Source organism: Calonectris borealis, chromosome 7 (genome assembly GCF_964195595.1).
Source record: "Calonectris borealis chromosome 7, bCalBor7.hap1.2, whole genome shotgun sequence".
NCBI lineage: Eukaryota > Metazoa > Chordata > Aves > Procellariiformes > Procellariidae > Calonectris > Calonectris borealis.
The window spans coordinates 43041890-43113978 of record NC_134318.1 but is presented as its reverse complement, the minus strand read 5'-3'; the positions used below and the strand labels follow the sequence as shown (position 1 = coordinate 43113978).

The following is a 72089-nucleotide window of genomic DNA, read 5'->3' as shown; positions in this document are numbered from 1 at the left end:
ATCCCCGTCCCAGTTTGTCATCAATAACCTGCAATGCCGTGGAGTCTGGGGGTGGATGCTGTCCCTCTTCAGGGACTTCTGGCTGAGCCATCGCAGCCTCCACCACACCATCAGGGCTTAGCTGTCCCTGCCACCCCACTACAATCTTCAACTATCGAATTTGGTGCTGAAACCCAGCTGCAAGGTGGGCTTTGAGCCTTGCGGCACTGAAGGAACGGGTCCACGCTGCTTTGCTGCAGCACATCACCATGCCCTGGGCACGCTGGTCCCAGCAAAGCTGGACCACTCAACAAGGCAGGTGAGGCACGGCAATCGGTCCTACGGCGATGGCTGTAACAGCAGATGGCGAATGTCATCCTTGTCACCGAAGAGCTTCGTACCTCCTTACAGCGCGAGAGCTCACGCCTGCTGCTCTGCCCTCCTGGAGGTGCCCAGCTGAGGAACGTCAGACACTCGCTGGGGTGTCCTCCAGCGCCTCCGGCAGCTCTCGACCATAACGATCCTCTCTCGTTATTTCATACACAAAATTAGGGGTGCCTAAAGTGATTTAAGAAAGCCACCAAAACGTGTGTTGATACTCAGAAACGTCTATGAGTTTTTAGCACAAATTAACATACATTTTTTTATAATATATATACACTTATACACTTTTTATAATATATACACACTCATACACTTTTTTATATATATATGTGTGTGTGTGTGTATACACACATGTGTATATACACACACCCACACCCACTTTTCTCCTTCCAGAGCATTAATCTAGCCCTGAGAAAAACATGGTTGCCCTTATAAGCCATCTCATTTTCCATCTCAAATTCCCCCACAAAAATTTTACTTACTCTCCACCAGCCTTTTATGGGAAGATACCAGCCCTTGTTATTTATCGTGCTGGGAGCTCTTCGGCAGTTTCCTTCCCCAGCACCTCCAGGTTGCTTTAGCACGGATCCTTTCCAGGGTGCAGACCCTGCTCGGCAGGCACAGTCCTTTCTTGCCGCAGCCGCACGCTGTAGTGCATCGTCACGGTGGCCAAATGTTTTGTTTGCGTGCACCAAGGGATTATAACTGCTCCTCCTGACTGCCCTCTCATCGTTATTTACTGCTCACCAAACTTGCTGTCATCTATTCATTTTATCACTGGTGAGTTTAGATTTACTTAAAATACTATGATTAAATATATATAGTGTGTAAGTATACATATGTATATATACACACACAACTCATCGGTAGTGAGGAAAGGTACCTTTTTTTTTTTTCATCTGAACTTTGCATTTCTGAAGTAGTTTCCAGAAACTGAAATTCTCGGTCCATCAGCAGCTGTGCACGGGCAGCAGCAAAGCAAGCTACAGCTCAGCCTTGTCAGGCCTGGCTTACCTGAACAACTCATGTTTAGCGCGGGGCTGTTTTCTGCCTACCGAAAACAAACGACGGCTGAACCTTTCGGCTAACACAACGCCTCCCTGACTGGCCAGCCCAGGCAGCACCGGCCGCGGGGCAGGGACTGAGGGGCGGCTCCAGCCACCCCTCCCGTCCGACGGGCGAGGGCGAGAAGAGCAAAGCCTTCACCCCAGTCCGTGTAGGAGGAAACAACAGCACATGGCAAACAAGACTGAAACAAGCGCTGAGGGATTTTTTTTTTTCCTAGCCATTAAACATTTCATGTGCAGAAAGCCAAAAACCAGCCCCCTCTGGCTAAAAATAGGTTTTGAGGGCCCCTCTACAATCCAGGCTGCAGCATTTTATGGTACAACCGGAGGGAGGTCTCTTCCTCCCGTAACTCCCTTTTTTTCCTTCTTACTCATGTTTCTTAAATTCACAAGAAAATCTGTGAATTGTGAACCTCCTGGGGAATTTCATCCCCACACGATTCGCTCACTACTGCCAGTACAGCCACAGAAATCACAAACTGTTGTGGAGCGTAGAAGGATGGACCAGATGGTTCCTATGCCTTGGTCACTCCTAAAAGATACTCACCCAAGCTGTACTGGAAATCCCTTACAGAGGGAAACAAACAGGCAAGCAAAGACGAGACTCTCTGCTTCAGTTACACTTTTGTTATAAATACACAAAAACGGGTAATTTTGCTTGCTACTCAACAAGCCCTACATTTCTCAACACCTCCAGACAACTTTTACAGACCCTGCATTACCTTCGATATATTTTTCACCTCGCTTTGCAGTCAGTCATCTTTGCTGCTGCCTTTCCACTGCTTGTGCACCGAGGAACCAGCCGAACCTCTCCCACCGAGCCTGAGATGTGCTGCAGGTGGGCATCCGAGTGCAAATCTATTTTTGAAGTGATAAAGAAGGCAAGAGAGTTGAACACGTGCCCAGCCTCAGATCAGATGCTTCTGTATCATATATACGAGGCGCTAGTAGTACCTATATTATCTATGACAGCTTTAAGTGTTACGAAGACAAATAATCTCATCAAAAGATTATTTACTTAAAGAGAAAGATATTCCATAGGAGGGGGAAACGTAGTTTGGTTTGTGGCAGAACTATTTGGGAGTCACTTATATGATTTTGTAACACTGAGAACTAAGAAGCTTTCAACAAATAAATAGTCCTTCCCATTCCCAAACCCATCAAACTCTGCACCCTTGAAAATATCCTTATTAAATACTGTTTGTTTTCCTGCATTTTATTAATTATACATATACCATAGGCAACATAGAGCCTTTTTTTCACCTTTTTTCATGGCAATAAAACTTTTAGGACCACCGCTAAACCTGACACCCTGGGAAACGCTGCCTGCCCAACACAGAGGGATCCACTGCTCTCACGTACCCTTCTCCTGTGGGGGTTCCTCTTCTTACTGGTTGCAGTGGAAACAGGAATAACCAGCACCTCTGGCAGTCCTTCACCGATTCCGGCTCCTGCTCAGGTTTCTTTGCGAGAAAGAAGATGAAGTATTTGCTGATGAGCGGGAAGCTCTGCAGCTCTTCGCGGTAGCTTCCAGAGCTATGCCCTCTGATGTGCCCAGAGGTCAGGTTACTTGGCAGCCAAGAGGTTTTGGGCCATGAGACAGCCCTGGAGCACAAGGACTATGAAAACAGCAGTTTCTCCAATTTAAACCTTGGGTTGAAGTGAGCTCCCCCCCGCTTCACCGTTTTCCAAACTGACTTCCAAGCATCTTTTTTTTCTTCTACATGGCCAAACAGCTTATCCTGACCCAGGAAATCTTTTCCCTAAGCTCATATTCTATCTTTTCCAGAGAGCAATTTTATTTTTCACTCGCATCTCCTGATGTACTCTGTATCCCCTTTAACACCAGTTGTGCTTCATGCAATGATCTCTGAATTTAAATGATCACTTATCTCATCTAACGCAAACGATAGAGATAACTCATTTTAAAAGCCTGCTATTTTCATAGCACCCTCCAAAGCAGAGTGGCTTAAGACAGAAAGAAAATTGTTGCCGTAACTTTTTTTAGTGTCACTACTGAACTTTCTAGATCGGTTTTTTTTTTAGTTCAAAAAAAAGAAAAATGCTGTTGTGACCCTAATGCAGATTTCTTATGTGATGCTTTTACTAGGGAGATTAATGTAGACGCTCACACAGTTTCACTGCTTGTCGGAAAGTCAAGATTAATTACTCCTCTAAAGCAACCGCATGCAAGAAGTCCATCAGCATTGATACTCCAACGGCTGCAGCACTTGGGTGGGAAGACACTGACAGATTTTTCTGGATATTCTCTGTTTAAGGGCTTAAGTAGCATCTAACACTAAGAATTATGTAGATTTATAACATATTTTGCTACAGAGCACAACATGCTGGGTAAGTCAGCCCTGAGAAACCAGTAGCTTCCTCTACTGTCTGCACAGCGGGAAGAGCCACTGCTGCGAATGTGCTGTGTGACAGTTTATTAAAAATAAATCTCACACCTGGAGGAGGAATATAAATGCTGTTATCTCATCATGTAAATAATTTTCAAAATTTTCTGTCAACAGTGTCAATTCTAATGACATCTTAGAAGCTGAGGGACGGCAAAGAGTAAAATGTTGGGCTTGTTCTCATCAAAAAGAAAAAAATTGCAAATCTCTGTGGGGCAATGGAATAACCGCATCCTGTGCCACATCTGCAGATCCATGGCTGATCTTTATCACTATCAATGACACACAGCCATGAAAGAACCTTCCTCTGCGGGCAGCAGAGCGGGTGTCCTGGCTGCATCTGCACCAGGCAGAGGGTTTGGGCTAGAATCCGCCCCTCTGATGTCCCAGCACCGTGCTGGGAGCACGTCATCACTGATGTCAGCCTGGGGGATATGATTGTGAGCCTGGCCCAAGGAAGTAGCTGAGATGCATGCGAGAGTGCACGTATGCCCCTCGTGACCTTCCCTGCTCTGGTTGTACCACTGCCCTTGAGAGGACACCCAGCGTGAGCAGAAGGTACAACCAGGAAAATGAATTAGCACACTGGGTTGAAAAAAAATTAATTAATCTTTACAGGAGGAGGATAAAAATAGAAAAAAAACCAAATAATCCCCTATGTTTTTCAAGGAATTTGAACACTCACAGTCCACGGTGTCACCCGACCTTCTTCAACGCATCCAAGGACAAGGCTTCTCCACTGGGAGGGCTATTCCCCCACTGGGCACCCTTCAGCTCTCTTGGGTGTTCCACCTAAACATAAGCTTCGAGACAGAGACCCTGCGTAAGGCTGCGGGAACCTCTGGTCTCATAACAAAATTCCCTGACACCGCGCAGGGCCACCCTGGGCACATCCCAGGTGTGGGTGCCACGGGGGGACATCACCACAGGCTGACCCGGCAGGGACTGCGCCAGATTGTATAGCAAAAGTGGGCTTGAACTGGACTTCTGTTGTTGGAAAGATAATAACTTTTTCCATAAATTTCCCTGAAATCAGGAACGCTCTGCTCTAGTAAACAGGTGCCTTTATAGAAAAAGTAAGCAAAAAAATAAGAACTTTATCTTTTCATGGATAGGGAAGCAATCTTATTATTGCAGGCCATTATAACTTCGAGGTTTCTATCAAAAACTTCTCTAAGGGAGATAAATATCCCATTAAACTAGCCACACAGTCCTAGAACTCCTACATTTTAAAATCACCCCGAAGGTCAGAAACTTACACAATTGTCTCTACATCTTACACTCTCTTATGAGCCTCTCTATCAAACAGGAATAGGCATTCTATTCAGGGTTGGTATGGCTTCGGGACAGACAAAATTTTAGCAGGAAAGGTCTTGCAATGGAAATTTTGAGAGATGGGGATGGGGTTTTGTTTCAGATAGCAGCATCAGGGTTACATTTGATTTTTTTATGTGTATCCTGCTATAGTTTCACATTCATCATAAAATGCATGTATTAGAAATACTATTTCTATTTGTGCTAGCTGGATAGGTTTAAATATGCCTTGGTTTCAACTTCATTTGTAATAAGCCACGTCAGACTGAATCCATCCATCTTTGCATACACAGTAAACCTTTAGAAACAAGAGAGGATGCTGAAGACTAAAGCATAGTGAGGTTTCTTCTCCAAGAAGGACTTTAGTACAATAGGGAGTTGATTTACCTTTTCAAAGATCATCCATAATAACTAGTATTTAAAAGATTCAGGAGTTACCATCTTTTATTACTTATTATTTCAAGCAACATAAAAGTTAACATTTGTTAAAAAAAATGGCAGAAAAACATTTTTCCAGTTGCCTTATTCTTAACCCAAAAGTAATTTTTCCAATTACAACAAGCAGCTCCTTTCTGCTGATTTCCCTTCCGTGGAACAGATACAGAACTAAGAACAATTCTCTAGAAGCCCTGTTTCTTTACGATTCAACTTGTATTGACTCTCAGTGCTGGTTTTGTTGACATAACGTGAATACAACAATCCTCTTATTTTCTCCTGTAACAGGAGCAGAAAAATTCCACTTCTGATTGTGTAGTCTGCCGTGCAGGCATGTATAACTTGATTTTTCTTTCATGCATACAAACAGCTTTGTGATTTGTAAGGAGTAAGTGGAAAGATGATCATTCCTGTTGTTATCTCACAATTATTACACACTCCTTGTTGTAAAGGTTCCTGACGAAATACCAGGGCACCATCTTCTGCAAAAGCATTGCATTTAGATCACCCTAAAGAATGGGAGAGCAATGAGGTTTCCTTAGAAGTACAGAAGCATCTTTTGTAGCCAAAGACGCACAGTTTATTCATTTATTTCTCCAATACTTAATTTTCCAACATAGTAAGAGTATCTGCACGGATCCTTTGAGAGAGGTCTGAATTTTAGCCTGCATCATCACAATAAAGAGAAAAAAAGCAGTGTGGAAATGTATTGGCTAGCCAGGTATGAGCAGCAGTCTAGGCATGAAAACAGCAAGCTAGACACAAATTAACTGATGCTTTCAAGAGGAAAAAATTGCTCCAATGCAGATCTGCTGCCGTTAGACTGCCTCTAATAGCCAATTATTTCCATGTTTTCCTGAAGATTACAGGACAGGCCCTGGAGCTCTGACTTCTAATTTCTGGTGGGGTTTTGGTTTGGTTTTTTTCTTCACTGAAACTATGTCCCATCTTTCAAGCCTGACATTAGCAAGTTCAGAGTATCCCCAAGTGCCACGGTGGCCAGAGGAGGGAGTGGGCAAGTGGTCCCTCTGACATGGGGGCCTTATTTTTTTGACCTATAACTCAGATTTAAATATAAAAGACAGTACATAAGTAACAAAAGAATTATTCGTTTAGTCACTGTGATCCTTATTTCACTCAGCCGAATTTCTCTGAAAAAGATTTCCCTGAAAGGGTTTTCCTCACTTTTGCAGCTGATGGTAATTAGCAATAGGTAGCTAAGAACTTGCATTTGTACAAGGAGGAGTACTTTTCCTCGTACTTCCAAGACTCCGCCCTACACTAGCTCATTAATTAGTGCAGCTTTAGTAATCACTGCGAACACAACACTGCAGATAAGAGACAAACCCTGTCCCTGCTTCCCGCAAGAGGTGGCAGAGGAGGTCAGTGTACAACACACGAACGCAGAACGAAGCCCTCTCTTTTTCCAGACCACCGCTGTGATCCTTTTATTAAACAGCCCTTGCTAGAGCCACCCAAGCAGTCAGGGAGCCCTGGCTGGGGGGCAGCCCAGAAGGGGGGTCCCCGGCAGAGGCACAGGGAAGTTTGTGCCAGGGTCCCACCCAGAGCCCCTGGACCCGCTGCTGCAGGGTGAGGCTTCTGCAGCATCCCAGAGAAGCTGCTGGACGGACCAGGCAGGGCTGGTAGGCGAAGCCAGCAGCCCCTGACACCCCAGGTTTCAGAGACAGCAAAATCTCTGCCGTTACCACTCGACACATCTTCGGTTCCCCAGGAACGAGGATTTTCCTCTACATTTATCAACACCTGCTCCAAGACACACAACTAAGCCAGAATCCCAGAAGCACATCTTGTTTACATACACTTATTTTCTTCAAAGAGCTCCAGAATTTAATTTTGCTTTTCATTGAAGGCCATACAGATGTGGTCCTGAGAAATTCATTAAGGGCAGAGAGGAAGCTTTTACAGCACCCTGCTCTGCAGAAGTTGGGTGGGGAATTCGGTTTTCAGTCCTGGCCCAGTGACCACGCTCACTGGCAATGTCTCATACAGATGCAGGGCTCCACTTGTAAGGATTATATTCCGGTGATTTGCCTATATTTTTGTTCACTCTTGCTTTACAAATTCAAAAAGCCATTTGAAATTTTAATAGGATTCATTATTAACCACTATTACATTTTTTCTATCACCAGATAGAAGCTTCTCTATCACTAGATGACACACATTTCTATGCTTTTTTTCTTTTCATTGGTGTTTTCCAGAATTAGTTGCTCATTGCATTTACAGTGGCAGTGTAATACCACACATTTTAGGGTGCACCATGGGTGCCCCTTGCACCAGTGCAGCACCAGCCCATGGCTCTCGCCCCTTCCGCCACTGCGGGCCACCACAACAGAGCAAACTCTTCCCATCTCTTGCTCTTCACTTTTCCATCCCCAAATCTACGCCTGCCTTTCAGATCCCCTTTCTGCTAAACAGAAATTCTCATCTCATGCAGGTTTTTAAGCACATGAACTTTAACATAAAATAAGCTCACTGTAATATTAGTTTTCCTTAAGTGCTTGTAGTTTTGGGGTGAGGAGCATTAGTGCTCCACACCAGCAGCAGAAAATATGAGTAACCGAACATCTCAACCACTGGTTAACATATTCACCACCAAATTTGCTAAAAATCTGAAAGCATCTAAACTGGAGACCTGCTGGTCAGAAGCCTGGACGTGCCACCTCCCACCACCAGCCCCTCGTGGGGGGAAGCCACCGGGCTGACGAAAGGCTGCACGGGAGAGGTGCCCCCTCCGTTCGGCCGTGCCCCGCTCCATGCCTACAAGCTCTGGACCCTGATGCACAGAGCCAGGAGGGGTACAAGGATATTTGGCTAATTAACCCCCCCCCCGCAACTGCACAGAGCATTTTCGCCAGGGGTCAGGGGTACCCATCACATACGCTTTACATGCTTGAAAGCAGATGGCATGGCAGTGCCTAAAGACATTACAATTTAAATATTCTTCCATTATTAGTTTATACTTTCATGCCAACAGCACTCCATGCCATCTCAAAGATTATTTTTGATAACAGAAAGGTCAGCTTTTACTCAACAGATTTGCAGCAATTAAATATCTTAAAACTGGCGCTTATTTTACATTTCTTACCCAGGGAAATTTCGTTTTTGATCAATATAGCACCTGCTGTCTTATCAGATGGCACTATAACAAAAGAGAAAAAAAATCATTTAAATGATAAAATAATAAACTATAACCTATGTTGATTATTTACTGAGAGATTGTATTTTTCAAGTTTAGTAATACTGAAAAAATATTTACATCAGAATCATAAAACCAAAGAGAATCACAGTTTTTAAAAACTTACAAAATGGTTGTGATCAGCAATGGTACGCTGACTACAGTATTTATTTACCTTCTCCTGTAAGCATTAAGACAGGAATCACTATGAGTTTTAGCAAATCATTGGAACTAAGCACAGACTGCAGGGGGCCGGGCTGGCAGGAGCTGGGGGGTCTCTGTCCCCCCCGGCTCCCAGCAGGTCCCCACAGCCGCGTCAGGGACCTGTCCAGGAGGGTTTGAGCATCTCCAAGGACGGAGATGCCACAACCTCTCAACGCTCATCCCCGTTTCGAGAGCTGAAGATCCTCAAAGAAATCACGGGTGATTCCAAGAACTACACAGCAAATAGTGGGATGTAGTGCCCCACGATATCCCACTCCCACTCAGCGGTGCATTAAGCTCCATTCCTAATAGATTGAAAATCTCCATTTTTGGAAATAGTGGTAAGATCCTGACATTTCTGTGCCTACACCCAGACTTTGTCCTGTCCCTGGCACCAGGCTCTGCATTTTCAACCCAAACTACATAAGGGTTTGACAGTACTCAGCTCCCCGGAGCACAGCTCCCTCGGTTCGGTAGGTGCTTACCCCAACCCGTCTGTCCTCCGCGCACCTCTTTCCAGTGATCGATACCGAACATTTCATCAGTGCGCAGGAGCCAGTGCTCCTTTTCTTTTTTTTTTTCTTTTTAAATCTAAATCATTCCCTCTGTACTTCCACAACTCAGAAATAACAGGAAACACATGCTGGTTTGGGGTTTTCCCTTCAATTTTAAAATTACTTCTAAATTGTGACCTTGAATACCAAGATTTTGCCTAAAGCAAGATTTTATTGCCATGTTATCAACTCCAGAAAATAAAACCTTCACATTATAAAAAGAAACAGACCTTTAATTAACCATAATGATAGTTCTGGGTACCATTATCACACATTTTAGTTACGATAAAAAAGCTTTTAAGAGAGTTGACAGCAAGTTCAGCCCATATTTCTCCCTCCTTCCCAGCCCAGACTTAAGGAAGCAGGCAGGCTCTCAGCTCCCTCCGCAAAAAGCAAAATTCGGAAACATCTCAGACGCTTGAGCGGTTGTGCTGCAGGTGCTCTGTTGGACCTGGGCAAGCTCACAGGCTGGGGTGACAGGACCAGCAGCTCCATGGCAAAACTGCTAGCAAACATGGAAGAGTTTGTCCAAAGGATCCAAAAAAAAAAAAAAAACCCAAAAAACCCCCAAAACCCAAACCCCACCAAACCCTACAATAAACATTTCCCTCCGTATCCTGAAGAGAAAATGGCTTTGGGAAGGGCGGCCCCAGGCAAGCTCCTCTCCAGTTCACATCTTGGCTCTGCTTTCTCTTCAATATTTTGCAATAATTCCAGTTGTTATCTCCTGTCCTTTTGGAACAAAAGGCTGGGTAGGAAATCCCATCTCATGTCATTCCAGCTGCAACCTGAGGTGAAACAGGCAAACCTCCTGAAAAACCCTTTTCCTGAAAAGCATTCTGACTTCAGGATTTCAGATTTTCACATAATCTGGGCTGAGGGAATTGCTTGCCACTAGCTTTCAGCTTTTTAAACTCCCAGCCACAGTGCAGTTGGTTTCTCTCCTCCCTCTGCAAGTCTTATTGGCAAGCATCGACCACACGGCCGAGTTACCGCCTGGGAAGGCGGCGGTCGGCATGAACAACGAAGGATCATCACTCCACAGAATCACAGGTTGGGAGGGATCCCTGGAGGCCATCTGGTCCCACCCAATCCCTTGGCTGTACAAAAGACATTTCTTCAAAATACTTCCCGCAGAGAACAACACCTTTTATCCACTTTAAATAATGATTTGGTGCTCTTAAATTTGACTTTGATTATAGCCAACTGCATCAGAGGGCACGGGGTACCATCCCACCTGCACCACCTCAGCTGCTTTTCCAGGCACAGCATGCTGTAGTAGCAAGTGTAAGCCACTGGCCTTCGATACAGGAAGATCAAAATTTGCCCCCGATGGCAAAGCATTTACTCAGTTTTCTATTCTATCGTCAAGATAGTTAGCATGCAAATTATAATTTGTGTCAACATTTTTGCAGGCTACAATTACATGGCACAAAATATATTTACATGCTGTATGGAACCAAACTGGCGGGACTAAAATTGCAGATCAGTCTCAGCTTTTAATTGGACACAGTAAATTTAATGAATAAAAAGGACTAAGAAGGCAGCACAACGGCAACGTCTAGCACATAAAAATTAGTATGCTCTGGAAAGAGAAGCTGCTAGGAAGGGCTCTGTTAATGAAAAAATACATGTTCACAAGTGAGCCATTAGAATAGCACAGGCCAGAGGAGACATCAAGTAACATAAAATAACCATTTAGCTTTATGTCTCATTTTCTGCACTTAGGATATACCAGGAATCTTTGCAGACACAAGGGAACCGAACCCTCATCTGGAGACCACATCATCTGCAGAGTTATCCTGGGCGGCTGATAAGGACGGCCCAGGTTTGAGGGTCCTGCCTGTTCTGCAGCATGCCCCCAAGGACTGCATTTTGTTGAGGCCATTTTTCCATACGTTGCTACTAGTGCATAGTTTAAAACACAAATGTTTAATGGCCAAACCCATGAAATCTAATTTTGGTTCAAACTAATTTCTTCAGCTAGTTTGGTGAGCAGTCTTCACTAAGAAATAATGTAAAAAGACCAACGGAGAGGGAAGAAAGCAAAAAAGTCTGGTTTTCCCTGTCCCATGTTTTCCTGACTGCCCCATCACAGGAGGAGGTCATGAGATTCTTCCGTCTCATGCAGATTTTCACCAAGATTTCTGGATTCCTAAGACATAGTCATATCTTTCAGTGAGTGCATTCTGGCTGAGACTGCTTCAACTTTTTACTAGAAGTTGCTACAGAAGCCATGTTGACTTCAAAAATCGTATCTTGTCCTTATATCCCCATTTTCTGTGATTTTGCTCTTTTGGATAGAAGGAAACTTGCCCTCGCAGCTGATAATGAAAGCCACAAAGCAAGAAACCTCTACTTGTTCTTACTGATGCTAGAGATTCCCTACACTCTGGTAATTTGTTTTTAAATTAAAAGAAACTATGGTTTAGAATATTGACGTATTTCTCAAATTTGATTTGGTTTTCCCAAGTTGCTCTAACCAAGTAATAATTACTACTTACGCACTTTTCTAACCAACTGGTCAAATAATCTACACAATAATTCCAGGTAGTCAGTCCCTGGAGGGATTTGAGCCTGTACTGCTTTGGTGCTCCCCAGACGTTGCAGCCCCCTTCTCTGCCACGTAACGCCTTTCACCACGGCGCGGGACAGAGGTTACGTTACCCTGTGCTGCAGCTCCTTCGGAGCTAATCTCTCAGTTATTGCTGCCATCAGAGTAAGAAATATCAGTAGCAATTTATTTTCTTAATCTACATCAAAACCTTCCAAAACAGAAAGAATGAAATTAGATTTTCAGCACTCCAAGATTTCTCCAGTGTCAATAAGGAGAAAACCCCCGCTACTCTTAAAATTAATGTTTTCATTCTCTAGCAACCCCAGCATCTCAGTTAGGGAAAATAACAGAGGCATTAATATAAAATACACTACTTGACCAGAAGGAAAGCATTTCAATATTATGTAGAAAAGTCTCTCAAAGGGCACACTATGATAAAATATATATATGGTTAAAAATGAATTGTATTTTAATATGTTAACCAGAAACAGAAAAATCAATAACAGCAATTTAAGTTTGCAACCAAGAGAAAAAGACATGGTTGAGAGAATGTTCAGAGTGCTTCTGCTGCTCAGACTGCTTCATTAGATATTTTTATATGCTTGATTTGAATAGATAAAAAAATACAGAATTTCAAATGGCCGGTAAGAATCCAGGGCTGTGCTGACCCCTTTGATCAACGTTGCTTAGCCCAGAGCTATTCAACATCATTTTTTAAACAATATACCAGATTAGAAGCTTTTTTTTTTGTCATTCTTTAATTTGTTGTGACCTTTTTTTACCACTTTTCAGAACTGGACATGTTTGATGTCTTCCTCTTTTTCTTTTTAAACCAGTTAAAGAGTTTATAAATATTTTTGTTTTAAATTCAGAATGGCAATAAAGGCCCTGTACTCTTGTTTCTTGAGTACACTTACGGTATTTCATTGCAACACAGAGAAATTATCAATTGCTTTCCACCTTTTTGAGCCCTGTCACTTAAGGCAAAGAGATGCCTTCTTCATGGGAGCCACTGTCCCTTCTCCCGCTGTCCCCAGCCCCCAGCTCACCAAGTCTTTGTTAGGGGTGTACTGTCACAGTCACCTTCTCGCTGTATTGCACTGCCTTCCCCTGCATGGGCTTTCACCTCGCTGTTTAATAGAGCTACTCGAGATAAATGCTAGCAGCGCAATGTGATCTAGATTTGCTTTCAACTTTTGAACCCAGACTATAGTTAGCATGTTCCATCAGAAAACAGCCATAGCTTTTTCTTGATATCCCACGCATCATTATTTTTTAAACAGACTCAGAGAGCATTGCATGAAGTCAATTCTCCAAAGAGGCCAACAGGAACATAAAGACGACGTTACTTTTTCATGGGCTAGGCTGGGAAGAACTAATTCCTTTGTGATAGAAAGTTTCCAACCCTTGTAGAATATAAAGAAAGAAGAAGGTATTTCCGTAATTAAATAGCACAAATGCCAGCTGATACAGAGACTATCCCTCAGCAGTCTGAAATAAATTCCTGCTAACCAAAGTAATCATCCCTGACTTCAGAGAAAGCCAAACACTTGGAGAAGTAGCATGAAAGATGGAGCTGATTTTCTTGTAAATGTTAATAAAACCAAGCTCAAAGGGGAAGTTACTCACGGGGAACAATTATGCCGTGGTGTTTGATTCCACAAAAAGGCACAGCAGCACTTGCAAGCTGAAAAGGCCAGATCAACAACGTGGAACAACTAGGACTACATTAATTGCTGAATATCTTAGAAGCGCACGAGAGAGAAGTGACAAATTCTAATACCTGCATTTCAAGGCATGAATGGCAAGGCCATTGCTTCCTTACTCCCACAGCCTTTTCTATTATCTTATAGCTTTCCTTAGCTGAAGTAAATCCTCTTCTCCAAAAGCACTAATAGAAGACGACTGAAGGCAAGATTCTTAATACTACTGTCGTCTTATCCGCTTTCCAAAGACTTGTTAAAACTAAGCATTCCCCAAGCATCTTTGCCTAAGAGCAAAGAGAGCCACTATTGATAGTATCTTTAATATCTTAAAACTCTCTCGAAGCCCAAAAGTCGAAGCTGGAGCCGTACAAAGGAAACAGAAGTTAGCTAGGCATCGTTAGCTGCGGTGAAGACAGTTGCTGTGAGGGTGGGCAGGACAAGCCTTCTGTAATACTTTGGCTGGCTCTGAGTCAGTAACTTATCTGTGGTTTTTTGGATTCACACCCATATCACTGGCAGCTTGCAATGCCTGAAGGCCTGCCCCTTGGCCTTATTATGTATTATCATCTTGAAGTGCTTGGTTCTAGGGTAGAGCAGAGGTCTACTCTTGCACACCTCCGTCACTAAACACTAACGAAATAGCTTCAAAGATGCTAACTTTTTGCACTACATGAAAATTTACTTTCCCTTTTACTACTGCTACAGTCTATTAGGACACAGCTAGGTCAACACATGATCCACCAAACTCTGGCTGAAGTAGCACTTTCCCAGCCTTACAATGCTCATGATGCAATGCACTTCCACAAAACTCGATGGTGGAGGCCATTAGAAAAAGCAAAATGTCAGACGGCCATCAGTGAGCTTTGTGAAAAATCAACAGCATATTCCAAAACCTGGTTTTGCAGGGAACAAGACAAACAGACATCCCAGAAGCAGCTGAGGTGCCACAGAAAATAAAAGGCCAAGACACAAGAAACAGTACTGTTTAAATACCTTTGTGAAATGATGCTATGTTTTTGAAATGGTATGCAGAAAAATGTTCATAACGACTAGCTATAAAACATTTAAGGAGATACAAAGGAAGAAAGAGCATCACATGGAATGGAATGGACAGGGAGGAAACATTTAATTACTGCTGCAATAACAGAATGCACAATGATCCAAAGCATCTTCTAGGTCTATTCATTCAGTGTTTTCATCTTTCTACTTGTCTTTTGTACTTTTTTCTTTCTTTTTATCATACCACTTGTTTTATCACAACTCCCTGTGATGCACGTCTTGGTTTTCAAATATCCCTTCAGTAAACCTTCTTGGCAATTATGAAATAATGATCATAAGTTGAAGACTTGCCTAAGTACTACCCATCTTAGGAAGAATTGCAGAATCAGCTACTAAGATTAGATTTTTTAAAATATGCTTGCTTGGCTTTTAAAGGAGAAAACTGTCCGGAAGAAAACTCTAATAGAAATTCCACAAAGTGACCTTACCTTCTTTTAGGAGAGGTCAATTTCCAAACTTCTGTTGTTCAGTCAACAAGTTTTGGGATATCGATACGGGCCATTACCGCCCACAGCCTGACATGCTCCTCCTCTTCACAGCGTAAACTTCTCACAGAAGGGATCATATGTATCTCTTTTTTGCACAAACTCCTCATTAAAATCTTTAATTCTCTCTGTGACTTACTCATGTCACTGACAACGACTCCTGACAATTACACTTCTCCTGTTGACCTCATGTGCACTGAGCAACAAGATATATTCTGCAATAAATAGCCTTTCAGTTCTCTAAGAGAAAATCAAGTCATTACAAAGAGACTCTAGATAACCTGATCGTGAACCACAGACACCTCAAAGTGCCTGAGCAACCCTACCAAGGTCAACATTAAGTCTTTGCCAACATGGCAGCAGTTTTAGGGCTGAAGGTGTCCCCCAGCAGCACAGCACCAGCAACGCAATTTCCGTCCCTTGCTCACATCTGCTGGGAGAAGAGTCTCTCAGTCACAGTCCTCTACTTTTTAGCAAATTCATTTAATTCTTGCTTTCTCTACAGATACTTTTTTCCCCAGAGATTCAAGTGAAGCTGCTGGTCAGAAGCACTGTCAATTCAAACCAAACTCTTCTCGATTCAAACCTTCCTTCTTGAGTAAATCTGTCCAGCTGAGTGATGCATCTTTCCCAACTGTCTTTATGATAGGAACAATAAAAACGATCAGATGTCAGCAGACATGTACTCTGTAGTACTTCACCTGCATTTCTACAGTTTTACCCAGTTTAAGAGGAAAGAAAAGCATTCAAAGACGACTCAATAGTCCCTGGTGGTACTCCAGAACCTACGAAGTCTAAAGCAAATTAAAAGTGATTTTACATACTTGGGCACAACATGTTCTGAGGATGGTTATGCCTTACACTTGCCTGTACAGATAATCATTAAAAGAACCGAGATACTATGGTCCTATGGAATTCAGTACTGTATAAAACAAGGACTGGGGTGAAACAGTGAGAGATGTAGAGTTCGGCCTGTTCTCACTGAGGAGCCATACTGCTGAGCAGTAATAACACCTCTTTTCTGCAGGCAGGCTCAGTGGCAGCGAGACCTGCCCGTGTGGTTCATGTTGTTATCGATGCCTTAGAATGACAGCACATGGAAAAGGGCCTGATCCCAATGCAGCAGCCTCACACGCTGCCCTTTCAATTTGAGGACATTAACCTTGGTCAGGTGCCAGCTGGCAAGTACCATACCCCTCTCTATCAGCTTTTCTGTAGGCACTTTTTTTTTAAATAACCCTTTGAAATGTTTTAAAGAAATATGTAAACCCCATTTATAAAGTAACACAGACCCCAAATCTCATCTGCCTTTCATAGCAGTATTACTTACCAACTTTTGTTGCACACATCTTGACACTATCCGTAGACCTATGAACCAAGTATAATTAGCTTTTTTCTAAAAACAAATAGGTGCTTTTCAGTTTATTACTTCATGGCCTCCCTCGCTACAGAATCTGACGTGGAAAAGTTAGGTTTATTATGTGCTCAGGAATTATTCCACTATATTAACTACCAATATAAAGTGATCTCGTTGGAGACTATTATCATACAAGCACTTCAGCATCTGCATGATGCAATGTATTCCAGGGCCTTAGAGAGGTAAATAATTGATAGGAAATGACTCATTTTTCATCTTCACAGCTTTTAAAAATCCTTTTCTAATGTACATCAGAGTATTCCTAGGACACCACCGTGCTAAAGCAGGCAAGTTTTGTTCAGGCAACTCACTAATCAGCACTGTGGCAAAAAATGTATCACCCACTGGATATGCTGATGGGTGCTTAGCAACATCGTCAAAGCTAGCCTTATTTGTGGTATTTTCCAGAATTACCGTGTATGTTAACAAAGCAGGAAATTGAATATTAGGTACATATGCCAAATCAGGACATTACTTGCAAAGTTGTTTGATGAGGATAAGTCTACAGTCAACCAGGACACAGCATGAGTACCAAGATACAACATACAGCAAAAGCAGGTCCTCTGGTTTGGGGCAATATTGAGGTTCTGGAAGACACTGAAAAACTTGCAGATAATTGCAAAAAATCAGAAAATGCTAAGATTTGCTTCTCCTGCTTTCCCATTGCCTTTCTCCTTTGATGTTCTAATTTCTGGTTAGTATGTAGTAAGTATTTGAAAGAAAAAAAAAGAAAAAAAAAACACAAAAAGCACAAAATAACAAACAGCAAACCACCAAAAAAACCCCACCAACAGAAAAAGTAAAGAAAAATAAGTTGGAAAGGTAAAAAAAGAGGTGAGAGAAGAGTGAAGGCCACGTGAGAGAGAAACAGAAGGAAGTGACTGATCAGATTTCCTTTGTGGTAGCTTTAGGAAGAAAAAAAAATAGTGTTGTATAAAGGATCAACCAGACTATCTGCACTTCTGATCAACCTACCCTTCAGAGAGACTACAGAAAAAATCATGCCATTAGCAATTCACTCTGTGCTCTGTAGGAAACCTAATCACATACGCTGCTCCAAAACAAGCTGTCTTTCCACCCATCATAACCAAAGAGCACTGAATCTCCTCCTTGCATGCAGCATTTTTTCTAGAAATTGGTGCATGTGGCATGATTTACACCTACAGTGACTTCCTGCAGCCCTTTGAAATGCACATAAATCAACTCAGCTCTCTTTTCTGTTTTCTTGCTTCAAGAGTAATAATTTAACTCCTATAAGGTTCATAAAATCTAATTGTGGGGGGAAAAAAGGGCACCCACATCACCAAAATGTTGTCTTCTTGAATGATAACAAGAAACTGTTAAAGTCCCATCTTGTTTACATCCTAACACGCACCTTGCCAATTAACTAGATCTGATAGAGCTTTTTCATTATGGTTTCTCAGGACCCTCCTCCTGTTTCTGTTTCCATTTCTCTCCCGTTTCCACTCTTTTCCTGACTAATTCCTGCTGCTGTGTAGCACATCACAGCCCACTGAAGAGCCCCAGATCTCAAGCTGACAGGAGGAATATTGCCTCTCTATTGCCGGTGCCATCCCAAGGCTTTGAAGTGCCAAGGGTCTGACACACCACCATAATATCACTCTTGCCCAAGAGCTATTCAGCCCTCATCCAAGGATTTACAGTCCAGCAGGTATTCCCCTGCACATCCACTTCCATCTGCTCTTTGCTGGGTGTTTCTGAGCAGAGTGGATGCAGAAGAGTCAAACCCCTCTGACAAGTCCTCAGACCCTCCTGCCTGGTCCTATGGACAAGTCACAGCTACGCTCTCCTCCTACAGCCCTTTCTGAGCTCCCCCGGTGAGAAGGATGAGGATGGATGCACAGGTGAGGACAGCTATGTTTCTTGATACTCTGCCCTCCTCCATCCAGTTAAGTAAAATGCCTTATCCTTAAAGCCCCTGGAGATCTTCAGAAGTCTCCAAGTGGTGTGGTTTAACCTGGCAGGCAGCCAAACACCACACAGCCGCTCGCTTACTCTGCCCAGTGGGATGGGGGAGAGAATCGGGGAAAAAAAAAAAGTAAAATTTGTGGATTGAGATAAAGACAGTTTAATAAAACAGAAAAGGGAGGCGAAATAAAATAATAATAATAATAATGGTAGAATATACAAAATTAGTGATGCAATTGCTCACCACCCACCAACCAATACCCAAGCAGCGATCGCTACTTCCTAGACCATGCCTCCTATTTATATACCGAGCATGACGTCATATGGTATGGAATACCCCGTTGGCCAGTTGGGTCAGCTGTCCTGGCTATGCTCCCTCCCAGCTTCTTGTGCACCTGGCAGAGCATGGGAAGCTGAAAAGTCCTTGACTAGCGTAAACACTACTTAGCAACAACTAAAACATCGGTGTGTTATTGACATTATTCTCGTACTAAACCAAAACGCAGCACTAGGAAGAAATTTAACTCTATCCCAGACGAAACCAGGACACAAAGGGAGACACACAGAGCAGTAATAAATGGAGCAGGAGTTGAAAACCAAAAAGCCCTGAACTCACTGCTGCGTAATTTTTTCAGTCGTACCTGACACTCAGTTCCTTCACATATCTATTCCAAGTCATGTATCAGGAATTAAACACAAATGTGCACGGACCTCAGGAATTGCAGTAGCTCCCTGTGTCACTTTTCCTTAACACAGAAGCTATGTAATTCTTCACTAGAAATTAAAATCAATTAAGGGACAGCAGAGCGTGAGGTATTTTTGTGTTTTCTTGAAGTTAGAGGGCTTAGTCCCTCTGAGCAGAAACGAAGAATATATACAACTGGAATTAAATCTCTCAGACTATTAGACAAATGAAACTTCTTTCTCTGCTGTCAGGTTCTCTGGCCTTTCATCAAGCACCGTTGAATACAGCAGCACACCTTGCATGCCTGATGCAAAGTCCCCACCGCTCAGAACGAACCTGAAGCAATGGAGAGGGGAAGCTGGGCTGTTAAGCTGGTTAGGTCTAGCTCACGATATTCCTAGGACTTCTGTACTCTACCACGAGGTCTAATCGCTTGTTTTCAACCCAAACGAGAAATTATACATTTGTCAGCTTTATGAATCAGAGCTACCATGGATAATCTGTTTCATTCCCACAATGTATCTTTCTTCTAAATAAGAAACTCTTCATCAGTCTACCGCTAAAATCAGATCTACTTCTCTCCGTATTGAAGAAAGACGACAGATTACTCATAATGGTGTCTTGTATCCTATTACAAAAGCCCCGGGAGATGTGAAATGAACAGAGCTATACGTAACCAAAGAACACGTGGAGTAAGTTCACTAAGTTGAAAAGAATTATAGAGAGACTTCATGATTTATAAAGTGATACGAGTATAAGGCAAAAGAAGAAAGTTAAGCCATGAAATGAAGACACATCTAGTTAGAATAAATTTAATTTAATTTTCCTGTCTTCTAATCATTGGGAATACCTAAAGAGCCTTTGATATAGATGACACGTCCCTCCATCTAAGAAAAAAAGATGGGAAGGAAACGCAAAACGGAGAGAGAGATGAAATCCAAACACACTGGGGTCAAGCACTCAGTGACAAGAGATCACCTGCCCAGAGGGCACACCCAGTTCAACCAGTGGTACCAGTTACAAGCACTCACATCTCCAGATGCCTTTATTCACCCACCTATACAGCATGAATCCAATCAAAGAAGGTGAACTTATGGCCCTTCAAAAGCCAGAGGTAAAACTACTCATTTTAGTAACTATTCCAACATTTGTACTACGTTCAGAAATTATGAGATTAGGATTCTCTTTAGATTTTTTTCTTTTTTGCTACAGCTTGTCCTTTGTTCTACCGTTTTGCTTGTGGTTGAAAACAAACTATTGTCTATGTCTGCTCCTGAAAGGTGAAAAATACATTTGAATCCCATCTGTGCATGGAACTGCAAAGAGCAGCAGGGGTCCGTGCTGAGGCAAGGGTCCCTCTGCACAGGGGAAGGCACGAGCAGGACATTACTGGTCAAAGTAAGGCTGCATTTCAAGAGAAAAACAATAAAGAGCAAAAATAAAAGGAAGAATCAAAGCTGCCCCTCAAGAATCTGGCCTCAAGAGGCTATATATATACTATGGAATGAAAAAAAATAGGTGGCTTTCAAACCTGGCTAAAAATAGTTTCCTCAAATTTCTTTATAATGCCTTTAAAGATAGGAAGTGACAGTGGAAATGAGAAATCAGGCTGCCCGTGCTCAAACCACAGAGCGGATGAGGTTGGAAAGGACCCGTGGAGATCACCTAGTCCAAATCACAGCATCACAGTAATATTTTCTTCTACATCTCAGGTGAACATGTATTTTCTCTTTCCCTTATAATAACACTTCCAGTATTGGACGGTACCTGCAAACTGATTATTTCCCTCCCTTTACCCCCAATCCAGGCACATGCTGACTTCTCTTTACATGTTCCCCATAGGTGACTGGAGCTATGTTTGCTATGGCAATCTAACATAGTTTAAAAACCTATACACTACTTTTAACCGCTTCCTTCCTTTCGTTGACTGTGCTTTGTTGTTCATTTATTATTACAAGTAAGCCTTCTCATATAGATCTTATATTCATCTATTTAATAAAGTTTTGATTATGCCATTGTATCTAACAATTTTTCTCCCCCTCTCATGTTTTGGAAAACTGCATTTTGGAGAGCTTTCTCAAATGTCTTTGATAACAAATGGGCAGTAGATGGGCAGTCTTCTCATATCAAAGTCCAGAAGTTGGGATAACTCCCACAGCAACTCCAGCTCCATTTGCAGATTGGCATCACACAAGACGACAGATCCTTCTTTATGCCACGCAGGTGTGCGGGGGAGTCCCAGAGGTAAGTGGATTACCATAATCCCTATCCTGCATTAATGCAGTGTTTTATCACTAGAAAGACAAGGGAGAACGCTGACTGCTTATGCATTGCGTATCTCTAGAGCACTGCCTCGCAATATGTCAGGTTTTGTGCCAGTAAAACAAATCACTGAACCACGGAAGAGAATTCTGTGTTCGGGAGCAACACAAATCCTCTTAGGGAGTCCACCTCCAGTCCCCACACAATGACAGTTAATTCTCGCCAACTGTAACAGCCACAAATAAAATGGCTCTTTCTCAAGGAGGGGATCTACATAGAACTACCCCATCCAAAGGTTTGGCAGCAGTTGTCCAAAAGAGTAAAACAAGCTCAGAAATGTTCTCCATAGTCCCAAATGTCACATCTGACTCCAGCTGCCTCTACATTTCTGAGGGGGGGTGGGGGAACCTGCTTATATTTATCTCTGTTTTTCCAAAAGTACTGGTGTTCAGTTCCCTGTGGCCTGATCTCAACAATTACCAGATCCAGAGCCCTGCAGCTAAGCTTGCCATGACCCTCACCGCTCGGTGCTGAAAGGAGAAGGGAATCATGCATTTCTGCAAAACACAAAACACACAGCAAGCTTGCATGGGGGACCTTACCTCTCCTACCTCATTTTTAGGGAGATTTTGTGTCTTGGTTATCCAAATGGTAGGTGGCTGGCTTTGTTTCTTGGAAACAGAAGAGCTTCCCAAAATAAGGAAGTTTAATCTTGGAGGTGGTTCTTGCCAACTGAAAAAAAAAAAAAAGGTTTCTATTGATCCTATTGCTGTCAGTGAAGAATTCCTTCTTCATTTATTTCAATAGAACTTCTAGAACTTACTAAGAAGAAACAAAAAATCTTGAACATTGCATGAAACTTAAGACAACCATAACCTCTTCTAGGATCCTAGTGCATCTGTGAGGCAGCCCTGCAGATGGAAAAAGTGTTAACACCGGCCTTTAGAAAGGCTCACAGCTTCTCCCTGCTCACCTTGGACACAACAAGCGAAGCCAAGTGCTCGCAGCCTTTAAAGGCTTCTGTTGGATTTTGCTTTTCAGTAGGATTTTTACCCAGGCAAGTGTTAAGAACAGGGTATCCACTCAGTTCAGTTTCCTTCTGCAGATAAAGAAACCCTAATGCCCAATATTATTTCAGCACAATATCTTCTGTTTACTTCCATTACGAATATTAGCTCACTGCAGCTATAAATACACAGTAACACAAATATGCCAAGAATCATTGCATCTTCCAGGCTAGTTTCAGTGAGTTGCCTAACATTGTTTCTCCTTTAAACATCTTTATATTTTGGTACACTGATAAAACTCCCCTTCATTTATTCAGTCATGTCGCATACATTCTGCTTTGTGCACTTCTGCATATTTGCAACTGCGCTAATCATCTCAGTCTATTCTCCTTTAGGCTTGAATGAGATGTACTACATTAATCAGCTGATTGTTACTAACCCAGTTACATTGTATCTTTGCATAATGCTGCTCCATCTCTAAATCCATAGTCTAATCAGGTATTATGACATACATTTAATTACACTACTTGTGTACTTCATAATAATCCTCTTATTAAGTGATCAGGGTTTTATGGTTTAAGCCTTATGAAATTTCAGCAAACCAAAAGGTGGGGAGGCTGGTTTATGGGCCGGGATCAGGTACTAACAGATAAGGCTGCTCTGTATGGCAGAAAACCCTCACGTAGCATATTCCCAGAGGACAGAAAAACACCACTCCCTCAGTCGCTTCTACATCCAGGCCAGAACAGGCAAAGGTCCGCTTTGATTCTGCTGAAAACAAACATTTGGGGTTACTCGCCTGAGCAGCAGTCCAACCAACACCGTCCATGTTTAGACAAAGGCAAAAAGTACACATCCACCTCCTCCGTCTACCCCTGAAGCAAAAGGGACCGTGTGCCAGCAAGTCTGCACTGCTCATGGGAAAACACATCAGGCTTTGGGGACAGAGGGAAAAGGAGGGAAAGCCACCAGCAAGAGCCCAGAGCAAAGCCGGCCAAACCAGCAGGCTGTGAACTGGAAAGGGAGAGAACACAATGAAAGATCATCCTTTGAAAGTAGAATAAATGTATATTCACTTATCAACAGATGCACTTATTGTTGTCCAGAGGGGACTTATCATCCTCAGGGACCAGAGAGGAGGACTCCGAGGATGCTGAAGGACCCAGGAGATGCCACCCTGAGGCTGCTCTCAGCAGTCTCTCCAGGCTCACGGAGCCCAGGGGAGAGACCCATGGCTGGAGAAGGGTGGGCATTGCTTCATCCCCAAACAGGGCAACCCCCCTCCAGCCTCTTGGAAGACTGTGGATCTTCAAAGCTCCATGTGCCTGGAAATGGCATCTGTGAAAGGCAAGAAGGGAACTGGGATCACCTTACCATGTACAAACTGTGCCCAATGCTCATCAGCTGCTGGGACGAGATGACTGGATCCATGGGCAAGGGAAAAGCAAGGATGTCATTCACTTCGATTTCATCAGCACTTTCCAAACAGCCTGGAAAAAAGGAGGATCTAACAGCTGCCTATAAAAGAAGGTCGTGGAGAAAACTCATCCAAAGGTGCTCAGCAGAAGAGCAGGCAGTAGCAATGCCAAGGTACAATGAGGCAAGCTCCACTGAGACAAAAGGGGAAAAAAAATTGCGGTGAGGTTGGATAAGCACTGGACCAGATTTCCCCTTGCAACACCCTGTGAAATCCCCATGCTTGAAGACGTCCATGGTTCAAGAAGGCAAGACCCTGAGGATCTGGTGACTCAGACCTCCCTGACTATGAACGCAGCCTGTAGATTATGTTGCTGTGGCTGCTACTGCCCCTATCCTTTTGGTGGCAAAGAAAACAAATACGGGTTTATTTTGCTCAGGTAGTAGAAAATCCAGTCTGTCTCTTCCAGGGCAAATCACTTAATGAGAGATGTTAAGAGCTGGGCTGTATCCATAAAAAACAGTGTTTGCACTCAGGCAAACTGAAACATAAATAACCAGTGCTAAAACAAATCCACAGTGAACTGGGAAGATAAGCCACGATGTTCGCCAGCAAGCAATGCCCTCCAGAAAGTGGCATGCACTGGAAATTAATAAACACAAGAAGAAAAATAATATAAATTGCAACAAAATCCTAAAGGAACGAAAAAAAGGTTCAGCCACAGATCAAAGCATCATCTTCCCACCACTGAAGTCTGGCCATAAGCTATCCCTAAACATAAACAGTCCTGTTTAACCCAGCGGATAGCTCAAATACTTGAAGACGTGTGGTTGCCTGACTGCAGCCAAGATCAGGTTGTATGTGTGTTATTCCTTCCCTTCTTTTATCTGAATTTTGATCTAATTATGTAAATTCTGAAGCACTTGTGCAACTTCAGTCAAGTAAATGCCTCTATTGATTTGAATGGTTATTCATCAGCACAAAGTTATGCATCTGAGTACGAGTTTCTAGGGTCACAGTCTTAAATAATAAATTATTTGAACTAAATAAACCTCTTCCTACGCATCTTCCCATGGTATTCAGACATACTTGTGAAAAGCCCAAATTAAATTTGTAGTACGTTCACTTGTTTAGAAGAGCATAGCTTAAATACGCATAGCTGTTTGCAGGATTTTGGCATATACAGATAATCATAATGTAGTGATATATTTTTGGATTTTATTCCGCATACCACAGGGTAAAGTGAAAATATTTAAACTGTCATCCCAATATCTTTTTTTTTTTTTTTTACTGTAGACAACCCACAAAGATCAGTTATAGAAACAGACTATTTTGTTAGCGTGTGCTTTAAATATTTTATTTTTCATTTTATTACCTGCAGGTCTAATCAGACTTTCCATAGTGTAGAGTCTGATAACAAATAATTTAGCTACCAGACATGTTTAGTCCCACAAAATTATTTTAAGAAAGTGCACGGTAAGTGACACATTAAAAATGTAGTTTATAGAAGAATTATCTTTATATGCTTTTTTGTAAAGCATGCAGTTGCTGTGAATACACAAAAAATACACTATACTTGGAAAAAGGATTTGTGGTACCTACATGGACTTTCTTGAAATCATTAATGTATTTTAATAACCACTGCCACATTAACCATAGGCACACTATACAATGTAGGTAGTGCTTAATTATTAACATGTTTACAACAACTTTGCAAATAATGAGATAATTACTACAATTACGTATTTTTCACTCGTCTGAAACTGCTCAGCTCCACTTTAGGCATGGAGGGAAGATGTGCTCTCGTTGGCTGCATGCTCTGCACCTTGAGTGCGGGTTCAGTGGTGGGACCCCAGCCCCAGGGACCACCAGTGAGGCCACGTTGATGGGCAGCGGGTACCACGTGCTGCCGCTGGCCGATAGAGCTGGTGGGAGCTTGCTCGACGCTGGGGACAGTGGGCAGCCCCACGGCGCATTCGGGAGCAGGTCTGTGCTCACATGCAATCCCGGCAAAAGCGGCGTCAAAGCCTCCATTTCCCAGGCTGCTGTTTATTTTTGTTGACTATTGATTTTATACCAGAATTTAGCAGGATTCAGTTTTAACTGATCGCCTAGCCATTCATCCCAACTTTAAATTATTAGTGAGCATCATGTCTCAGTCACCTGTTCGCCATACTCCAATGCCTCAGAAGTGGCTGGCTTCAATACATAAATACATAAATACTGAATAGCTGAACACAAAGTGAAAGATTTCACTGCGGTGGCTCACTGTGAAACTTCTGCTACACCTGGACTGCTGCAGGAGGAAGAAACCCTGGGCTGCTATAAATAAGCAATGTATAGCACAGGTAGAGGTGGGTTTCCCACCCTTTAAACTCTGCTATTTTGTCCTGCAGGCTGCTATGAAAAGGGGAGCGGTCACAATTTTTTTGCATGGACTTAAAATAATAGTATAAGGCTAGTCTGTAGGCGAGCCAGGTGTACGAGATCCTCAGCAATCTTAAAGAAAAGTAGAGGAGACAGAGATTTGATTCACAAATGATCATGATTACTCACTATTTACTGTTCCTTTTGCAGCGGGGGAAGAGGGTGCTAAGTCAAACTGCTTTAGTTTAACAGCATTTACTGTCAAACCAAGCAGGAAAAATAAGCCTCAGGGCTTTAGTACCAAATTTGGAATTACATATAATTAATATAATGTGCTCAAGTTGATTATAAACAGTGGCAATTGATTTTGTCCCAGTTAGTGTCTGCTTCACATTATACCCACTATGTGTATATACTATGGGCTGCACAGTGCACTATATACTATACACATATATACACACCCCTCCCCATATGCTCAGTGAAGATACTCATGTAAAAATCCAAGCCTAAAAATCCAAGCCAAGAACTAGAGGAGAGAGCTCCCCCAGCCTGAGGTGCCAGAGACGCAAGCCTCTCCAGCTTCAGTGTTTATTTCTTCTAAGCAATCTGCTCTACCACACATCTGCTTTTCTTTACTTTTTTTGGCTTAGGAATAAAGAAAAAATTCACTGTTCATTAGAGACAGATGAAAAAAGTGACTAGCGCCCACCCCTTGCAGGGTCAATGCAATTTTAACACAGGTTCCTCACTCAGGTGTGGAGTTTTCTTTAGGTCTCATCACTTGTCAGGGGCTCCTTTAACACAAGTCAAACAAAACAGAGTGAGAGATGTGACTTAACACCCACTAAATGCTCCAAGCGGACCTTTCCCCATCCTGAAGCACACCAAGCCCAGACCACCCACAGGCTGCCCAAATCATAGCATCCAGGCAGAGGGGTGAAAAAAATCTAAACCTTACAAGAATCAGAAAGACAACAGAAGGAACAATGGCATCTTCCTTTAGGAAGAAATGCTCATTTAATGCTAAGGAAGAAGAGCATACCAGCACAGCAACCTGGCTGTGTCTGTTGGGCTCAGATGACCAAGAAGGCGGTGATGCTGGAAGAGTACGCTGCATCCAGTTGTAGTTGAAATGCAACATGGTTCTCAACAGAGAAGGTCTAGGGCTTCCAAAAACATCAACTTCAAGCATGTTGGAAGAACTAACAAGGGTAAAATGAAATCCAGAGAAGTAAGAGAACCATCGCATGCCATTTCTCAGGAGCGCAGAGCAGAAACAAGTCAGATCCAGTACGTGCCAACACCTGATGAGGACACTGTGCCCAACATGGGCACAAAACTTGAGTGAGCCGACACTAGGAGCTCAAGCAGAAGCAAAGATAAAAATCTCAGCAGAAAAGCCTTAGTGAGACATCCATTAGGATTTGCTCTCAGGCTATTTCAAACGGATTCACCGAAGGAGATGCACATTAAAAAACCTCCAGCAGATGACTGCTGTTAACAGCCCAGTAACATTTTATAATCTAGAATAAACTTATCAATTAAAAACCTGTAGAAATGTAGAAGGCGAGGATGGTTTGAAAGCATGTAAGTAGCATAAGAGACCTCTTGGACTGAGGAACCTCAAAAGATGAGGAAGATGAAGTGACACTGGCCTGCTGAGGATTAAAAGATACTCTCTCATTTAACCCATTCCCATCGAGCATTTTCCAAAGAAAAGGAAGAACGAGGTAGAATACAGCATAGAAGGACAGTGGGGGTTACGTACCAGTTTATTCATGTGGCCCTGTAAAGTCTTGTAGTAAAGTGCCTTTATCTTCGTAGACCACAAGAGACACAAAGAAACCCTCAGGTCTAAAAATGTTATTTTCTTCTCACCACTAAGATCAGTCCAGACTGACAACTTGATTTTGTCACATCCCATTCTGGATGACTAAAGGGCCAGAAATCTTATTACAGAGATAATGACAGGATTTTGCAAAGCCCTTGGGAAGAAAAAGGCTGGTAGATGCTGTAACTTAAAATATTGTTCATAAGAGGGGAAAAAAAAACCTTTCGTGACATACGGATACATCCTAATTACAGTTTACCCTTTTAGGAAAGTAAGTAAATAAAAAGTTGGATGTAATAAACAACTTTGTTCTCAGAACACGTAATCAATTTTAGAAAAGTGAGCAAGGACGAGTCCAGAAGTCACTTACATTTTCTCTGAAACATCTGGCAATGGCTGCTGCTGTGGGAAGGATAAAGGGTCCAGGAGCCTGGTCCAGCAGGGTGGGGGGCATATCCTCACATTCCCATTTTGGTACTTCTGCATCTCCTTGGTAAGATAACACGTTGCGGGGGAGGGGGAAAAATCATTTACTGAAAAATCGGGTCTTTACATGGAGCTTATAAAGGACAGTTTTCCAAAGGAATTGGGATAGTGCACTTCAGAGATCAGAAATCTTTCGGCCGCATTTCCAGCGGCGGCACTCGACGCTGTTCCCTGCCCCCAGCCACTTGAACCTCTTTAGCCAGAAAGTTTCCCGGAGCTTCCCCCTTCCCTCGCTGCAGGACACTGCTCTGCCCCCGCAGAAGCCGCCCAGGAGGTCCCTGCCAGCGGCCAAGGGCCCTTTGCGCCGCCGGAGGCGAGGGCTGTGCGGCACCCCCGGAGCCAGCGTTTAACGACAGGTTACCTTCTGCCACTGCGCCTTGCAGTGAAACAAAGTTATCCGAGTTAGGGAAACCAAATGTGATACATTTTCATTTCAACGCATGGAGATCTTAAAAACTTGGGGGGGTGGAATATCAATGGTGTCTCATGAAATTTAGAGACTGAATTAAAAGGGAGAACTGCTCTGGTACGTGCCCGTGTCAGCTCCTGTCACCTGTTAGAATACAGAATATTGAGTGAAACAGGAGCTTCAGTCTCCTTGTGGCATTGCAAGTTTCATAGCAACGGTTTGTGTCAAAAAAAAAGCAGTAAACTGACTTCAGATCAGGAGCGGTCATTAGGAGCAGAAGGTTAGGTAGTAAAAGGCTTGGGTTTTTGCATGAAAAATATCCTTACCCACAAAGTGAAGGTAATAATGAAGCTAAATGCAAGAACTAGGAAGTGTGGTTCTGCCTAAGTAATTTTCTTATTATTCTTATTGTTTTTATTAATATATGGGGAAAATATAGTTCAATCTAAAATAGAATTTTCATTAAGTTCTCTGGTTCAATTATTTTTAATGTTTAGGGCTAAATTCAGCAAATAGCCAGTACTACTTCCTGGCTATTTTTTGTCCTGTTTAAAGCCATTAAACACAGTTTCATAAATTCCACAGAAATCTCGAGATTTCGCTTTCAGATGAAAAGATCAAAGCTGTCACCACACAATTACGTTCTGTCTAGGCGTGAAATGCAGGAAAAGAGTGAAACCACGAAGGCTGCGGTGGAGGGGGACAGCCGGCGGATGCCATCCTCACGCGAGATGCACAGCGCATTGCCCGCGAGCTGGACTTCACGGGGTGGGACGCTTTCTACACTTTTAATATATTTAAATTGGGCTTTTCATAGATTTTTTCCTACTATGCTTGGTTGGAGCACGGAAATAAGACTTTGGCTTTGCTTAATGAACAACAGTGACGCCAGGTTTCAAAAAAGCAAACAAAGCATCCTTTGCCTTCCCTCGCTGTTTTGACACAACGAAGTGCACAAGAGGGTGAAGCCAACTCCCGGCTCTCGAGGAGAGGAGTAAACTGGCCATGCCCTCCTCTCCTAATGGACTACACGTAAAAAACCCCATTGCCTACAGCATTCCTATACGGGAATGAAACAGTTTGCAGGGCCCCATCAAGCAAAGGCAACACGCACAGTCTAATCTCTGACTTCTTGTAATGGGTTTCCTGCTAAACACCAAGGAAAACAATCTTTTTGTGGTTGTTCCCCTAGCACATTAAACGTAAAAGCTTAAAGGGCTCTGGTGACCCCAGAAGATCCCCCTTTGGGGTCCGTTATCAGTTGGCACAGACGACACGCTGCTCTGACTCGCGCTGTAAACTACAGCATCCAGGGCAAAGAGCGGAGCAACGTCTTCCCAAACTTAAAAGGAGACTATTTCCATAACAAACATTAAGATGACCGAATATCAAGTTTTAATACTAGTTGTGGATAAACACGCTTACTCCTAATCCCTCATCCATCAAAGCTCAGAGTACACTATGGGAAGACGCACTGTTTTCCAGGATCACGTCAGCAGGAGGTGGTAGATCTGCATACCGGCTCTGAGAGATTCTGTAAAAATATCGGGGCTTGAAATCAATGTCACCGAGCATTTTGCAAGCGTGAAGTTTATTACGGGCCCTGTAATTTTCTGGGATATTGTATTTTCCTCTGGCTAGAGCAAGTCCTAGTACATGAAACAATTTGTCCCTAGGAACATTAATTGTTTAACATCAGATTTTAATGAGCTTTCAGCATCAAAAGGAGAAGGATTCTGCCCCTAGCAGAAATAACGTTCTATTTACAGGAAATACACATTGCCAGAAGAGAGCTCTGAAGACTGAAATCTTATTTCCTTAAGCCAGTAATTTCCTGAACTTTCTGAACACAGTGCACAAGGGGATTTTTGTTGTTGTCTGTATTTAGTTTTTGTGGTTGGCCAAAGCACTGCCATCTACTACCCAAATGCAGACTCTCCATGCCAACACGTCCCTGCTCCCTGCACAAGGCACAAACTGCCAGGCAGTGACACAGGCTCCAGCACTGTAATTAGATCACAATTATTTTGTTGCATGTGCACCAATTTTTTCTTTTTTTTTTTTAAGTATTCCAAATCATCTAAAATCTGAATTAATTCCTGTGCTTCATCTGAAAGTCCCAGATATGGCTGAATGCTGTACGGCTCTGCAAGTGCAGATGACACTGCAGATGACACCGTCAAATTTCAGCCAAGTGTGGGTTAGTGAAATCCAGATCTCTGTTACTGAGAGGAAAACCAAATGATACAGAGCAACATCTTTTTGACTTGAGATATCAAGGTACTAAAATACCAGCTTTCCAACTAAAAGCACTGCAAAATCTAAGGTAATACAGAAATTACTATGGCCCATTAGGGTCTCCGGTACCTAAGTGTCTCATGAAATAGATACACCATGCACAGATAGAAAAACATGATTTAATCTGAGATTTCAGAAGAACAGATGAAATAAGCATCCTGGTAATGCACGACAGTGATTCTCTCTGTTTAAACCTGATGCTCCTATTTCACATTTTGCTTCTCCCAAATGCCTACTGTGTTTTACTTATGTTTTAAAAATTAAGGTGAAGGTTTCACTAATGGGAAACCACGTTTTTCCCTCCCATGGTGCTGGTTTTCTATTTCCCTGTTCTACTTCAGAAAGCCACGTCCCACAGTTCACAGATGCACACTCCCAGCTTACAGCACACCGCTCATCAGATGCTTCAACATGCAGATCCAGTTCTTCCCTGGAGCTGGGAAAAACTTTCCAGGTGAAGAACTTTCATTTGGCAAAAGTCATTTGGGGCAGGCAAACCTGTTTAAAAATTCAAATTAGATTTTCTAAAACAGTTTTTAGCTAAAGAATTCAAAAACATTTCCTGAAAGACAGAAATTTTAGTGCTTGTTCTCAAAGTGACAGGAAATTAATTCTGGGTAAAAGTTAAGTGAGGAAAAAAAGAGAAAATATTTTTTGAAAATTACCATTTCAGGGGATGAAATTGTGTTGCATTTGATCTGAAACGGAGATCTGCTCGGTTATTTGGCTGTCCTCCTGAACAAAACCAACATCTTATTCACAAAATTCTGTCTTTGCACCATCTTCACTGAACAGCCACATTATTGTTGCAAGATGAGGACAAAAAAAAAAAAGTCAAAAAGCTGGTAGATCCTTGTCATACTAGATATTTACCCTAACGGCACATCAACCATTGCGAGCCTAAACAGCTTTGCAAGCCCTTCTCTCTCAGAAAGGGAAACGGACACCTCTGCACACAATGCTGCTGCTCTGTTTCCTACCAGCACCTTTGAAACACTCCAAACGAAGACCAAAAAAACGCATTACATGTTCATGCTCCCACCCTCAGGTAGACAGAGCACAGCACCGGCACACCATCTGAAGTTCTGTATTAGTTTTAGATGATTCCTGACAGTTCAAAACCAGGAGTACTGCCAAAATTTCTACTCAATTCTTTCAGCCACCTTCCATGTTTCAGGAGTTTCCAATGGGACTTTCCAAAGCACTGCCACTCACGATCCTGAATTCCTTGCTAAGCAGTGAAGGAGCCTTTGTTACGCTCTAAACTTATGACTCATTTCGGATGGAGAAGTAATTCATCTGTTGAACTAAGAGACACTACGGTAATCCTTCCCCGTCCACAAGCCAACTTCTCTTTTGTGGTACTTTAAATTCTTGAAACAATTAAATCAAAATAAGGCATTTCATAAAATAAAGGAACTTTATCATCAAAGATGTTGGATATTTGAATGATCACATGAAAACAATGATCTACCAGTTTGTAATCTTCAGTGATTTCAGCAGTGCTTTGTCACGTTCCTTATGACTAAGGTATATCGCGATTTCCGTCACCCCCCTGTATGTAGCCTCCACGCACACACTCCCATACTCGCTCCTCTTTTCCTTCCCAGGTATCCATCGTGTCACGAAAAGGCTTTCTATGCTTCCATTCCCAAAGCGTTTTAACAGAGAACAGCAGCCCTTGTTTCCCCATTTTATTCTAAGTCACTTCCCCCTTCACAAGTTTTCTTGTAAGGAATCTCCACCCCTGTTGCCACAATTCCAGGAAAACCCATGTATTTTTAATCACAAGAGATATAATGGATGTGATTTCTTCAGTTCCTCTGCATCTTTAATAAATTAGCAGGATTTTGTGTGATACCAGAACTCAGCAGAAACCCTGGACAAATAACACAAACTGGTACAGCATGTGAAAAGCTGGAAATTAAAGAAAAAAAAATTTGAAGAGGCAGGAGAACACTCTCTGGAATTCTACATGTGTAACTTAAGCATATAATGCAACCCCCCGGATGGGAGTAAGCCATGCAGAGTATTTCATCCCCCGATGCAGCTGACACCACAGACGAGGTGCCAGACGCAAGATCGCCACCAGCTTGTCATCCCTTTTATCTCCTCGCAGCCCAAGCACACGCAAGAAGATAAACCTAGGAGACGGCTGCACGGAGCACCAGGTGATTTCTTACTGAATAAAAGGCAGGAAAGACCATGGTCTTGGTCACTCTGATAACACGTTGGTCTACAGGCAGAACGTGAAGCGTTAATTACCGTGACTTTGGTTTCTTGCTCTGCTGAGACAGACTCAGCGAAGGCTGAGACACGAGCTGCGGGGTCCCTTCGTTCTGTGCCTGCCATGACCACAGCCATCAAGACCCAGTGACAGAAAGCTCATCCTTCCTATATGATTACTCCGTTTCCTCTGCTTAAATTAAAATCAAGACGGTCAGAAGCCGACGGTCAGAAGAGATACTTTTAAATATGGACATGCAGAATGAGAATGAGGGAGAAGCTGACTTTTAAGATCACACAGTCTCTTCATATCCACAAATCTCCCAGCAATGCTTTAAAAGCTTTACTCTGCCGCCACTTCCAGAATGCAGAATTCTCAAATGGTACCCCAAAACCAGCAGTGACAGGGATCTGCACCTCCTTTGCTTGTTGGGAGCCTTTCACAGGGCAAAAGAGACGTAATCTAAAGGAGGCCTGGGAGGTATGACCTGTTCATGTACTCCAAAGGCATTTGATAAAGTTCCTGCCTAGCTAGAGGCTGTAGAGGAAACACAGTTACCACTGGGCGAACGATAAAGTCTTGTCATGGATTAAAACAAGTTAAGAGATAGGAAAGAGAATAGAAATAAATGGCCAATTCTCGGCATGGAGAAAGGTTAATAGTGTAGTGCCCTAGGGATCAGTCTTCGGGCTGGTGTTTTTCAATGTATTCATCAACAGCCTGCAAGAGGTGGTGAACAGCAAGGCAGCAAGAGCGCCTGGCAAAGCTGGTTCAGGTCAGTCGCAGGGAGCGGAGGCTGGGAAGGAGCAGCCGGTGCGCAAACACACTCAGAGCAACCCAAGCTCTGCTCCCCGACTGCAGCGGGGGGAAAATGGCATCAGAGCGCCTGGAATTGCCAGATAGTTGTAAACACGCAAGAAAAGCAGCCACCAGGCCTGTAAGAAACCTCCTAATGCTATATCTGATATAATGCCATGTATCTGCTAAGGTCCAGGAATAATCAAAATGGACAGCATAAAGAAAAAACTCTAGAGACACAAAAACCATTATACAAAACATCCCCCAACCTATGACCATTAAGATTTTTTTAAATAAGATGACAAAATAAAGCTAGCAGAAAGAAAACTATTTTGAAATATCACTAAATCCTTAGAATAGTCCACATCTCTCTGACCTTCTGGCCCGCTTGGTGCTCTCTGGTCCCCATAAGCGTCTTACAGTGTATCCAAAAGTTGTCCTGGGAAATCACCTACATTTCCAGCATTTAGAGCTCATGGCATTTTCTCCTTTATCTGCATTAGTGGGATCACTCTGATTAAATAAAGGCAGAACATTATTCATAGGCATAGAAAGTGCAAGGAACATTTGATGACAAAATACTCTGGTTTGACCCGAGATTCATTGCTGCTCACCAAGCCTTGGATCAAGGGAAGAAGCCACCTCCCAGGTGGGAACAAACAGTGGGAACAAAAATATCCCAAGAAACTAGTGGGAATTAGTGCAAGAATGGGTATTCACCCAGGGCGGTAATTTGCAGCAAGAGCCTCTTAGGTGTTGGGGGCAGAGGAGGTCAGTTCATCCTCAAAACAAATCTTCATTCCTAAGAAAGAAACATTGCAAAAAAGCACGCATGCACGTGGCCAGACCAATGAACTACTGTTATTAACACCCATAGGGTGGCTGATCTCTTCAAAACACATGCATACTCGCCCTCAAAATATTATCAGAGTCCCTCAGTACGCATAGGAGGGAGAAAACTTGATGATCGCAGATAAGAAAGAGCACGCCACGGATTTTGTTAGAAAGAAGGTGCCTAAAGAAAGGAGTCAGATACCCAAATACACAGGAGTTAAAAGCCATGCAGCTCACGCTTCAGTGCTTTACAGAGGCGTCCAAGCCGGTTGTGAATAAGCCAGTGCACGGTACTGGGGGTCAGGTAGCCAAATCTGTGCTTTATCCTTACAGTAACGCCGCTCCATTTTCATAGCGCCGGGATTACCCACATCCCGCTACACGTCCCGGCGCCCCGAAGTGACAGCAAGTGACTGCTGCCGCGGAGCCGCCTGAGCCCTGCCCTGGGCTGACAGCCCCTCGCAACGAGGGATTTCAAGCAAAGATCCCCGCGATGACAAATTAAGGTGCCTCGAGGAACTCCCCATCTGCAGCTTGTAGATGGCTTAAAAGCGCTCTCATGCAGCCCCAGGTGAGACCACCAGCCACCAGCGCTGCGACTCTTCTCGTGCTCTCGATGCTCCGTGCCGGCTCAGCAAGACGGAGACAGCAACATTTCCGTTATTAGCAACACACCCCGTATCACCACCACAGTCACGGGGAACTGTTTTTAATACAAAGATAAAGCACGTTTTATGAGCTGGCCCTACTAACCCTCTGTACTTTGCTACACAGCGCACCGATACGCGGCTGAAGTAGAAAGCGATAGCAATTTAGGGGAGAGAGGATGAATGTCAGCTTTGACAGATTACTTTTTCCATTGGTTGTAGTAATCTTCTAAAAGGCCGCTGACAGACTCTGAGCAGCATATGAAAGCCACGTTCACCTGAAAATTAAGGGAAAGCTACTCAAGGGGCCTGCATAGCTGATGACTTAAACCATGCAACACAAGCCTAGAAAGGCATAGGTTAATTCAGGTGGTTTAGGGGAAATATCGTTGATCTGAATTACTTACAGAAATTCACTGAAACTTTAACATCCTGTTGGTATGCATTTAATTTAGAAGACAAAATATTATGCTCTCGATGATTTTGTTGTTGTTTTCAACTCATTCGTGTTACTCTACTAGATCGGATCCATCAACCAAAACCTTATAAAGTCTTTTTTGGTTGGTTGGTGAGCAGGGCGATTACAGGCAGTGATTATTTCTCACTGAAAAGAGACTATTAGCCCATTTCATAGACTGATTGGAAAGCCAACGGCAGCCTCTCCTGTTCCGTCCCTTACTGCAATAATGCAATTTAACTATTGTCCTACACAGTGCGTGAGCAAAGTATATGAAGGTAGGAAAGAACTTTAATTCTAAACATGTCAATTTTTTCTTTTTCTAAACAATTAAGAAGCACATGCCTATTTGCTCAAACATAAAAATTTTAAAAGTATGTCCTTACATGCAGGAGTATGACAGATGTAATTATCTTTCTGTTTTTCCACTGAAGAGGCTATAATGAAGTGATTCTAGTAAATTCATTGGGAACTATTCAGCCGAGCACAAAATTAAAGCAGTATGCATAAATATTTGCAGAACTAGGTCATTAACCCATCAAGGATCCCTTTCTGCAAGGTTTGAAAATTGTCGGCAATCTTTTGGTTCAGAGGATCTAGCCTTTGTGTGGCACCGTGCATGCCTCTGTGAGAGTTTTCTACAAGAACTTCTCTTTCAGTTATCATTCTCAGTACAAACATATGTAATCTGCCTGCAATTTGTTTTATATTTGCATTTTCTCAGTATTCTATAATCATACTGGATGTCAGCAAGATGTACCAGTTGTTTATATGCAGTCTAAAATTTGCGAAGAATAATTAAGATGACATAGTTCGTTTCATAATGATGTTGCAATTTCGTCTTCTTGGAAACTAGTATTCTGTAATCTACTTTCTTGGTTGCTTTCAGAGGCTGCGTACGTGCACAGAATGCTGACGCCGCTCTGCTTCTGCAAGAATAACATTGGGAAGAGCTCCCCAATGCAACCACCACCACCACCGTTGCGTCATTTAGAAAGATGAGCAGCCGGTGCACTAGAGCACTACCACCAAACCCATAATACAAAAGAAAAATCAGCTTATTAAGAAAGTGTCAAAACTCATTTTGAATAATTTTCCTAAGAAAGATAGCTGCAAATGGTTGTGGAAAGCCAGACATTTGAAGGACAGAAACAATTCTACGTATATCTAGATGCGCACACATGTTCTCAAAGCCACAAACATAACCCTTCCTCTACGCATCCTTCAAAAACTACTTTAAAAAATGATACATACATAATCTTTAATGCTATAACCATTCTTAGTTCTGGTGTATTTTTCATGCAAAGGGAAACACCACACAATTTTTGCCCTCTGTAGGTGTAAGAAAGAATTTCCCACCATGTTTTTCCCATTAAATGGCATCCTTATTGCCAGCAATACCTGCATTGACACATTTCACTGCTGGAAGTGGGGAATGCTGCTCTGAACTCTTCAAACTCCTCTGCTCCTCCAGTGCACAGAAGGCTCCATCTAGTGTTACACACGTACAATCCCAGGGAAAAGGAAAGGAGAAAAAAGCCAGTTGATAACAATTGCTATAGATTTTTAAGTTGTCCTAGCAAAATAACTGGACTTTCCTGCTTTCCCGTGCTTGCTTTGCTATCCACCTGGAGGCTTAGAGTCCAGACTGAAAAACAACGAAACCAAGCAAGAATATAGAGTAGACTTTAATAGACAGAGCTCTTCAGTGCCCTGCCTAAATCCGTCACACGCGTACAAACAATCGCATTTAATAATACAATAACGGGAAAGGAGCTAGAATTTACCCACCAAGTGGGAATGGTGCCAGGAATTGGATTTTCACCCATTTTTGGCAGCATGGCCATGCTGTGGCTGCTCTCCCTCATCACATATTAGGAGTTCCCCCTTTGCCCTGTGGCTGCAGGGGTGTTAAGGATCACAGGTCTCCATCCAGAGATGGCTAACAGTGGATATTGTACTTTGAACCTGGAAGTCACACTGTGGATAAAATACAACACGGCACCTCCAGCCCAAACCAAACCAGCTGAGGACCAGATCTTCCATCCTGACTCGCACGTAATGCCATTAATTCTGTTGCCATGGCTTAATTACACTGAAAGTTGCACTGTAACCAGCAGCGGTTTTGAATACAATAGGTTTCTGTACAAAACCAAGTTCTCGGAGCACAGCGCTGGGCAGGCAGACTGGCATTCCAAAAACCACAGGCTGGGGTTAAGCCAGCTCAGCTGACAGATTATCCGAGGTGCTGAGCCGGCAGAAATGCCAGACTGATTCTGCTGGGAGCCTGAACATCCCTTGGCTTATTTAAGAGTTTCAGTCTTCCTGACAGCTTCAGTCAGCCTAGTGTTAGGATTCTTAATTTCAACCAAACCTTCCAAGTTGCAAGAAAGCCTTGTCTGCCTGTCCTTCCTTCGGAGGCACACGTGACACTGCCGGGCTTTCAGAGCCGCTCCATCCGCTGTGACACCGCTTCCACGGGGGCTGGTGTCACCACTCACCCATGCTCAGGGGCTAGGAAACCCCTCCTCGTGAGGCTCAGCGGAGGCCCCCAGTTTCTCTCCCTGCCTCAGTTTCCATTGCATCTGCTCCCCAGCCCCCTCAGCCACGCAGCTGCCCACTCCAGCCCTGCAGATGTCCTTTCTGTCCCCCTTGCCCCCAGCTTTCCCCACTGGCATCCCTCCATACCCCACTGCACATTGCTGCTTCGTCTGCCACCACCCCTCAAGCTAGGGCTGTCTCATGAAGCATTTACATCTTCATTTCCAATGTAACGGGGCATCGTGCAGCACCCCCTGAGCACAGCCGTTTGGGGGATTTACCGTTGGGCTTTTGTTATTATTACTACCCAACACGTAAGCTTAAAAAAAAGCTGAAGGGTCCTAGTCTGCCGTTGTGAACAGCTACCTACCGTTTTAGCTTTAAACTTTAAAAAAAATAATCACCCCCAAAGCTGCACCCCGCAGCCCGTCCCGGTGCTCCCCGATCTGCCCCCCCACGCCGCGGAGGTCCCGCCGGTTTGGGAGCCCGCCGCACCCCCACAGGACACCCCCCCCCCGCTCCGCGCCGCTCCGCGGTGCGCACCGCCGCCTCGCGGGCAGCCGCGGGCATTGCCGCCGGCGCTGCGGGAGGAGAACACCTCGGCGCTGGGGTTCTTTTTTACCCAAAGTCCGTGCTTTTCAATATGCTGACCAGGCTGCTCAGCGTTTGCATTCACGTATAAAGACTCACCTTTATAAAGTGGACTTATTGGACACAGACAGGCTGGCTTTCCTTCCAGAGCACTGAGGAAGCACAACGATGTCTGAATTACATTAACTACTCACTGTTTTACTAGTTTTAATTATTCATCTCCAGATAGTCATGCTGCAGAAGAACATGCTAACTGAAGGTGCACCTTCCACCAGGTCACAAAACCAGCAGTGTGTGGCAGTTTTTTCTAAAAGACTTTGACTTTGAGGTTAAGTCTTGACTATTGCTAAAAATAACACTGTGAACTAACTTTAAACCAGGCACAGCACTGGCAAGGAAAGGCGCTGTGCTACCATAGCCTCTATTCAATAAAAGGGCTTGGAAGAGGCTTTTTTGAAAATTCATCTCAAGAAACCACCTAGTGCCTGTGGAATCTACCGCATTTACCACGGCTATGGCAGCACATGGCAAGAGACCAGTGCAAAGGTGAAGATGAACCAACCCTTCCGCAGCCCCCAGGGCAGTCTGGGCCCGACCCCCGCTCCAGCACAGGGCGGCTGTGGGGAGCGCGGCTCTGCCTGCCCCAAGGCCGGCACGTGCCCCGTCCTCACGCCTCGCTGGGGTCAGCTTTAGCATTTGTGCCACTGGAAGCCAGACCCGGGGACGCTGGCAGAGCCCACCCTAGGGACTGTGGAAAGCCCACCGCACCACCAGACCCACTGCTGCCTCACCTTACGTTCAGTGCTCATGCAGGACATGGAGGAAGCATCTTCCCTTGGAAACACGTTTTTCTTTTTCATGTAGGAGAACCTAACCCTTTAGAACTTGTCAACTTGCAGCCTTTCACCATGTGAACTCAGGCTGCACCTTCCTCTTCCACTTTTACAGGACACCTTTGTAGATTTGAAGAGAAAAGGCTGCGACAGTCTGTGATCCATTCTTTCCCCTCCCTTCACATCTTCTAAGGAAGACCAGAGCTTAAATCTCAATTTAAGATGGGAAATAAGATGGGAAATGGGTCAGCAGCAGAAGCATTTTGAGACTAAAAGGCTATGAAGCACAGCAACCTGCTTATCTGCTCTGATGAACCATGAACCATGTCCTACCACCTCTCCTCATCTCAGGTAAAGAGTGCTCGCAATGCCTTCACCTCTCGCTCACACCTCGCTTTTGCCTGAGGCTGCTGTGACCAGAGCAACCAGCCAAAGCTCTTTCTGCACCTCGGCCAGGTGTGCCAAGGCCCAGGAGCCCACCTGAACACAGGCTGCCCATCAGGCACACCGAGACGCTGGGCACTCCAAGAGCCCTTACAGGGACAGTGGCTGCTGGGACCCAACGTGTTGAGGGGGCACTGCCAGTATTTCTCTTAATAAGTCCAAGGCAGAATTTCACATGCTGGATGTCATCCCTCCCTGTTTAGGCTTTTAGGAATCTAGAAGCTTGGCTGGAGTTGAGTCCCACCAAAGCATCAGTCCTGTTACACCCTTTCAGCACATGCAGAAAGGAGAGGTGTTTTCTTTCTCCAGTACACACCAGGAACCCCTTTATTCAAGTTTTTAAACATTTCTGTACACAAGCAATAAAGTCAGTAGAAATACTAATATGACTGCAGGTACGGCTGGGCACAAACAGTTCTTGTACAGGGGGAAATACTTCAGAGACACACAGATCACAACTACACTGCCACAAAGAACAGTAAACACTTACCACATGGCCGAAGGACTTATGGATCCTGAATTAACAGCGGGATGCAAGCTTTCCTCCAAAGAAGGAGGTAAGGACTGTACCAACATCTCTCTCTCCTCTCCCCTTAATTTTGCTAGCCCACTTCCAAGCGTTTCCCTAGCCTGGAAAGGGACTCTGCTGCCCCCGACCACACACATCAGGACAGAGCAGATAAATATGGCCAGGAGAAAAGGAAGACAGTGACTTCCCCTGAGCGAAGCTGGACAAAGCTGCAGCAGAGCGGGATACACTCGCTTCGGGAAGACAAGGGAAGTCACGGTCAGGCATAAGCAAAAACCAGGCTCTTTAAACCCATGTTCATTAATTGCTTTTGAACAGCTCGATCGTCTCATCTGAATCGGCTGCCTGGAACTACAACTTGAAGGAAAAAAAAAAAAAAAAATCACTGCTTTCCTCCACTTCTGCCTCAGTACTACGAAATGAGACACTATCTTTGTGATGACTTTCCAAGAAATACTCCCCTAATTAAAATCAAATTTCTCCTTGGACTGTCAGAAGCCTTTAACCAATGTTCACATATTGCCAGATTAATTTTTAATTTAAAAACAATACTGCATTACCTATCTCAGCTATATGGCACTTGGCTTTAAAAAACGGAATACTTCATAGTGTTTTCAAAGTATTTCTTATTCAAGCACAGAGGAGGTGACGGGGGGTGGCAGTTACCTGGTTAGGCAAAGTTATTAAACATAGTTAATACCACACAGCAGTTAATCACTGCAGCAGGACTCTCCTTTTGGCCACGCAAAGGGAGCCGTAGGTGCTGTTCTGCACTCCATTCACTAACACTTTTCACTATCCACTAACACTTCATTACTGTGTCATTAAAAGCAGAGACTAATTCAGGCTGGGGCAGACCTCTGCCTGTCATCTAGTCCAACCTGTTGCTAAGAGCAGATCAAATCAGATCAGGTTTCTCTGAGATTAATCGAGTTGAGTCCTGAACACCTCTGAGTATGGAGCGCCCCAACCTCTTGAGGCAACCTGTTCCAGGTTGACCATCCTCACGGCTAATTTTTTTTCCTTATACCCTAATATTAAAGTACAGGAAAAAAAAGAATCTAACTGAAAACTTGGGACAAGCAAGGAAAAGAAAGCAAAAGAAAGAGAAATATACAAATAAGCAGAATATAAGTGACATTGTTAATTGCACCCAAACACCGATGTCAAATACTTCTCCACCGGTAAGAAGTAACATGCCATCTTTAGCAGCCATAAAAGCGCAAGCCCTCACTTACCTCTTGACCTGGCAGACTGTAGCTCCGACACTTCATTGCCTTCTTCCCTTTCTGGGCAAAACATGCATTTTTCCTTGGCTGTCTCCCAGCACAGCGACCCTGGGCCTCCCCACGTTCAGCTTTAGAGGTCCGGGAACACCACCTAACAGTACTGCCCAAATCATTCTGATTTACAGAAAAAGTTAAGGAACTCAGCCTGTACTTTTCTATTAGTAGGTAAGAGGAGTGACTTTGGGAAGAGTACCAGGAAATGCATTTCTAGAAGGCAACGTGTGCGCGTGAGTGTGCATGCAGAAAGCTGAAATAAGAACCAGCGCCTACACTGGTTACAGGTATCCACCGTGTAACTTCCACAAGCACCTATCATCCCTCAGCTACTTTATCCCTTGATGAATTTATCTGCCTCATCTTCATCTCATTACGAGTGCTGATAAACTACACACCCGCTGCCTCTTCCATTCCATATAAAGCCAAACTTTTTTTTTCCAGTAGCAGCAGTCTATTCCAGAGGCAGAGGGATCACACATTCCTACAGAAGGGCGAGAGTCATCCCTGCAAGGCAGCAGCAGCGTATCAGCCACGCTCCCCAGCAGTCCCTTCAATTAAGGTTTTGGCCATATGGCTGAAATTGTTTCCAAGCGTGTTTTATGCAGTTGCAGATTTCCCGACTCCCTCTTGCTGAGCCAGGAGGGGACTGCAGGCCAGCCGGTGCAATGTACGCTCTCCTACCACGGAGAGGCAGCCTCCACCCACATATTCCTCCCTTTGCCACGGCAGCTCGGAGCCAACAGTTCTGCAGCTCCTTAGACGCAAACAAACCCTAACCAAAATTACAGCTACGGGACAGTAAAGCCCATATACAGACTCAGTACAAATCCTTAAATTACACAGCTGCAGGGGTGTACCGACACCACGCAGCACTGCGAGCCCTCTGCAGAAACAGGCCGCTCTCAAAGCGCTTTACCAGCACCAGCATGAACTCAGATGCGATGCCCCGTTCACACCGTTAAACTGCTGAGCTTGACGGTCCAGGTTGCCGTGTTAAACACCCCGATCTGGGGGAGGCGAGCACGCTAGAAAAGCGCTCCTCACACAAACCCCTTTTAAAAGTGCTTGTTTCCAGAAAGTCTGGTTTTGTCCAAAGAAACACCACAGTGCCATTTTAACTTATACAGAGTGGGTTTACAATGAATTCTGACAAAAGAACGAGTACTAAATATAACAAATGTTGCTAATTACCAAAGCTGGAGACCCTCAGTTGAGCACCACGAAAAGTTAAGAGAACAGTCACCAAACACAAACAGCAGCACAGTAGTCTCACTTCAAGAATAACTGGTCGAAGTGTAGCACTGGAACGTATGGACTATAAAGATATAAATTGTCTGAGAAACAACTGCCACTGGTGGTCTTTTGCACTTCTAGTGCAATCCTCAAGTAGTTAATTCCACTATAGTGGATTTTGAAGGAAAACTATAGCATCTTGTATTTAATCTTGTTTTACTTAAAGCTTCTAATTCCCTATTTGACCACAGGAATGTTACTTTTGGTATGATTTTTTTTTTCCTTTTTTTTTTTTAATATGAAATAGGTTACAATTACTACTGCCAACTGCCTGGATGCATTTGCAATTCACTTTGAGAGGTTGATTAAGGCTTGTTTTCGTGAGAGGGAAAAGATTTTTTATAGCGATTAAAATTGGTGTTAAAGTTACAACATGTACTATTTTATAGTAAATACTAAAATTATTCCTAGAAAATTAATACTTGGATTGAATTAAACATCAATTACTAAGACTTCTGTAACAAGTGTAAGTACCTTTTTCTCTGCAGTCAACCTTTACCAGCTTGAGACTAAGTCCAGTAACAGTCTCGCTTCAGGTTCCAGTGTACTTAGATTGTATTTCGAATTTAAGCAACAAAGCCCCAAACTTGCTTCCAAAACCTTACTTCTCAGCTGCTGCCTAAAACTTCGCACCACCTAACTCATCAGGCATCTCTTCTTCCAGGCACATTTTGAAGAGCACACGGTCAGTCCTGACCCCTCCGAACACGGAAGCAACTCCTCAGAAGAGTTTCTGGCCATGAATCTTGAGCAGACGCAGGTGTTTCTCTGCAAGCACAACCAACACAAAAATCAGCGAGGAAAAGGCTTTCAGCAATACCTCTCTGCCCAGAATGTATTACTGGTGAGATTCAGGCACTTTTCTGCTCACCAGTGCTTCATTTTCTGGGTTTCATAAAAGGAGCTTGCTCCTCTTCATGTTCTAGACCTCTCTAAGAATATGGTGTCCTTCTCCTCCTTACTGTGTATAGCCAATGCACTCAAAACAGTTTAAACCAGTATTTCACAGCTAGAAGTCAGTAGCAGCTGATATCGCTGTCACACACAGCAGTCTACACATAATTAACCAGAAATATTTCAGTATTTCACAGACACAAAAACACCTTCCAAAATAAAAACCTCATTAGTCTCAGCACAGATGCTAAGAACTCAAAAGACCTGAAAGCAAAAAATGTTTCTCTTGAAGAGAGAACATAGTTGCAAGTACATCTGTGCTGTAGCTGGTTTATGGTCAGCCCATTATTAGAGCCCACTATATTTCAGAGCATCACACGTATTGAAAGAAGAATTAAAAACAAATTAAATCCTCTGAATACAGAAGTGAAGGATTCATATATTAAACACAATGATTTAAATTGCCAAAGTCACAGCCAGAAAGTAAACCTTTCCATCTAACTGAAGGAGCACTGATGATCCACAAGACTGGCCTAATCACTGTGCTTATTGGCTCATTTCCACCGTAATTTAAGTATGTCCAAAAAGCTATGTTAAAATAAGTTGAACATCTGAAATTAACAATTACTGTACCTACGAAGATAATGAAGATGCATAGTATACAGCTGAAACTCATTAATAACAACTTCCTAACAGTGCACTGGATTAAGGTTTCAATACTAGTTTTCTCGCTCACTAGACATGAGAACAATTATTAACAGGGACAGAAAATTATTATGCTCCCTACCACAGAGGTATACCCATTAATATTCTCCTAATGAGAGCCGAGCCGCCCCAAAAAAGATGCAGTTTAGTCCTATATAGTACTGCAATGGATAGTGGTGTCATTACTCAATTCTTAAACATCTAGATGCAATGAATACACAGAAAGAGTGTAGTAACAAACACAGTTCTTTAACATTATATTTTAATTGAATTTGAAGATCTTGACATTTTTGTATCTTCAGTGGAAACACATTTTCGTACGTAGCACGGTCTTGTGAAATACATAGAGTACATAAGCTGTCTTTATTTACTCCTGATCAGTTCCACAAGGCTAAGCTGTGTATTGTTCCAATATAATCTATAAATGAATCATTGTTTCAAGTATTTCTCTTCCCATGGATGTCCTTTTCCATTAATTTTCTCCCTTCAGAATAGGCAACAATTCACCACTTTCCTTTAGTTCCTGTAAAAAAATACATACAGCAATTATTCTCTGTGTACATTTTGTGATTACACAAACAAGATTTCAATAGGAACATTTTGTGGATAAGGAAATCAATTCCCTGGCTAAGGGCACGCACTAGATGACCCACTAGAGGTCCCTCTTGACCAAGACACTGAAGTTCATAATGTGGTATTTAAATTCTATTTTGTGTCTGTTTAGTAACAGAGGAAACCCATTTAGTGAAAAGATACACCTTCCAAAGAATTGGTTGTTATCAACTTCACCAGGTAAATCCCCTGGTATATCTCCTTCTAGATGTAATTCAAGATATATTTTAGGCATACACAAAATTTTACAACATCCAAAATGCCTCCCACAAAATGAGAAAATTACCATCCATTGACAGATTTTGTTACTACCACACATTAAAACAAACAAGACAGTAAGAGATTTGTAAGAGTTCTAAATAAGAGGCACTTGCCCATACTATCTTGATGATTTAAATTCAAATTATAAGGCTGTGAACTTACTAAAGAGCGTGATAACACCAGGAAATAGTTTTAAAATAAGTTGTGGAGTATACATTCTTTTCCCACATCTCAAGAGAAACAACTATCTCAATGTTATTACATATTATGCTATATTACGGAATGAATTTTAAAATACTGACTACATTCATCTACCCATACAAGCTAGTCAGTGTGAACTGAATACAGTCCAACAATGCAAATAGACAAATCACATTTAAATATTAGTGAGAGAAGTATTTTGCAGCATCTCCACAATGCCCAAGACTATACTTACTGATCACTGAAATAACCCACACACTTGTTAAATAAATAAAATCAAAGTAATCTATATAATTTAAGTAATACCAGTATTTTTAGAACTAAATGAGATTTATTGATTGTATCTTCCCAGGAGTTACAATGTCTGAGGAATTGGCTATAAAACATTCAGACAAGAATGGGCTCAAGAGTATTTGGGGTTTAGAACACTGTGCCTGCTCTGTTACAAAAATCAAAAACCACAGTAAGAAATGCAGATCTATTTTTGTTGCTTCAGGGTCTGTTCAAACAACTACAATAAACCTTACTTTCTTCCAGGAATGAGACTGTTTGCTAGGAAAAAATGTCTCGCCCATCTTATTTGAGAAAAGCAATGTCAGAAGTAAAACTAGGAAGAGAAACCTGTAAAAATGCACCCACGGGGTAAAAATGGTCTTTACAGTAACAGTAACTGACTGCTGTCAAGAAAATACATTTCACTGCTAAATCTTGGCATATGAGAATGCTAGAGATTTAGAGCTTCTTTCAACTGTATGTTGAGCTAATAGAAGTCACCGTAAAAGCAACCAAGATCTAGGACCACTACATAGGAATTTCTGTATGTTGTGGGCAGAAAACATTTCTACAGTTTTAAACAAATGGTCAATTTACATCTCAAAACAAGATTCTCCCATTCCTACCTTAACAATATCCAGGCCTCCAACAAGTTCACCTTTCACATATAATTGAGGATACGTTGGCCAGTTTGAATACGTTTTTAATCCTTGCCGCACCTAAGAAAAATAATCTTAAAAGTAAACTTCAACTTTAATAAAAGCAACAATGAAATCCCCAATGACGGAGAAGCTTAGTTACCTCTTCATCTTCCAGTATGTCAAATGTCTCATAATCAACGCTAGGAAAAAAAAAAAACAACAACCAAAATCATCTACTGTGGAGTGTTGCAATGTAAGACCCTCAAAAATTCAAAATGGGTACATTTACAAGCTAGCTTCCGAATCACTCAGAATTAACAGGTAACAAGAAGAAAAGAGTCAACACCTTATGCACCAAGAACTGTAATGTAAAATATGTCTAGTTTCATGGGAAATTCCTTATAATGCACGGATGATAGCATAACGCACTAAAAAATTAAGCCATGTAGCTCAGGCTCTAATTGGCCAAAACGTTTTCAAAGTAATTCTGTTCACTATTAGCAAAAAAATATAAAAGAAAAAACCAAACAAAACCAACAACAAGAAGAAAAAACAAAAACAAAAACACAACACACACTTTGGAGGTTTTTATTAAGGAATCAACCAGCTGCAGCTATTTCACCACCTTCATATACTACTTGCGTAAAAACACAGAAATAAAACGCTTGTGTAAATTTGATTTCTGGTTGATTCATGCATGAGTTTTGGTATGCAATTCCTAGTATTCTAAGAACTGGCACTCTTCAATAACCAGCAAGTATGTAGATTGCTGCAAGTGGACTAGGGCCAGTGACAAGGAACCATGATCTGAGTAACTGCTACTTATTTCCAAGTTGTGTATTGATATATAGTTATCTATTATCTCAAAAAGCCTATTCTAACATCTAGTAATCAAGACAATTGCTTAACCTCTAACTAGCAGTACAAATGAAACAGGAGTTCATTCAAAGGAAGATGATACTAATCTCTCCCACTACAGAAAGAACTGCTTTGAAGAGGAAAACTGAGGCTAGATAACATGAGAGGCTCCAAGATTAAGGAAACAGATCAAGAGGGACCTCTCTAAGACTAGCTGCTTATCAGAGTGGAGGGATTTCTTCCATGTCAACAAACACAGCAAAAAAAGAAAAAATTCACTGTTGCAATAAATCCTCAATCCGAGCAAGACAATCACTATGTAGTAGTGCTAAAGCAGCATAATGCCCCACACACTACATTTGACTTGATATCAAATGAGTGTAGTAGTGATTTACGCTATAGGCTTTTACATAAAGATACTTTAAAATACTCTTAAACAAAGAAAATGACATTTGGGGAAGTCTTCCACTAAAATTTTCCAAACTGTTTATTTATAAAATGTAGTTTTTAAAACAGAACTGGCTTCCCAAATTCAATTAAAAAAACCCACTTACGTACCCAGTACTATTTATGATTTCTATAATTTGCTTGCTGAATCCACATTTTGCCGTCTAGAATGCAAAACACACATGTTAAAACATGTATCTGCTATATTTAATCCACAAAATTCCAAGTCCTCAAGCTACACTAAAGCTATTACCAATTTATTGCTAGTGATGACCTTACTGGATGAGCAATACTGCTAATCCCTTTTTCATTCTTCTTTATACTCTTTGAGCTTTAAACAGTACTGAATGTATCTTTCTTTATATATTCTGCTGAAATAAATGAAAACATTGAGAATATTAAATGCTTTCCTCAGTTGTGGTGTGAAATGATACAAGGTGAATCTGTTTTCCAGGTTTGGCAATACTATCTTGAAAACTAGTTAGGTTTGATTGTTTTCTGAACATTCAGAAAGCCAAAGCTATAGGTATGATGGGTATAAATGCCTTACATGCATTTGTGAAATAGATGTATTTTATTTTGAGACATACGCTACCCTTTACTTACGATTCTGGAGAGAGTAGCAACCTATGGTCAACTGATAAATAGGTTGCATGTACAGCAGCTCCCAACTGAAATTAATAATTGAAAGTATCTACTGCAAACTCTTCATATTGACAGCATAAAGACATAGAACACCCATCATTTTTCAGACATTGAATATTTAGTCCAGACTATCCCTTCTTATTGGTGATTTCACTCCACCAGTAGCTCAAGCAAAATCAAAACGTGTTAAGCAACCTGCCCAAACTCTTGCTTTCTGTAGGCAAGACACAGGTTTTAAATGAAGGTTTAGAAGACCTGAGCCCAACTAGCTCATCACCACTGTTTCAGTGAGGCAGCACAACCCACGGGGTTCCATTGGCTATGAAATGGCTTAGTAAAACAGCCTATAACACTCTTAAAAGTATCTGTTGTTATCACACAGAGAAGGCTCAGGGAACAAATGAGAAAATGAAATGGAAAGAAGTCACATGAACGAGCTCAGTCGCCTACCTCTGTATCCCTTTAAAAAAATACTGTATAAACGACTCATAACATGCAACCACTAACTACAGTTATTGTTTAAGGTACACCACTCCAATGAAAAGTCCGAGTTAGGTGCTGTTCAAGTAATTTTGACAGGAAGAATTGCAGTGCCTTGCTGTTCAAAAGGGAATAATTTATCCCCTGGTTACTTTGTTTGAGTATGCAACACAAAGCAATGGACTGACCTTCTGGTTTACAGTCATTTGTTATTGTTTTAATCCTAACTGTTAGCAGTTGTCTGTCTTCAGTCACTGTCTTCATTTCAGCGAGCAAGATAATTAAGTGCAGCTTAAAGGCGCCAGGCATAGACCATTCCATGCACGTGAGAAAAGAGTGGATCATTTACGGTATGTGGCATTATGCTTTAGCATTAAAAACATCTAGCAGCTTTTTTTAAATGCAGTTGTGAAAGCATAATGAAGTCAGAGAAATTAAAAAGGATAGGACACCCAATCCAATTAGGTCAACAGAGGGAAATTTCAAGAGACATGCTTCCAGAGATAAAGTTTTGGGCAACACTCAAAGTGTACGCCTCAAGTAGGATAGCCATCAGAGGCAAGCACTCAGAACATCAAACGAAAATCCATTATCTGCAAAGACAATCAATAACTAAGACCAACAGGACATGCACAGTTCTTCCACTCATTCCTGAATTGTAGAATTGACAGACGTCACTGCAGAGTATCAAATTCCCTGATTTTACTGTAACACAGCTATCAGCATTTCAGCAATATATATCCATCAACAGGGACTGCTCTTCTATGGCTTAGAGAAGCACCAAATAAAAAGACAAATAACTAACTTCCCAGCACCATTAATTTTCATTAAGCAGGAAAAAAAAATTAATTGTAACTGTTTAAATGTAATACATTCTGCAATGCTTAATCTTACCTGTTTGCTTCCTTTCATAAAAAGCATCACAGGAGCTTTGTTTATCAAGCTCTTAAGCCTACAGAAGGCACAAAAAAGGAAGACATAAAACAGCTCGGTTATTATCCCAAGCTTTGTTCCAACAGGAAAACAAAATGCAAAAGTGGAAAGATAGCAACTGACAGCTTTACCAAATGCATTTAAAGCATTATTATAAGCAAGTCTATTCATAAATTGCTTACAGTAACTCTAGTGAATGAATTTGAACCATCCTGTTACTTTTAGAGCAACAATTTATTTCTCTAGATTGACCTCTAAGTATCGAGCAGCAATAAGTTTAAGGAGAAACATCATTTTAGGATATTTTAAATAAAATGTCTATATTTAGTGACATATTGCTTTTTCACATAGTCAATATAATACTTAGCATTTCTCATTCTCTACGTGAGAATGTCTTTTGCAGAGTAAGAGCCATACCTATTGTCCATCAGTCATAAGATCTACAGACTTACGGACTAAGGACTAACCACTACTGAAATTCAGGAATAGGCCTGTTTTGCCCCATTGTGCCCTGTCCACTTCTGGTCTACCCGCACAACCCTCAGACGAGGGTTTCTTTCCCTCTCCTTTTATAAAAGGCTTTCTGTGACAATTGATGGAAAAAGTTAGCAAAGACTCCTGTCCAATAGTTTCCTGCCAAGGGCAAACTACCCTCTATAAAATGCATAACAGGTAGCATTTTCTGTAAAAGGTCACTTTGCATGACTTGCATAATGCAAAAAGATTCTAGACTGGAGAATCCAGGGTCTTTGCAAAATAAAACTAAACGAAGCTTTGCTGGTGACATACAGCCTCTGCACATGTAAACCTCCAAACAATTTTTCCAACCAAGTTGTCTCTAGGTTAAAAAGCAACAGCAAAACTAACAGCTACAGCAAGGATGAGCTGCAGTAATTTGAGCTGGTTCTCCAGCTGCCAGATCTGTTTCGCGAAACCAAGCTGATTTCCAGAGTCCATTTTCAAGGGTATTTTCAACTGAAGAAGATGCAGTTAACTGATCAGAAGAGATCAAACACTGGAGTAAAGGAACATAATTTAGCATTAAATAGATTCGACTACTTATATTCCTTCATTTTATTAAGTCTTACATGTTTGAATAACTACCTCATAAGGTTTTTCTTATGAGTGACTGATAGAGTGAGTATAGTTTGAAAGAGATGTCAGTTGCTCAGAAGTTAAGTATGAGGTTAGCTACAAAGAAAAATTAATCTGTGGCATGGAAAAAGAACTTCCCAGTTGTCACCAGAAAACGGAAGACAGACCTCAGTGAAACGTCACATGTTAACCCAAGAAACAAACACCTACTAAAAGAAGAACAAACTAGGCAACAAGAAGCTACGTGTGATTTGTCTGGTGAATTTTTTGCTTTCAGGCCACTTCTACATCAAAATTTGAAAAAATTGATAAAAACTTCACACACCTGTTAAAAAGATGCTGCTGCTGCTCCTTTAGGGAGGTATTTAGCTATACCAACAATTTTAATCTATTAAAACACATTAGGTAAGCAGAGGATATCTCCCATTACCTTCTTTCCCCAAAAAGATTAAGCAAAGCAAAAAACAATGTATAAACTCAATAAAGTTGCAGTTTATGCATAACTTTGCAAGTTTGCAAAAAGGAAGGAAGAGACTATAGGAAACTTTATAAAATGAGTTTTTAAAAGGCTATACTGAGATAATCTCATCTTTACCTATAATTTAATCTCAAACTGCAAAAGGTAGTGATTGTTTTTTGTGGCCTTGGTGAAACAATTTACAAGTTACCCTACTAACAAAAAGGTAAACCTCAGCCATAGAACAAATTAAGAAGAATTAATAAATACACAGCTGTAAAAGTAAGTATACTTTATCACCATATTGAAATGGCTTGCATTGAATTATTTCTCCACTACGCTGAGAAGACGAAAGAACCAGAGCCAGTCACATCTAGAGCACTGTAAAACTTCCTCTTACCATCCTCAGAGAGCAAGAGGGAATCTATGCTAACATATTTGCCTTCAAGGTCCAGGCCACCTTCTCGGTAAACCAGCCCCCCCTTTGCATGTCTTAATGGCACTATTCACATAAAAACTAGAAAAAAAAGCCACATCTACTAGCAACTTCTCAAACAGAATGACTTGTCAGATATCTGGAGCTTGGCTGCCTGGGGCACGGCACGTCAGAATTTCAAACGAGTGAATCTTCAAATGGGAAGGTTAAAGGAGGACAAATTGGTTTCTAGATATTACACCTGATTCAGGAAGCAACACACTTCCTACTGCTGCAGCATGTATTTGTGTTGCCAAGGTGAAAGAAAACAGGAACTGAAGGACATGAGTAATCAAGAAAAAAGAGGAGACAAGCCTAGATATTTTCTCCAGTGACATCAGTTATAAAGTCTATGCCAAGTGAAGCTAACAAAAGCTGCTCATGTTTAAAAGATGATTTTTCCAGTTATCTTTAAAGAATAAAATTCTTAAAAAAGACACGCAAGAAGGAATCTATATATGCCTGCTATAATTAAAAATGAACAAACTACAAATACAGTAAGTAAAGCCTACTGGAACAGTATGGCTTAATACATATGTAAGAGTATAACTTTATATTAATTGATGCTTACTGTATAGAAAATGGAACATATTAAACAACTGCAGGAGTTCTGTAATTAAAGAAAATCTTGACACACTTCTGATAAAGTCAAAGAACAGGAATTTATATAGAGGGTTCCCCCTATATAAATGAACATACAGGAAACCTCAAAAATAGAAACCCTTAAAATAATGACATAATACATCACACCTGTCCTCCAGCTTCTGTGCCTTCGGACAGACTGTGTCCAGTTCTCCAGATGCCTCAAGTTCCTAGGGGGATTGAGGAGAAGAAAAATCAGATGTAAAAAGCAAGGAAAACATGCTTCTGACAACTAATAAGATTAAGAATTTCTCAGTTTCTAACCTTGATAATATCAAGTCCACCTATAAGCTCTCCAGCTACATACAACTGCGGATAAGTTGGCCAATTAGAATATGTTTTCAGCCCCTGACGAACTTCTTCATCAGAAAAAATATCAAAACTGCTAAATGAAACACCATGTTTGTTCAGTATCTCCACCATTTGTTTGCTGAAACCTGCAAACACAAAAAGAGGAATTACATTAATTTTAAACAAAGCATTCCCATATCTGTACTAAACTTTAGTCATTTAAAAAATGCAATTCTTCTAGATAGTAAGTTCAAAAGAGCTCTAGTGTGTTATTCTTTGCTCTATCAATATCCTCAATTATTAAAGAGGCAAAAAACCCTATTTATTACTGGGATTACAAAACCAAAGTATATGGACAGCTTGGTAAGTCTGGTGCTTCTCTACGTACAGAGCTACACAGTAAGTAACCTTCATATAAGTGTCTCCGTTGTTCCAACGTACAATTAAAGCAAAGTTAAATGCATTTCCTTATTCTGTCTTTTCCAGCTCTTCTTCATTGAGCATTCACAAAGAATAAAAGCTTCTCAATGACCATAACAGCATCTTCAGTAGCGTTCTTTTCATTCCTCTAATTGCACATCACTTTCCCTACCCATGTCATTTCTTCCTCCAGATACTACCCCTACACCATGTGGATGAAGTTGACACACGAAGTGGGAACCAGGATTTAAACCCACTACTGTGTCACTAGTTTAACTTGGAAACTTGGCTTTTATAATGTTTTCTACTACTTTTGTTTAAGAGCATGCCCTTTCCTACTTCATGGTAAAAGGAAAATTCCTTTTTATTTTCTTAAACTCTTTATGTTCACATGAGTACTTAATATTATTTTTCTACCCTTGTGACACTTTCATACCATGTTTTGTTTTCCTTTATGGCAGATCTTCATTATGTCCTACTCTGACAACACTCTCCCAGCAGGATATTAAGCACTGAATATTATGATGTAAACATCCAGATTTTATAAGTTTATTGTGTGGTCAACCTGAGAAGAAAAGTTTCTCCCTTCTGTAACTAAGCATCTTCTTCCTAAGAAAATCATCACATTATTTGTAAGAAGTTGTACATATGAAAATTTTAATATTATAGAATTTACAGTCTCTAATCACCTAAATCTTCTTACACTAGAGGGAAACCCACACAAAATTTCATTTTCAAACAATTGTCCTTCTACTCTAGTTTAAATTCACCATTCTTATTAAAGTGAAACATTAACTTGATTTTTTTTTAAAAGAAGGTAAGTTGTTTTTTAAATCATTAGTCTCTACAGAAACTCTTCGAAATCACTTTAAAAAACAAAAGACACACACACACACCACCCACACCTAGTCTGTACCCTTCATATCAACAAGTCCACTCTTTATGGGGTAACCTGAAAGGAAGCCTTAGACTGATGTTCAAAGTCATCTTCATCCACTTAACACTTCCACTGACACAGAAGCACAAAGGGTCCTCCAGAGAAGACATCAGCCTCCTGGATGTTTCACAGTGTATTGCAGATATTTACGCCGTAAGAAAACAGATGAGAAGAGGTCTGCTGTACTTTACAACACAAGGAAGCCAACAACTTGATCTTTAGGACTGATGATCAAATCTTGATTTGCAACTCCACTGTTCCTCCACAACCTATTTGCTCTGCTATGAAAATTATGCTAATCAGGAAAAGACGCTAAGTACATTGCAACACATTGAAAGATTTTGGAATTTTGCTTCATTTCTAACACGTGGTCTTCATTCTAAAGTATTTCAACACCTGCCACTGTTGCTTGCATGCACATCCCTTCTAAGGAAGTAGAAGCCTCCTCGACAACGCTATCATATGGTTTGCAAAAAGGATCCATGAGAATTTGTCGATAAATCAATGTGATAATAATGTATGTTTTATATCTTTGCCAACTCATTCTGTTTTGAATTCAAATGCCCTTGCAATCCTACCAATTCCCTCAAAGAATTCCAACAAATGCTGTGCAGACAAATGAAAAACTCTACACAAATATTAGGAAAAAAAAAAAAGACAGTGCTTAAAAGCTTTAATAAAGGAATAAAAAAATAAAGAAGCTTTAAATGGTAAAAAGAATCAAAGTGCCATAGAAGAATAACCTTTGATTTCAGCTTGCAAGACCACCTATTAGTTTTTTGAAATATGGATTTTTACTACAGCTTCCTGCAGTTTTCATGATCTGCAATTTATTGAGATGTGAAGTAGCAGTATTTATGTGTATGGCATCTAAGTTGCTTTTCTTTCTACAACTGAAGTGTTAAGTTCATGTACAGCCTGAAGTAAAACACAGATTCTGAAATTTTTCATACATCTGGGAGTTCATTAGTAAACAGCTAAAGGCTGATTGCTGATGGTTATTCCATCGCCAATATATTAACTCATTTCTACTGTAAGAAACTGGGGGGAAAAAAGCTTTATTTTAGCTGTAGGCAATTACATGCAAACTAGAAAGATTGATTGGTTGTGTTTCATTTTGAAGGGTTATGGTAGCAGTCTGGAAGTGTTACGCTCAGGGATAAAGTGCCAGAACAGCTTTACTTTCATAACAAAAGATTTACGTTGAATTTCTGAAGAAATGCCGTACATGCATTACAAGGAATAATTAAATTGCAAGCAAAATGTTTTAAGCAGTTATCTAGACGATCACAAATGCCACTCCAGATTCTGCACCAATAAAAACATCCTAAATAAGTTACGGTATTGATGAAGCAAATAAACAAATACTACCACAGTCCAAATGAATTCGCTGAAACAATACAATGTACATAGCAACGACATACAATTGCCAGTAAACACATAGCCGAGGGGACAAACCTTACTTTTCACTATGCTTAGCTGGCTTTTCCAATGAAGAAATTACGAACTACAAGAAGATCCCAAAATGAACTGCTGGATAGGGTTCCCTCTACTTGCCAACTGCACTAAAGACTCGAGTGCAAGTCTATTATTGTATCAAAATAGATACAATTCAAAAATATCTTCACCTTTAAACAAGCATGGCTCCTTTTATTTAATTCTATTTATATTACTCCCACTACTGTTATAACAGATCCGTATCATCTTTGACAAAATGTTAAATTACCTTCACCTTGAAAAAGACTTTGCCCATTCTAGGAAGTTTAATGGACCCAACTTACTAACATCTCCCAACTACTGCCAGAAACTACCACAGCAGTCTAAAGCAGGCACCGTATTTAACTGCAAAATTAAGAGCTGTAAGTTCAGATGATTTCATTTGTTGCACTACATTTTAATACTTCCAATTTTAATACATATGTCTGTTTAGGTAAGTATCTCCTGTGTACTTTTCATGGGGTACCAGGGATCAAATGTAAGAACTGAAAGCTTGAAGAAATACCTACTTTATCATATTAAGACATGCAAATGAACGTGTGTTATACTCTTAAGTCGCTTTCCATATGGAGCTTATGATGAAGTACCTAACTATCCTTAACCTTGATGCCTCAATGACTTTTTTGGTTTGTGCTTTTTGTGGTTTGTTTGGGTTTTTTAAATAGCCTCACAATTCTCTCCTGTCAAAAATTCAAACACATGAGAAACAGTAAAGGGCCTCTTCTCTGCATAACTTTAAAATCTGCCTAGCATTCTGCTCAATGCCCTTTAGAAAGCCAGCTCTCTACTGAGCACCACAGAACTCCAAAGGAGAAATGGTGTCCCTGTGCACAACTGATCAGGCTGATGCGGAGGCTGACTCAGGCGTAAGGGAGAACCTGGGCAGACAAGCAGTTCAGAGGAGACTCACCACTGCCTGCACAACACCTTTGAGCTCACCATGGACATAGCAAGAATCATGCTCTACCCTTACAGCTTGCCATGCACCGGCCAAACAACTCGCAGCGCAAGCACAGCAGGTTCACTAACAGTAGTGCCACATTAGCATCCAACGCAGATAACATTAAGCATGCATAGCTGAATAATCTAAGCTGTAGACAACTCGTGAATATTAGGAGCTCGTCAGAGCTGTGCTCTATTACGTACAGGTATTATAGGATATAACAATGGATGCGCTTCACGAGTCTACTTCAGAATAAGCCAAAATTTCCATTCCTACAAAATTATCTATGAATTCCTATGACGATATGTAACTTACACACACCTATAAACGTATTGTTACATAATACAAATACAGAATTATCTATACATAAATAGATGGAACTTCATCAGCTCTTCATCGGAGCAAATGCCTATGCACAAACTGCTAGAATCCCAAGCTAATACACAACAGCACAATGAACATGAAAGTTCTGAAATCTGTGGTTATTTCTGAAACTACTTCTACTAAAGTGATTCTGGGACCTATTGCTGCATTGAAATGAAACAGCAGCCTTGAAATTAGAAAGGTAAAAAGAAGGAGAAAAACAGTGTGCAGGTATCAACACACACAGCCCAACACAGCATGGGAAGCCTCAGTACATACAGGATCTTGCACTTCCCCTCATATTTCTATAACCTTTTTACAGCAACATCTGAAAAAGCAGATTGTAAAATGGCACGCAAGTATTTTAAAAGCAGCTGATAGTACACTTAGGTACGGAGGGCAGAGGTAATAAGAAAAGCTGCACACAAGCCGTAAGCAAGTGCTTCATCAACCTGAAGCAGCCTGGACCGAGTTGCAAGACTCCTCGCGCTCTGCCGGGGCAGGATTACCCTCTACAGCGCATGGCCCAGATTAACATGTATGTTTGACATGCTTTAACCACTACTTCTCTTTCAAAGATTTGACGTGCTTTAACCACTATTTCTCTTTCAAATAGTTTCATGACTTTTACGTGTAAGCCTTCCTCCTCGAAAAGGGCAGCACACGCTGTACTAAACTCCCTCCAGCTAACAGCGCTTGACAGTCAGACTCTCCTCCCTTCCTGACTAATACACACTGTATCAGTCCAAACCTTCTCTTTGTAATTCAACCCAGACAGGTCCACTCCGCAGCTTCACCACTGTTACCACTCTGCTCGGCTCCCTCATCTGTCAAGCACTGGTCCAGGCTCAAAACTACCTGAAGTTAATGAAAAGACTCTTTCCTACTCTATGGACCCAATCCTCAGTTTCAATAACGAGAACTATACAGAACTACATAAATAGCTCTCCTATAATAGAATGCCTTCACAGATACAATGCGAAACAGCAGAGGCTGTTTGGCAAGTCATATATCACAAATCTGCATTATTCTCACTTCACCAAATCAATGCGTCTGTATTGTTATCATTCCCTTTGTCCCCTTTTAAGAGTACATGGTGATATGACAATTTGAATCCTTCCAGATTAAGATAAATGGACAGAACATGTAAAATCAGTTTCTTTTAGGTCCTTTCATACTACTACATCCATTTTCCTTTACATAGTTCTCCACTCAGTTTCTTTTGGAAACTTGCTGGACACACTCCAACAGAAAGCACAAGCAGCAGCTACATGGGGAAGTCTGCACTTGAAACTGTTAACTCAATTTAATACTTAAAACCGTGGTGAGATCTTCCACTGCTGGAAAATTAGCAGTGCATGCACACCACAAGGATATTTGGCAATTATGTGAATATAGCATCAATAAATCGCCACACACAACCCAGCACTCGTGGACTCCTGACCAGACACAAGTAGCACTGCTCTGTCTCTAGGCTGTACCTGCTGAGCCCATACCAGAAGGGGGTCAAAAAGAGTAGTTCCGTGAGTCCTCATTTCCTTCCTCAAAGTGTTTTAACACATTGAGTTCACATGCACCTCTGCCATGATATAGAAACATTTATGAGAAATCTTTCAAGCCTGCGCATGCTACTGTAATTCATGCACAGATGGACAAAACAGGTATTTATATTTTTTGTTTTTAGAGACAAATAACTGAGGTTTTGTACGACAATTTAACTTTTTGAGCAGTTATCATCTCTTTATTGGTTCTGTAAATATATCCCACAGGCCCTTCTTCAGGAGCTTGGCTGTAAGGAGCTAGCTATTGCTAATTGTTTTCTTATTCTCCTCTTACATTTCACAATTCCTTCATCTCTTTGGCCCAGCAATGTAGATGGTATGATCTGCCCCACAGGATACGTTTGCTAAGCAAAGGAATCCAAACTTAGCCATCTCAGTGTCAGCTACTGCAGAGAAGTAATGTGGAAGTTGCAATATTTGATCTCTAGACCGATTTGGGGAGAGAAAGGAGGTAAAAGAAGTCAATGCAACTTTTTTCCCCCCATTGCCTTTCCCTCCTCTGAATTTTAGAATTTTATAATTATATCTTATTGCCACCATCCCCAGAATAAGACCTTTTCAGTCTTCCCATTCCAAGTGAAGCTCTGGAGATGAGGAATGGTTGTTTTTCCACATTGCGTTTTGCTCCTTGTTTTTTCAGGATGGAATATGGGCCTTAAGGAACAAAAGTATATGAAAACAACAGCACAGGAACTAGCAGCTAAATATTCACTCCTGTATGATATCAGTAGAAAAAGACTGGTGGGTTAGAAGCAGACTGACAGTTGAAGATAAACTTCAACAAAGGCAGGCAAGGATTACACTCAAAGGAGACAACCTGGAAAGCGTTGTGTTGTTAATTGCAAAATGATGACCCCAGAGCTACACGGGAACAAGAGGGAGCCTTCACCAAACAAGAGCTGCCAAGAGTGCTGTTTGGTCAAGCCATCTCCATCCTACAGCAGTGTTACTCTTCTGTTTACCTCCTGCAGTTCACCACAGAAGGCCCGACAAGATCAGTTCCGCATGCAATGCAGCTTCCTGAGATTGCGTGAGCAGCTGTGTGGCAGCTTCATAATACTTAAAAAATTTTGTCTTTTAACATTTGTTCAGGTGCTTTCCATATAGATCAACACTTCTAGTTATTTAGCACTCTAAACAGTGAGAAACAGTTAAGAGAACTAGGTTTAAGAAAAGGCATTTCCACTGCAGCAGAAACAGACACTACTGGTCTTTCAATTTTACCAGGTAGGATAGTTTTACTTTCTTTTTCCAAATGGCAACAGTAATCCCGGATGTTAGTTAATTCTTGTTATTCCTTGAATTGAAACATTTTCTTCAGACTATTTTACATTTTCAACGTGTGTAACTTGATGCACAAAATATGTCATGCATAAACACTGAGCTACCTCCGGAAAAGTGTGCTAATTCAAGGACAGCATTGCACATCACATATTCTTTAGAAAGCCCCTAATCTCTGTGATTCCATTTCCAAAATTTAACTAAAGGAATAGCAATTCTCTAGCTGCATATAAGCAATATGAAAATACTTTCATTAATGTTTCTAGGTGTACAAGACGCTGTTGGGACGTATCTCCCCAAAACTGAGTAAATCTGGCAACTAGCCCAAAGCAAGTGCCGTCACATTGAACATGAGCTTCAGAAAATCCTTACCACAGCGAGGTTCTTTTGGAGACCCTTTCATAAACAGCATGCAAGGGGCAGCATTGATGAGTTTCTTTAGACGCACATTAAGATCTTCTTTTGCACTGTCATTAGAGCCAGCAGAAACGGAACTGCTGGACGCATGGCGCTGCACTTTTTTCGTCAGCTCTGGGGCATGTGCACCATCTAATCTGTCAACTTTCTGAGCATTCTAAGGAAACCAAAACACAGGCTCTTGTTAAAGGATTAAATTCAGAATTTGTACTGTGATAAAAAAATAGTAAAACCACCATATAAAGTATAGATTTTCAGATGCAGGGTGGATTAGTGTATTGATCTTTTAGCCAGTCTCTAGTTCCAGGACTCATACCATTCTGTGGGCTGGCTACTGTTAGTGCTAGCAAATTTGGTATTAGAAGAATTTATTAAGGAAAAAATTTTGAATTTTATTATCACAGGCAAACATGACCCAGATAGACATGTCATTTCTACCAAAAGATTATTTACTTGGGTTTTTGCCGTGTTGTAGAACTACAGTTAGACAAGGAAACATTACTGAAATTTTTTTGACCCAATGTAAGGTACGACAACTAAAATAAAAACTGTGTAAGAATCCCAAAGCAATTAAGGAAGCTCTGAAATATTACATATGAAGTGTAAGAACCATTTCCATCTACTTTTTTAGGTTCCACTGGATAGACTTAAATCAGATACATAAGTGTTTCTTCACTGGGAAAGTTCTTAAGGTTCTGGTCTTCTGGTAGTAGTATTAAAAAAAGTATACATATTAGGAGTCCACATGGAATCCATTTTCTCTTAAATCCATTTTCTCTTACCTTAAAGAATAAGAACGTTGGAACAGAACTAATTCCATATTTTTCAGATACTTCAGGCACAGCTTCAGCTTCCAGCTAAAAAAAAACAAAAAACAAAACAGAGAAAAAGATTATTTTCATAATCTTCTTTAAAGTTTGACTGTGGATGTCAATACTGTCTAGAATGTTCTTCTAGGCATTTTATACATTTAAAAAGGATTTGATGCAGAAGTTTGTGACACATTTGCATTTAAATGAGACTCACTGGGTTGGCGTGTCATCCACTGAGCCTACACAGTGTCAAAACAGGTTCAGAGGTTTTTATTTTGTTGCACATTTCAAAAGATGCCCGGAGGCTGCGAATAAAATTTTTGGTGCACTAGTGACCTAGTAAATTTTCAATCATATGCAGCTACTACTATATTGAAATCCATAAATCATTGACCCCAGTTATGTCATGATTACAGTGCTTATTTTCTGCCCACAGCAATTCTTGCTGTTTGCTCTATTGACTAATTTCAAGGGGCAGTACATCATGACTGACATTTGCAGCCTTCTGCAAATTATGAAGAAAAAAAAAAAGAGTGTTTCTTCGATAAGCTATTGATGTCTACTAAGTTTTATTTTTAACTCCTGCAAGGCTACCGAGTATTGAGTGGCAACTTTGTTGAGATTATTGGTTCTAATTTTATTCAGCATTCAAATGCATACCTTGAAATTATATAATGTAGTAATTTGCCACGAAAAGATACCTTTTAATTAACTCAAATATGTGATTTTCTGTGCATAACCTAAAAGCTTACTTAAGTGACAGAAGATCTAGTACAAGGTTGTTTAAGACACTAGCTCTGTAACAACTGCAGAGCTAATGGTTAAAAAAGTGGTAACAGATGTAAATGTTTCAAACAGAAAACTGTGATCCAGTGTACAGAATAAAAAGCCTTTCAAATTCTTATTCTACAAATGATACAGTGAATGAACAAGCATCAAGAGAGCTACTTAATAGTTTGCTCCTGCCCACCCCTGTCTATCCTCAGGTATTTTAGAAAATACTGTGATTGTTCTCACTATTAACTGAAATGTAGTGAAGTTCTGAATATTTTAGTATTACAGCATGCTTTGATTTGCTCCAACTATATAGGCTCTTAATGAACTCGCTAAATACAGAAGCAACCCAGCAGAATAAGTCAAAACTGAGAGTCCAAGCTTCACCTCTATTTCTGTAAATCAATGCTCCAATAGGATCAACTGAGAAACTAAAGCTATAAATTGAAAGCTAGAAATATATTCCAATTATCTATTCTCTTTCAAGTGGCAAATGATTAAATGACTTCTATCTATAAAATTAATTTTCTTTTCCAGTAAAATTTTCTACCTACTTAGATACTTACGTTCCACTATGGTGAGGTTCACACATATAGAACAGATTCAATTTCATATTTCAGTAACTTGCTCTTACTGATACAACTTTCCAAAACATTGTTTCTAACTGTTTCTGGATATAGACCCACTTTCATTTTAACCAAGCCAAGGTTCTTAGAGTTAGGCTATGCAACAACTAAAATGAGAAATTGCATTTAGAAAGACTTCAAGATTTATTGACAGTTTTGAAGTTCATGTCATTATTACTTAGCTCTATTCTAGAATGTAACTGTTTATGATTTGCAAGGCGGTACACTACTCTTGGTCAGTCATCTGTAACCATCTGATGACTTAATAGGTTCTTGCCAATTAAAAGGCAGACTCTGGCTATTCTGGAATACAGACCAAAATCAAAGAACATCCAAAATCAAACACATTCTCCATGAGGAGCTCCTCCCCCAAAAACATATCAAGAAAATTTACCCAAGTCTTTCAGTAGCTCATTTTCTCTAAACAAGTATGCCAGTAATATTGGGGGGATGGGGGAGGGGCATTATCTTAATTTTGCAACACTTGATCACTTAGGAACCTTGTTATTAAAAAATAAATTACAGCTGAATAATAAGAATTATAAATAAATAATACATGAATATGAATAATAGAGAGCAACTGAGAGTTTTCAAACTTGCTTGGCCCTACTAAAAACTACAGCAACTCTATATAAGCATCTTGAATTTTCGAAATGTTGAAAATTAGTCTTTTGAAGCTCTAAGTAATGAAGTACTACCATTAAAATCGTTCTGTTCTTCTGTTTTACAGACAGAAATACCAACTGAGAGGAATCATTAAAAAAAAAAAAACACAAAACCTAAAGGCTGTAAGAAATCAAACTAAAACTCGCACACATCTGGCTGCTCCATTACTGCCTGCCCTCATAATGACAGAAGTGTCTCGTTAACAAGACAAAGTTGTTTTAAAATGAATGGCATGTTGATAAAATGCGTTTATTTTTCCCTCCACACTGGTTCTCTAAGATGTGCAGACGACCTCAGAAAAATATAACATCTCATTTGGATTTATACCATCCAGCACTATACGACTGTCATCTTAGAGTGACAATGTTCCACAGACTTAAATTTATCTTGCTTTAAACTTCATGAAGATTACTGTTCATCTTCAGTATCAGACAGAAAATCTCTATGAGTTCTGAGATCTATTTAGCTAATCAATAACATCACAGGAACAAATGAAATCTCCAGCACACTTGAAAAGAACAGTGTTGCCAAATTAACCTCAAATCCAGGGATAAAAATCATGCTTTAAAAATATGGCTATCTACAGAACTGAAGACTGAGACTTTGCAGGCACAGAGAAATTTAAAAGCCTATTTGTTAGGTGGAGTAGCTAGTGAAAAAAAATCCTTCACTTTATCTTAGTAGACTGATCTTTCCCCCCCGCCCCTTTAAACAGCATGATAAAATTTAAGTTTACAATATCAAGTTCGGAAAGATGAACCTAGAACTTTCATCCCACAGATTTTTGATGCATCTCTTGCACATGTTCAACTCACATCTTTAAATGTGAAGTCATAAAGGAACTTTAAAAACAACTGTATCCATATTTTGTAATATTTTACTCATACTTTGTAATAATGGCTCTCCTCTGTTTAAAACAAGTTCAACTGCCTGACTTACCTTCACAAATGTAACCTGCGTGTGTTCCTTTGCTAGTGCCGCCATAACCTCATTCATTTGAGCACACTGAGGAGCCCATGGTGCCCAGAAGTGGACAACTACAAGGGACCTATAAAAAAAGAAAGAAAAGAGTAAGAGTAACAGCATTTATTTTTAAAAAGAATCATGCAATATAAAATTTTGATATGCTATGCCAAAAAAAACCCCACAAACAAACAAAAAACAAACACCAAAAAATACCCACATCCCACACTACCTTCCTGAGGAAAAAAAAGAAAAAAAATCAAACAAGTGAAACCAGGAACGTTTTCTATGACTTGCACAGAGGAGGACTTTAAAGCTTTTTCAGGAAACATTCCAAAACCTAACCAGCACTGTTAAGGTAATGCAATACAAAGAAAAACGTCATCCTGTATTTTGATAGTAAAAGATCATTCCATATGAATGTCAGGCAGGAAGAAGAACAAACAGAAACACTAAAGATCAAGTTATGCGCTACAGGACACAGATTTTGAAGCAGACTTTGAAGTAGGCCAAACACTCAGAATTGCTCTTGGGCATCCCGCATCTCTTCCCAGGCAAGCTTTCTATCTTCAGAAGCTTCAGGAGCTCCAGAGCTCAGCAGCTTCACGCTAGAGGCTGCACCATGGCTTTTCTCCTCTCAGTGCCACTATTGCCTCTTTACTACTTATCCAGGAAATAAGGTAGTAACTTTTCAAGAATACTGGGACTTTTATATGTATGAGAATACCCAGTCACAACAGACAGAAAATTTTAGAATGAAAAAAGCAGCAGCAGTTCAATATTTCAGAAGACGGACCAAGCTCTGATGCAGAGGATTATCAAGAGCTTTGCTCCATGATTGGTTTTCCTGTACTTGTTCATCACATCCTTCATTTGAAATACCAATTTTGAGACCTCCTCCAATATCCTTCTTAACGGTGTCAGTAAACAGTGCATATGTTAAGAGCCCAGAGAAGTTGTTAAAAAAGGATCAAGGATGAAGAAAAATACTTTTTTTTTCAATCAAGTTTTATGACAAAACAGTCTAATCTACTTAGATCTACTACAGCTTTTACAATTACAGAAAATGAAGCTGTCAAGCTGTCATTGCAACTGCACAATGCCTGTACGCTTAAAAACACAATTTTTACATCCGTTGGAGTACAAGGACAAGAGAATACTCCCACTGGCTAAAAACAAATAGTGAAAGAAAGGAGAACAGAGAACATAAATGTAGTATAGTGGCTACGCATCACGCCAAAGCATTAATAAATAACCTGATGCACTCTCCTTCCATTAACTGAAACCAGGAACGCATACTCTTCCACTGCTACCAAGAAGTATTTCACAAGTGCTCAATTTAATTTAGTATGCATAGCGGGACACATCTGATCACATGAATGTCAGCTCATGACAAGTAGAGGAGGAATAATCACATAGTTATTTAATCCTCATTCTACCAGAGCCTATTCTTTCCTTACCAACATATAGCTGCAACGCACTTAATTTTTATCTTCATGAAGAACATACTTCAAATTCATTTGCACCGAGGGTTTTGGGGGGGAAGGGGGGGTTGACAAATTCGTTCACAGAACAACTCTAATTTTGCAATTAGACTGCCCTCTTGGTATCTGAGCACTTTAAACTTGAAAAATAGCAAGAGTAATTCAAAACATTAAGAAAGGAAGAAAATAGAGAGTTAGCAAAATGAAGCAGATAAGTGATTCTAAACAAAGTATTTCTTACATTCAACCAAGATATTTCTAAAATCTCTACTATTATCTATAAAAGAGGATTGTAACTAAAAACTTATGACAAGTCCCAAAGTTTCTCTTCCTGTATCATTTTATATTTCACATTTTGGAGGAAAAGCTGTGAGCCCAAAACCAAAATTAACTTCTTTAATATAACTTTTTAAAAACTTTAGTAGCAGAAGAAAAATCAGAAGGACATATCACACATTTTCTATGGAGAAACAAAAAGCCCAAAGTCTTGTTTCTATAGTGATATTTAAAAAAAAAAAAAAAAAAAAAAAAGGTTGAGACAGACTCACAAACTATACCTTTAAAGAGTCTATTGACCAGAACCAAAACAGCAGGACATTCTCTGATTGGGATATTCAGAAAATAATTACTCTATAGGCCACCCTCCTTTTGGGCCAGGACACAAGTATTATGTAAGTATTTATAATCTTCCTGACAGGCAGCCCAAGCTACTTGGTTTTATAAGCTGGTTCTTCTAAAAAATAGTCTAAGTAAAACAATAGATTACAGAGCAGTAAGTGGTTCAATAATTTGGAAGACATTGGCTCAGTTCATCTTTTGCAACCGTAAAAATCTAGACGCATTTTGAAAAAAATTAAACCTTGAAATTTACGCTCATTCCATAACACAAAGCATACTAACAACTTGATGTCAGAAAGATTACTTTTCTGAAACAAGAACTGCTATGAAATTAAGTGTCAACATAAAATGCTGGCAGTTGCAGCTGATTAGCGGTAATTCTATTCGTTTGGAAAAATCAGGAAGTCCATTTGAAAAAAAAAAAATTAGCAGTAAAATGGCATTAGGCCTAGCCTTAAAAATCCAGCATTTTTTTTGTCTTAAGCTTTATCTTTCAAGAGAAAAACACTTCCTTGAAGAAACTTTCTCCTTTCCCACTTTAAGTGAATGTTTAAAACTACTCTTTTACACCATTAATTTTCAAATTCACTTGATAATCTAAATATAGAAGGTATCTTAAGTCAGCCAATGTATATTTTTAAGGTTCTACCACCGTCCAGAAACAAGGAGATCATAAAAAAAAAAAACAACAAAAACAACTATGATTTGGGGGATTTGTTATGTTCTATGAGCACAGATTTGTTTGGTTTCTTAGCAGTAAGAAAAAACAAAGCCAGATATTTTCAAATTAAACAGAGGAAAAGAGTTGTCAGTACTATCAACTCATCTTAGGAGCAAAAAAAAATGCATAAAATAAACAAGTCCATTAAAGAGAAAACTGAATCATGTTCTGTGGACAAAGGGAATGAGAGAATTATTGGGAGTTTTATTTAAAATAACTTCAAAATATTGTATTTGTTCTAGAAGCCATTTTCATTTCAATAAGTGTACGTATGTGTGCATATGAAAGAGTTTCCTCTGGGATGTCCCCACACAACAATTCAGTTGAAGAATAATTCCAGAGAGGAAAACTGGAAGTCATGCAGCAAGTTTCGAAGAATCTAGTTTCTTCTTCCCATAATCAACACTTATCAATGTTTCCTTATGTCGTCTTTAAGAATGTGATGCTGGTAGTTTCATCATCCTTTTTAAATCACTCATTTAAATCAGTTTTCTCTCCTTATTTGTTTAAGGGCCACTTGCTAATGCGGCAGTTAAACGACACGGAAATGTTTTTGACACAGCACCTCATTTTAACATGCCTCACAAGACCTAGTTAAATACATACTCAGCTAGTGGATTAAAAGATATAATAATAGTTACTACACCTTTGATTCAACAAGACAAACAAGCAAAGCTCGTAGCCAAACCTGCCTTTCTTCAGTAAGGCACCCGAGTACCTGTCCGTCTTTAATTGCAGTAGTAGTCATTGCGACTCTTTCCTACCAAAGCGAAACGTGTGCAGTTTTCCCCCAAAGGATCAGTGCCCAAGACTTCTAGTATCAGACCAAGAGCCACTGCCCAGTGGCTACACAGAATCACTGGTCCATGCCGAGAGCTACCAATGGAAAGAGAGCCCTGCTACTCATTATTAGAGCATAAAACCAGATTAATGAGAAACCAGTCCTGTCGCATGAGAGATGAACAATTTCGTTTTGCACTGTTTCTCAATAAACAACCTAATGTTGCTGTTTTCATTGAAAATGTTGTACAGCATTTGTTTTGTTGACACCTTAGGGCTCAGGAGAAAAAAATATTCTTAGGTTGCATGAAAGTTCTGTTTGCATGAAAGTTTCCTGCCAATCTGCCCACTGAGGCTCCCCGCCCCTGCAGCCGGTTTTGCAGCCGCAGCAGCCCTCTGAGCGCCTGAGCTCTCCCAGCCACTCACAAGCTGTGCCTGAGGAAACGGGTCCTTAAAAAATAATCTGTCAAAAAATAAACCCGAAGTCCTTCTCCACTCTATGGTTCGGTTCGTTTCTTATTTCCCCGCGAAGGTTTTATTCAGCTTTGAGGCAGTACCGGGCCTGCCTCCCTCGGCAGACACCGGCCTTCCACGGAGCTCGGGCCGAACGCGCGAAGCGACCGCGGAGCCACGCTTTGGGGGAGAGCGGGACAAATCAAAAAGCGCCTTTTCCCGCAGGGCCTGACGCTCCGGGAGCCGCCGCAGTTACTCGCCGGAAAGCCCAGGCTCTCTCGGGGAGAAGGCAGCACTTCAGGCGGCGAGGCCAGCCCTTCCAGTCAGGCCGCCCCAGCGGGCTCTTCTCCGGCGGCGGGCCCCGCTCCCTCAGCGCCCAGCCCCACTCCCCGCCAGTCCCCCGCCTCACCGGTCCTTTTGCTGCAGCAGCTGCTGGAACTGCTCGGCGGAGCCCGCCGCCGCCACCTCCCCCGCCGCCATGGCCGCACCGCCGCCGCCACCGGAGGAAGGGGGAAAGGCGCCGGGTCACGTGGGGGCAGGCCCGCGCAGGCGCCACAGCGGCCGCGCCTACCGCGCATGCGCCACACGCCCGCGCAGGCGCCGCGGCGGCCCGGGCCCGGCGGGGGAGGCGCAGCCATCTTGGGGCGGGCCGGGCGGGCGGCCGGCGGTCCCCGGTGGCCGCAGAGACGCGGCTGCAAGGGACTCGCTGTTCGGTTTTACTCCATCTGGTTGATATTCAGCCCTCTGAAAGGAGGTTATTTTGCAGGGTGTGATGTGTGGATGCGGCTTCCCTCCCTCTTCGGCGCCACCAAGAAAGTCGTGAACATAAACCTAAAGACAATACACTTGTATACAGTGATGAAGGTGTTTTGTTAATGAGGCTGGTGTTTCCTTACCCACACCTGCTGCAGTTCTTAATGGCTCTGCACGGCCATAATCTACACCTGGTAACATCAGCTGAAAGTAAAACCTCGAACTGCATTACCGTCCGTGAACGAGGAAAAAAGTCCTGTATTTTGCATGTCTTGGATATATTTTTAAGTAAAATCAAAAAGCTCTAAATATGGAGATAACTGATATTCATAAAAGGTTCCTGTTCATGGTGTGATTACCAAACTAAGACTGCTTTAATTCTGGATGAAAATATCCATAAAAGGTTCTAATGTCATACAGAAAATCTGTATCTTGAATAATTTTGCTAAATTTTCTAGAATCTACCAATTCAAACAAGACCTCAGGTTTGTCTTCACCATCAAAAAATGATTAATAATTAACACTCTTATTACCAAAATAACATGGCTTCTGTTTCTAGTGAAGAAAAGACTTACCCCATGTAATTGACATCATAAAGGCACCCAGAAGTTTATAGTGCATCAGACTTTACATATTAGCACATAAAGATGGAAAAAAGACTGATCTGGATGCAGGAGGACTCAAAGGCTTGCACCCACCTTCGGCTCTAGAACGGATTCAGTGGGTGGAACGGGAAGGCAGGCAGGCAGCGTACTCTGTTCGTGCGATGTAATCTTTTCCTTCAAACACAGCATCAAGGCAGTAATTTTTCTAACGAGCTTGACACAGGAAGGCTCACACTGTAAAGTAATAGCAGGTCACTTAAACTGTACTCTTAAACAAGAAACAAAAGGTACAATAGGGCAGGTTGGTTGTAGTTCTTACCATTCATATCAGGTTGCTGTTCAGGACCGACGTATTACCGTTTTCCTTCATATTTGCCAAGATAGTCTATTGCAAAGAATCAGATATAATGTCAACCTGAAATTAGATTTTCACTCCTCGAGCTCACTGCCCATAAATATGCAGCTGTTACAATTCATGCCACTGGAACCAGGATTACCACTGGTGATGGGGAATCACATTGTGAAGAAATGGAACAGGATAAGAAGGGTGAATATTTTATTTTGTTTTGTCTAATAATACTTATGTCCTTTTGATGCGGAAAGAGAAGAAATAATTTAATCCAAAATACTGTCTTATCTCTGTCTTAAAAAGATGGTCATAAAGGATCCTGAAGAATGTTTACTGTTCTTATAAATTGAATGTAAAATTTTGACACATTAATCATCAACAATATTTTATCTGAAATCTCAAAAAGCACAACAGAAATTAATCCAAAATAAAATATTAATTACTCTATTTACTGTCTTTTCTCAAAGAATATTCCTAAGAAAACAAAAGCATATAAGTACTTTTGAAGAAAAAAGATGTAAAAATACATGCTTTGTGTAAACAAATACTAGTTGACATAAAGTACATTGCTACCACATTGCACAAGCCACCGACCTGAAGTCAGTGTGTGACACCATAGTAGAGTAACAGGCCAACTAAAAATAGATTCAACTTTAAGATTGTTCTCAGACCACCCTAAATCTTCATTGTTCAACAATACGGTTGTTTTTTGATTACTTTTGAAAAGCAGCATGTGGAGGATGTATTTGAAAGTTTTGATAAAGTCTTCTTCACTGCTTTTCTGTTCAATGTTTATTAATTGACTGCATTACCAAAGAGGGGGGGAAAAAAAAAAAAAAACAAACAAAACAGTTTAGAAACAAACTTTTTGCATAAATTAGAAGTATTTTAACAAAATTCTAAACAAAGTGTATGAATCATGAAGCAAGATCACCACAATTTGTTCATCTTAACAGTTACATGGTTGTCTTAACTGGTGTAATGATAAAAGCAGCAATTCAAAAAGATTTCACAGGCATGATAAGAAATATGAGAACATCAGCTCTGTTTACTGATTGCTACATCTCTCAGATGATTTGGGATGAGTGGAGGGAAGAAAGTTTAATTCTATATATTTTCTCTGACATTTAAACCTGACAGAATACAGGATACCAGTGACATAATCAGAAATCTGTAAAAATAGAAAATCTTCGGGGAAAGCATATTTGGGATTTTATAC

At 41.2% G+C, this 72089-nt stretch overlaps 1 protein-coding gene across 5 annotated transcripts; it reads right to left on the bottom strand.

Moving 5' to 3' along the window:
* Positions 1-45763: 45763 nt before the first annotated feature.
* On the bottom strand, positions 45764-69704 carry GLRX3 (glutaredoxin 3). 5 transcript variants are annotated; one of them, XM_075155301.1, is made up of 11 exons: positions 69573-69703; positions 65084-65192; positions 62049-62123; positions 61222-61423; positions 53820-53992; positions 53664-53725; positions 50848-50905; positions 48940-48992; positions 47684-47723; positions 47509-47601; positions 45764-46058 (listed from the first exon to the last, which is right to left on the bottom strand). In XM_075155301.1, exons 1-11 carry the CDS (start codon positions 69641-69643, stop codon positions 46008-46010), a joined length of 987 nt encoding a protein of 328 aa, XP_075011402.1. In that variant the 5' UTR covers positions 69644-69703; the 3' UTR covers positions 45764-46007. The 5 variants fall into 5 exon arrangements, with proteins under 5 accessions (XP_075011402.1, XP_075011407.1, XP_075011406.1 ...); XM_075155306.1 differs by lacking the exon at positions 69573-69703 and adding an exon at positions 69424-69523; XM_075155305.1 differs by lacking the exon at positions 69573-69703 and adding an exon at positions 68619-69122.
* Positions 69705-72089: the final 2385 nt, after the last annotated feature.

What these genes read in the sequence shown, in the direction of transcription:
- GLRX3 (XM_075155301.1), bottom strand. Translation starts at nt 69,643, where the DNA reads ATGGCGGCGGGGGAGGTGGCGGCGGCGGGCTCCGCCGAGCAGTTCCAG. An exon ending in TCCAAAAGAACCTCGCTGTG is followed by an intron (nt 53,993 to 61,221) that starts GTAAGGATTTTC and finishes TTGTGTTTGCAG; the next exon opens with GTTTCAGCAAACAAATGGTG. An exon ending in GTGGACTTGATATTATCAAG is followed by an intron (nt 53,726 to 53,819) that starts GTTAGAAACTGA and finishes CAATCCCCCTAG; the next exon opens with GAACTTGAGGCATCTGGAGA.